The sequence below is a fragment of the Oncorhynchus mykiss genome, chromosome 5 (genome assembly GCF_057628025.1).
Source record: "Oncorhynchus mykiss isolate SJ-2025 chromosome 5, ASM5762802v1, whole genome shotgun sequence".
Lineage (NCBI taxonomy): Eukaryota > Metazoa > Chordata > Actinopteri > Salmoniformes > Salmonidae > Oncorhynchus > Oncorhynchus mykiss.
In genome coordinates, this window is record NC_143026.1 from 858668 (window position 1) to 930756 (window position 72089).

General features: G+C 43.0%; 1 protein-coding gene across 2 annotated transcripts; it reads left to right on the forward strand.

Moving 5' to 3' along the window:
- The first annotated feature begins 16046 nt into the window (after positions 1-16046).
- On the forward strand, positions 16047-39294 carry LOC110523104 (SKI family transcriptional corepressor 2). Of its 2 annotated transcripts, none has more exons than XM_036976603.2 (8): positions 16047-16347; positions 17585-19493; positions 21212-21275; positions 21442-21507; positions 23466-23630; positions 27436-27503; positions 33290-33349; positions 38597-39294. In XM_036976603.2, exons 2-7 carry the CDS (start codon positions 17670-17672, stop codon positions 33344-33346), a joined length of 2244 nt encoding a protein of 747 aa, XP_036832498.1. In that variant the 5' UTR covers positions 16047-16347; positions 17585-17669; the 3' UTR covers positions 33347-33349; positions 38597-39294. The 2 variants fall into 2 exon arrangements, with proteins under 2 accessions (XP_036832498.1, XP_036832497.1); XM_036976602.2 differs by having other exon boundaries at positions 16074-16347; positions 17582-19493.
- Positions 39295-72089: the final 32795 nt, after the last annotated feature.

Here is a 72089-nt window from a genome sequence, read left to right on the forward strand (position 1 = left end):
CTCCTTCCGTGGCCTCCAACTGCTCTTAAATGCTAGTAAAACCAAATGCATGCTTTTCAACCGTTCGCTGCCTGCACCCGCACGCCTGACCAGCATCACCACACTGGATGGTTCCGACCTTGAATATGTGGACATCTATAAGTACCTAGGTGTCTGGCTAGACTGCAAACTCTCCTTCCAGACTCATATCAAACATCTCCAATCGAAAATCAAATCGAGTCGGCTTTCTATTCCGCAACAAAGCCTCCTTCACTCACGCCGCCAAACTTACCCTAGTAAAACTGACTATCCTACCGATCCTCGACTTCGGCGATGTCATCTACAAAATTGCTTCCAACACTCTACTCAGCAAACTGGATGCACCTTATACCACCCACCACTGCGACCTGTATGCTCTAGTCGGCTGGCCCTCGCTACATATTCGTCGCCAGACCCACTGGCTCCAGGTCATCTACAAGTCCATGCTAGGTAAAGCTCCGCCTTATCTCAGTTCACTGGTCACGATGGCAACACCCATCCGTAGCACGCGCTCCAGCAGGTGTATCTCACTGATCATCCCTAAAGCCAACACCTCATTTGGCCGCCTTTCGTTCCAGTTCTCTGCTGCCTGTGACTGGAACGAATTGCAAAAATCGCTGAAGTTGGAGACTTTTATCTCCCTCACCAACTTCAAACATCTGCTATCTGAGCAGCTAACCGAGCTGTACATAGTCTATTGGTAAACAGCCCACCCATTTTTACCTACCTCATCCCCATACTGTTTATATTTATTTACTTTTCTGCTCTTTTGCACACCAATATCTACCTGTACATTACCATCTGATCATTTATCACTCCAGTGTTGTTAATCTGCAAAATTTTAATTATTCGCCTACCTCCTCATGCCTTTTGCACACAATGTTTATAGACTCCCCTTTTTTTCTACTGTGTTACTGACTTGTTAATTGTTTACTCCATGTGTAACTCTGTGTTGTCTGTTCACACTGCTATGCTTTATCTTGGCCAGGTCGCAGTTGCAAATGAGAACTTGTTCTCAACTAGCCTACCTGGTTAAATAAAGGTGAAATAAAAATAAATAAAATAAAACCTGCCCGTTACTCTCGGGGTGAAAACCCATGGTGAGCCTTATCGTGCCCCCTAGGCGTTCCATGAACGCCTTCCAGACTCTCGACGTGAACTGGGGACCCCGATCAGACACTATATCTTCAGGCACCACGTAGTGCCGGAAGACGTGCGTAAACAGGGCTTCCACAGTCTGTAGGGCAATAGGAAGACCGGGCAGAGGTAGGAGACGACAGGACATAGAGAAACGATCCACAACGACCAGCATCGTAGTGTTTCCCTGTAAGAGGAAGATCCGTTAGATAATCCACCGACAGGTGTGACCAAGGTCGTTGTGAAACGGGTAAGGGATGTAGCTTACCTCTGGGCAGGTGTCTCGGAGCCTTACACTGGGCACACACCGAGCAGGAGGAAACATAAACCCTCACGTCCCTGGCCAAGGTGGGCCACCGTCCGACCGATCCCCGGATGACGAGAGGAGGGTGACGTGTGGGCCCAATAGATCAACTGTTCACGGACAGCAGACGGAACGTACATACCCCCGATGGGACACTGCAGGGGAGCGGGCTCTGTATGCAACGCCTGCTCAATGTCTGCGTCCATCTCCCACATGACCGGCGCTACCAGGCAGGAGGCCGGGAATATGGGAGTCTGATCCATGGGCCGCTCCTCTGTGTCAAACAGCCGGGACAGTGCGTCTGCCTTCATATTCTGGGAACCTAGTCTGTAGGACAGGGAAACACAAAACGGGTAAAGCACATGGTCCACCTTGTCTGACGAGGATTCAGTCTCCTCGCTTCCTGGATGTACTCCAGGTTGCGGTGGTCAGTCCAGAGGAGAAAAGGGTGTTTCCACGTCTTCAAAGCCTTAACCACAGCCAACAGCTCCCGGTCCCCCACATCATAGTTACGCTCTGTCGGGCTGAGCTTCTTCGAGAAGAAAACACAGGGGCGGCGTTTCGGTGGCGTACCCGAGCGCTGTGAGAGCACGGTTCCTATCCCAGCCTCAGACGTGTCCACCTCCACTATGAATGCCAAATAGGGATCCGGATGGGCCAGCACAGGAGCCAAGGTAAACAGAGCTCTTAGCTGCCGAAAGGCCCTGTCCGCCTCAGCCGACCACTGCAACCGTACAGGACCCCCCTTCAGCAGTGAGGTGATGGGAGCAGCCACCTGACCATAACCCCGGATAAATCTCCGGAAGTAATTGGCAAACCCTAAAAATATTCTGGGGGGGATGCGCACGGTGGAGACCTAGTCTGCCCTTTCCACCGTGGTAGCACCAACGGAAACTCCTACACACCTCCCCGAGCACTCTCGAGACCACCCCGTGAGAGCCCTCTGTTGCCAGGAAATAGTGGGGTTATGATAAGCCAACCAGGGAAGGCCGAGTACTACTGGAAACGAGGGAGGACACTCTCTTCCGTCCCGAGGGAGCTGGGTAAACGGTGGCCAGGTATAGGCCCAGCTGTAATAGGAACCGCTGGCACCTTGCTGCCGTCCCATCATACTCCCTGGGAAGGGAGAGACGTATCCCACTGGGACTGGCTCCAGACGGGACGGGCAGAGGTAACTCCGCTTTCTGTCTCTCCCAGCGGTCCATCAAATCAACTCAAATCAAATCAAATGTATTTATATAGCCCTTCGTACATCAGCTGATATCTCAAAGTGCTGTACAGAAACCCAGCCTAAAACCCCAAACAGCAAGCAATGCAGGTGTAGAAGCACGGTGGCTAGGAAAAACTCCCTAGAAAGGCCAAAACCTAGGAAGAAACCTAGAGAGGAACCAGGCTATGTGGGGTGGCCAGTCCTCTTCTGGCTGTGCCGGGTGGAGATTATAACAAAACATGGTCAAGATGTTCAAATGTTCATAGATGACCAGCATGGTCGAATAATAATAAGGTAGAATAGTTGAAACTGGAGCAGCAGCACAGTCAGGTGGACTGGGGACAGCAAGGAGTCATCATGTCAGGTATTCCTGGGGCATGGTCCTAGGGCTCAGGTCCTCCGAGAGAGAGAAAGAAAGAGAGAATTAGAGAGAGCATATGTGGGATGGCCAGTCCTCTTCTGGCTGTGCCGGGTGGAGATTATAACAGAACATGGCCAAGATGTTCAAATGTTCATAAATGACCAGCATGGTCGAATAATAATAAGGCAGAACAGTTGAAACTGGAGCAGCAGCACAGCCAGGTGGACTGGGGACAGCAAGGAGTCATCATGTCAGGTAGTCCTGGGGCATGGTCCTAGGGCTCAGGTCCTCCGAGAGAGAGAAGGAGAGAATTAGAGAACGCACACTTAGATTCACACAGGACACCGAATAGGACAGGAGAAGTACTCCAGATATAACAAACTGACCCTAGCCCCCCGACACATAAACTACTGCAGCATAAATACTGGAGGCTGAGACAGGAGGGGTCAGGAGACACTGTCCATGGTCTGGACAACGCGATCTATCATGGCACCAAGATGATGTAACATTGCAGAGTGTTCCTGGACGCGCTCCTCAACTCCTCTAACCGGGGTACCTGCTCCTGCTGACTCCATGGTGGTGTGAAATTCTGTTAAGGATGTGTACTGGAGGAGAAGTCCGCCGCCCGAACAAGGAGGAACTGTGCTTTACACATGTAAATACAATATCAAATGTAAATACATTTACACATTTAAATACAGCAACATATGTAAATACAGCAACACGTTTAAATACAGTAAAACATGCAAATACAGTAACACATGTACATACAATTATGACATATAAATTCAATAACCAATGTAAATACAGTAACCCATGTAAATACAGTAACACATGAAAATACAATAACACATGTAAATACAATCACCCATGAAAATACAGTAATCCATGTAAATACAATAACAGATGTAAATACAGTAAAACATGTAAATACAGTAACAAGGTCAATACAGTAACAGATGTCAATACAGTGATACATGTAAATACAAAAACCCATGTAAATAGCATAACACATGCAAATACAATAACCCATGCAAATACAATAACCCATGAAAATACAATAACCCATGAAAAAACAATAACACATGTAAATAGCATAACACATGCAAATACAATAAACAATGAAAATACAATAACCCATGTAAATACAGGAATAATTATAGTTACATAAGCAACAACTTGTTGTTATTCACGTCTCCTCTATCAATGTGTTATGATAAATAGATGCTATGACAACAATCTGTGTAAATATTAATCTGTTAAAGTGCCATCTATCACCTAATCACAGGATAACAGTTTGTTTGTGTCTGAAATCAAGGACACCATTTATTTTTCATTCTGTCAGTCATAGAGTATGTTAATCCTGTTTAAAAACTCCCATAAAAGGTTGTTTATTATTCTGAAAAAGAAGAGCTGTTTTGATAGTGTGTTGTTATTAGGATTGGGGTAATAGTGTTGTGTTGTTAGGATTGGGGTAATAATGTGGAGTTGTTAGGGTTGGGGGTATAGTGTGGTGGTGTTAGGGTTGGGAAAATATTGTGGTGTTTTGGGGTAAAAGTGTGGTGTTAGGATTGGGGTAATAATGTGGTGTTGTTGGGGTTGGGGTAATAGTGTGGTGCTGTTGGGGTAATAGTGTGGTGTTGTTGGGGTAACAATGTGGTGCTGTTGGGGTAATAGTGTGGTGTTGTTGGGGTAACAGTGTGGTGCTGTTGGGGTAATAGTGTGGTGTTGTTGGGGTAACAGTGTGGTGCTGTTGGGGTAATAGTGTGGTGTTGTTGGGGTTGGGGTAATAGTGTGGTGCTGTTGGGGTAATAGTGTGGTGTTGTAGGATAATAGTGTGGTGTTGTTGGGTAATAGCGTGGTTTTGTTGGGGTAATAGTGTGGTGTTGTTGGGTAATAGTGTGGTGTTGTTGGGTAATAGCTTGGTGTTGTTGGAGTAATAGTGTGGTGTTGTTGGAGTAATAGTGTGGTGTTGTTGTGGTAATTGTGTGGTGTTGTTGGGTAATAGTGTGGTGTTGTTGGAGTAATAGTGTGGTGTTGTTGGGTAATAGTGTGGTGTTGTTGGGTAATAGCTTGGTGTTGTTGGAGTAATAGTGTGGTGTTGTTGGGGTAATAGTGTGGTGTTGTTGGGTAATAGTGTGGTGTTGTTGGGTAATAGCTTGGTGTTGTTGGAGTAATAGTGTGGTGTTGTTGGGTAATAGTGTGGTGTTGTTGGGTAATAGCTTGGTGTTGTTGGAGTAATAGTGTGGTGTTGTTGGGTAATAGTGTGGTGTTGTTGGGTAATAGTGTGGTGTTGTTGGGTAATAGCTTGGTGTTGTTGGAGTAATAGTGTGGTGTTGTTGGGTAATAGTGTGGTGTTGTTGGGTAATAGTGTGGTGTTGTTGGGTAATAGCTTGGTGTTGTTGGAGTAATAGTGTGGTGTTGTTGGGTAATAGTGTGGTGTTGTTGGGTAATAGTGTGGTGTTGTTGGGTAATAGCATGGTGTTGTTGGGGTAATAGTGTGGTGTTGGGGTAATAGCGTGGTGTTGTTGGGGTAATAGTGTGGTGTTGTTGGGTAATAGTGTTGTGCTGTTGGGTAATAGTGTGGTTTTGTTGGAGTAATAGTGTTGTGCTGTCGGGTAATAGTGTGGTGTTGTTGGGGTAATAGTGTTGTGCTGTCGGGTAATAGTGTGGTGTTGTTGGGGTAATAGTGTGGTGTTGTTGGGGTAATAGTGTGGTGTTGTTGGGGTAATAGTGTGGTGTTGTTGGGGAAATATTGTGGTGTTGTTGGGGTAATAGTGTGGTGTTGTTTGGTAATAGTGTGGTGTTGTTGGGGTAATAGTGTGGTATTGTTGGGGTAATAGTGTGATGTTGGGTAATAGTGTGGTGTTGTTGGGTAATAGTGTGGTGTTGTTGGGGTAATAGTGTGGTGTTGTTGGGGTAATAGTGTGGTGTTGTTGGAGCCTGTCTTTGGATTATGAGCTGCAATAGATGTCGTCCATATGTTCCCATATGATCCTGTTTGTCTAACGTGTTGTTCTGTTGTGTCACTGAGAAGGGGGAGATAGGGGGACAAGAGAGAAGAGAGGGTGGGGGGAAATGGGGAGATGGGGGGACAAGAGAGAAGAGAGGGTGGGGGGAAATGGGGAGAATGGGGGGAGGGGATAACCGCTGTTCACTTCGCTGTTATTTCCCAGGCTAGATGAGACAGATCGAGACAAAACCACAGTTAGGCCATTATACCAAAACAGAACCACAGTTTCCCCATTATACCAAAACAGAACCACAGTTTCCCCATTATACCAAAACAGAACCACAGTTATACCCATTACACCAAGACAGAACCACAGTTATCCCCATTACACCAATACAGAACCACAGCTAAACCCATTACACCAAGACAGAACCACAGTTATACCCATTACACCAAGACAGAACCACAGTTATCCCCATTATACCAAGACAGAACCACAGTTAAACCCATTACACCAAGACAGAACCACAGTTATCCCCATTACACCAAGACAGAACCACAGTTATCCCCATTATACCAATACAGAACCACAGTTATCCCCATTACACCAAGACAGAACCACAGCTAAACCCATTACACCAATACAGAACCACAGTTATCCCCATTATACCAAAACAGAACCACAGTTAAACCCATTACACCAAGACAGAACCACAGTTATCCCCATTACACCAAGACAGAACCACAGTTATCCCCATTACACCAAGACAGAACCACAGTTATCCCCATTACACCAAGACAGAACCACAGTTATCCCCATTACACCAATACAGAACCACAGCTAAACCCATTACACCAAGACAGAACCACAGTTATCCCCATTACACCAAGACAGAACCACAGTTATACACATTATACCAAGACAGAACCACAGTTATACCCATTATACCAAGACAGAACCACAGTTATCCCCATTATACCAAGACAGAACCACAGTTAAACCCATTACACCAAGACAGAACCACAGTTATACCCATTATACCAAGATAGAACCACATTTATCCCCATTATACCAAGACAGAACCACAGTTATCCCCATTATACCAAGACAGAACCACAGTTATACCCATTACACCAAGACAGAACCACAGTTATCCCCATTATACCAAGACAGAACCACAGCTAAACCCATTATACCAAGACAGAACCACAGTTATACCCATTATACCAAGACAGAACCACAGTTAAACCCATTATACCAAGACAGAACCACAGTTATACCCATTATACCAAGACAGAACCACAGTTATACCCATTACACCAAGACAGAACCACAGTTATACCCATTATACCAAGACAGAACCACAGTTATACCCATTATACCAAGACAGAACCACAGTTATACCCATTACACCAAGACAGAACCACAGTTATACCCATTATACCAAGACAGAACCACATTTATCCCCATTATACCAAGACAGAACCACAGTTATCCCCATTATACCAAGACAGAACCACAGCTAAACCCATTATACCAAGACAGAACCACAGCTAAACCCATTATACCAAGACAGAACCACAGCTAAACCCATTATACCAAGACAGAACCACAGCTAAACCCATTATACCAAGACAGAACCACAGTTATCCCCATTATGCCGAGACAGAACCACAGCTAAACCCATTTTACCAAGGCAGATAATGGCAGAGTTATTTAACGACCACATGAAGCCAAGCAGCTAAACAATAATTATTACCATTAGACCTGCAGTTTACCTGTTCGCTTCGTGGCCCCACTCAAATACATTACTATCTTCACTGTCAAGCCCCTCAGGACAAATACACTTAACATAAATATCAAATAATTAAAAATGAAAAGACAAATGAATGTTGTTGCACGCTAATGAAAATATTAATTTAATGGAGTATTCATTTATTTTGTATTAGAATTTGTATTATTACTGTTGCATTTAAATGATTTTTTGCTTAATGTACGCACACCAAAACAATGTGAAAAACAACACCCCTACCCCTAACCCTAACCCTCCAACAATGACCAGAAATACATCCCAACCATGGAGGGAAGGTTCGGGGCCAGTTGAATCATCTCAAAATAACACTTCCTCTTCGTCCTTTGCTACTTTTGTTTTTCTGACTGTGGGACCAGAACAATAACTACAGTAAACAATATAATCTGTTTTTTTTATATTCGCAGCTATATGTTTCAGGGAATTACAGCACGGATCATGGGATTACACAATTAATGCTGGTAGTCTGGGAATTGGAGAGGGGAAGAATCCTGATGTGACACTGAAACCAGACTCCCTGTTAGGCTAGGATAGTCCAGGGAGACTGACCACACAATACCCAGGGCTATAGAGATGTCTATGGCTCAGACCCTACCTATCTCACTGTGATAGACGACACCGGAAAGGAACACCTGCGATGCTCAAACGCTTTTAAATATATCAGGCTAACCTGAAGCCCCTGATATCACTGGGGATAACCCTCTAACCCTTACTGATATCACTGGGGATAACCCTCTAACCCTTACTGATATCACTGGGGATAACCCTCTAACCCTTACTGATATCACTGGGGATAACCCTCTAACCCTTACTGATATCACTGGGGATAACCCTCTAACCCTTACTGATATCACTGGGGATAACCCTCTAAACCTTACTGATATCACTGGGGATAACCCTCTAACCCTTACTGATATCACTGAGGATAACCCTCTAACCCTTACTGATATCACTGGGGATAACCCTCTAACCCTTACTGATATCACTGGGGATAACCCTCTAACCCTTACTGTTATCACTGGGGATAACCCTCTAACCCTTACTGTTATCACTGGGGATAACCCTCTAACCCTTAATGATGAAGCCCCTGGTATCACTGGGGATAACCCATTAACCATTAATGATGAAGCCCCTGATATCAACGGGGATAACCCATTAACCCTTAATGATGAAGCCCCTGATATCACTGGGGATAACCCATTAACCCTTAATGATGAAGCTTTTTTGTGACATAGAAAGTAAGTCTCTGAATTGTTCATTAACCTCTCTTCCCCTGACCACACTTCAAACTAACAATGTTCCACTGACCACAGCAGCAGAGTACCAAGGTGATTAAACCTCCTCATCAATATAAAACAACAGGCTGATTTATCTGCTTCCTGTCTCTAGTGTCCGGCTACACTAAGAGTCCTGTCAATAACAGCTAACAGCCTCATTAGGGTTTAGAGGCTGTTTACAGGACGAAGCAAGAGGAAGTTGTTTACAGACCGTAGTACGAGGAAGCTGTTTACAGGCCGTAGTACGAGGAAGCTGTTTACAGGCCGTAGTACGATGAAGCTGTTTACAGGCCGTAGTATGAGGAAGCTGTTTACAGGCCGTAGTACGAGGAAGCTGTTTACAGGCCATAGTACGAAGAAGCTGTTTACAGGCCGTAGTACGAGGAAGCTGTTTACAGGCCATAGTACGAGGAAGCTGTTTACAGGCCGTAGTACGAGGAAGCTGTTTACAGGCCATAGTACGAGGAAGCTGTTTACAGGCCGTAGTACGAGGAAGCTGTTTACAGGCCGTAGTACGAGGAAGCTGTTTAAAGGCCGTAGTACGAGGAAGCTGTTTACAGGCCGTAGTACGAGGAAGCTGTTTACAGGCCGTAGTACGAGGAAGCTGTTTACAGGCCGTAGTACGAGGAAGCTGTTTACAGGCCGTAGTACGAGGAAGCTGTTTACAGGCCGTAGTACGAGGAAGCTGTTTACAGGCCGTAGTACGAGGAAGCTGTTTACAGGCCGTAGTACGAGGAAGCTGTTTACAGGCCATAGTACGATGAAGCTGTTTACAGGCCGTAGTACACGGAAGTTGTTTACAAGCCGTGGAAGGAGGAGAGGACCTGAGAGAGACGGGACTGTAGCGTCGGGGCAGAATTGCAGCAGAGTGGCCTGGTTATGAAATGAGACAACATTACTGGCTCTGAACAAACATGTTCATTAGGATGATAGAAAGAGGTCTGACCTGAAGATAAAACACCTCCTACAATGATCAAGCAGCCCTCCTAGTACTGGTACAGCTATAACAGCCCTCCTAGTACTGGTACAGCTATAACAGCCCTCCTAGTACTGGTACAGCTATAACAGCCCTCCTAGTACTGGTACAACTATAACAGCCCTCCTAGTACTGGTACAGCTATAACAGCCCTCCTAGTACTGGTACAGCTATAACAGCCCTCCTAGTACTGGTACAGCTATAACAGCCCTCCTAGTACTGGTGCAGCTATAACAGCACTGCTAGTACTGGTACAGCTATAACAGCCCTCCTAGTACTGGTACAGCTATAACAGCCCTCCTAGTACTGGTACAGCTATAACAGCCCTCCTAGTACTGGTACAGCTATAACAGCACTGCTAGTACTGGTACAGCTATAACAGCCCTCCTAGTACTGGTACAGCTATAACAGCCCTCCTAGATGTTGTACAGCTATAACAGCCCTCCTAGTACTGGTACAGCTATAACAGCCCTCCTAGTACTGGTACAGCTATAACAGCCCTCCTAGTACTGGTACAGCTATAACAGCCATCATAGATGTGGTACAGCTATAACAGCCATCCTATATGTGGTACAGCTATAACAGCCATCCTAGATGTGGTACAGCTATAACAGCCCTCCTAGTACTGGTACAGCTATAACAGCACTGCTAGTACTGGTACAGCTATAACAGCCCTCCTAGTACTGGTACAGCTATAACAGCACTGCTAGTACTGGTACAGCAATAACAGCCCTCCTAGTACTGGTACAGCTATAACAGCCCTCCTAGTACTGGTACAGCTATAACAGCCCTCCTAGTACTGGTACAGCTATAACAGCACTCCTAGTACTGGTACAGCTATAACAGCCCTCCTAGTACTGGTACAGCTATAACAGCCCTCCTAGTACTGGTACAGCTATAACAGCCCTCCTAGATGTGGTACAGCTATAACAGCCCTCCTAGTACTGGTACAGCTATAACAGCCCTCCTAGATGTGGTACAGCTATAACAGCCCTCCTAGTACTGGTACAGCTATAACAGCCCTCCTAGTACTGGTACAGCTATAACAGCCCTCCTAGTACTGGTACAGCTATAACAGCCCTCCCAGATGTGGTACAGCTATAACAGCCCTCCTAGTCCAGTTTTGGTTTGGTGGTGTTGACTGCATGCTGTGTGGAGTGGTTGCCGTTTATTGGCTGAATAATATCTTCATAGATCCTCCCATTGTCTAATCGCATGCGCTCAGTAATTTCACAAATATCGCGTGCTATGCCTTTCACCTGTATAGTAAAATGTAGCGTAACCTGGTCACAAGAAAACTATTCGATAAAATACTCCGGTTGTTTTGTGTCCCATATGTTATGATAGTCACGCTATAAACCCCAGGTGCTTTCACCTGAGAGAGGAGACAGAGGGGTAAAACGGTATATGATATTATTCTGATGGCACATCAGACCGAACACCTATACCTGAGGAATTGTACATCTACGAGACAGAAGGTAAAATATAATCTAATAAAATACATATCATTGTAAATATAAATGTGTATATTTACAGTATCATCCGATTTTGGTTTGATTATTAAGTCAGAAGATATATTCGATTTGGAATAGTTATTTTGATTTGATTCGGTGACTATTTTCCACTGGCCATCTCTGAGAGAAATGATAGACTGTCAATAAACCATTTTATTCGATATAATTGATTTGTGGCTTCGACAGGACAGCTCAATTATTGCGGAAGGATAACATAAATTAACACACGTTTATGCACGAATTCTATCATCTTACATGTGTTTCCCTCGTTTACATTTGCACACATAATGATAGAGTAGGCATACATATGTTTTATTTTCATATTTTCATTGCATGAGCTGTCCTGGTACTTTCCTTGAGTTCGTTGAAAAGTTTAATTGTATTCATGCACCTGCTAAAAGGTGCTGCCCATGTTACAGACACGTGATTTGGGTTGCGGGCTCTGTTCGAGCCCCTTTCAGGTTGGAACTCTGCATCCTTCAGACAGTCTGAATGTTCAGGAAGGAATACCTGGAACTATAACTATACTATGTACATACTATAGCATAACTATAACGACCTTGGAGTCTGTAAAACAGAGAGACTAAATGTCCTCTGAAATCTGATGCCGGCTGGGCGCCACGTTGTCTGGCTGTCTCTAATTGATTAATCTCCACTTAAACTTTCAGGAGTTTGTTTGCTGCAGCTCAAAGGAATTCCATGTGGAGTGGTGTTTTAATTATTATATAGCGAAAAGTCCATCAATAATTATTATGATGGGATATGGCTCAGTGAATCAGCCTTCTCTTTCTGCGGTTAAACCACTACTACACTCTTATTCTCAAAAGAAACCAAAAGGCTATCCTTGCTTCATATATGGCGCCTCTAAAGATTCTATATAGAAGCCCAAAAGAAGCCTTTTGTATCTAAAAGTGTTGGTCCATAATAGTATGCTACCGTGTTGGTTGTCAAATGAGTTCCATTAGGCAGCACCATCTGGTCAACAGTGCTCCTGCTCGCACACTTTATCCTGCACTAATATAGCAACTTCAACAGACCTACTAAAGGCTGATTCAAATTTGATTTGTTAATTCAATTGTTCAGAATTGATTTGTGACCAGTTGTATTTTGGCATGTGCTTTGTTTTTCCCTCCACCTGCAGATTTCTGACTGAGAAACTCTCCTGCGTCAGAAGACGTTTTTCTCTCAACGTCAGAGAGGTAGAACTATGTATGTATTGTAGAATATAGCCATGTGATTTAGCGATGTGTTCATAACTAAATAAAATAGCCTAGATCTACTGCACGTGTGGCCTGACTTTCAGGAAGTACATTTAGGCTACATAATTCAAATCAACCAAAAGGTTTCAGTCCACTTCAAGATGTTGTTATTGTGCTCATGTAGCCAGCAGTATTTTTTAAATAAAGGCATCATGGTTTTATAATTCAACATTTATGTTTACACACAAATCTGGACGTGTGGCGAGGCCACATCATGACGTCAGAGGCCACCACCACACCCTGACATTTTATCTGATAGGCTACTTTAATTTGAGACCATAATCAAGCTATGGAAGAAGAATAGTGGGAAAGGTTATTAGGAAACATCACTGACACTTTTCTCAATGAAACACAGATTAGATTCATCTAGATTATACTGCAGGGTAAATCTTCACAGATGAAGACACACATGGTTTTTTAATTTAGTGATAGACTGTAGCATTAACTAAGGATTCAAATCCAGGTCAATTGTGCTCGAGCATTAGCAATAGCCTATGTCACCTCCTAATCTACATATAGCCTAGGCCTACTTGTGATATAACATCAAAATGGCAAAACAGAAAATCCATAGGTCTGCATTATAATTTTCCAACAAAAGCAAATGAAGCCTATTCACTGCTCCCACACGCCCTTCTGCCGCCAAAAGACACGCGGCCTCATCTCTGGCATCAGATGTTGATGGCGTTATACTGGAGGAGATCAGATGATGTATTTCAATATGGTAATGACCCACCCCGGGCGCAGTTCATTTGTTGACTGATTTGAAGTTAAACGTCTCCGTATCACTTAGTCTTGTAACTCTTAATTTATAACGTTGTTTCGTATTGACCCTGCGAGGTCAAACAGCTATTCTGTTTTAAACGCATGATTCATTTCACAGTAGGGAGACCGTCACTAACATGACACATCATGCATTATCAAAATGGACAATGAATTGATTTCGCACTTCAAATGGTCCAGTATAAAATATTATATTTAGCCCATATTTATATAGTATAATTATCTTCCTTCCACTGGTATTTGTTGGCACACTTCACAGGACCATCATTACTTCTACACTGGTGCAAAGCGTCCAAATTAAAGTTTCTTAATTGAAAGGAAAATAAACGTAGGCTATTAAAGTGTAAGAGAAATAATACATATTATTTTATGATATTATCTTTACTTAATTTAGCCTATACCTGTAAAATGCTAGTTTTAAATAATCCAATGCATTGAACTAGTAGTGGATTGGTTTAATGAAATAGGCTATTCCTATTAAGTGTAGAACTATTCAATACTTAAACATGTATTCCTCCCTGGCTCAATAAATAATTCTCTCTTTTTTTTTACCATTGTCATTCATATGCGTATACTCACACCCTGAGTGTGTTTCACGGTGTGACGCTACAATACAGCCTACTCTCCTATAGTCCTAGCTGTACTATTCTAACCCTGGACGGTGGGAAGCTCCTGCCGGTTGATGCTTCTGCCTGGCCGCGTGCTCCGGTGCCTCTGCGGAGGCGAGACAAAAGCTCGAGCAATGACATCTAAATTGGTCTAAAGAGAAACAGATGGGGCTCGCCCTGCGTGCTGCTGTCACGACGGTCCGGTTTAGGCCAAAAACGATCTGTTAATATTTATTAAGATGAAGGCAGGGAATATATACAAGCAAAATGATAATTCCATTCCGAAAACAAACGAATTGATTGATAAGTGTAGTATATTTAATATTACATTTAATGTATTTATTTAATAAAATGCTGAATAATATGTGTAATCAAAGTAGTCTAAATGTAAAGGGGTTTATTGTATTGACTGAAATCGCATTTATTTGCATTTATAAATATTGACAAATATTTTATTGGAATATCTAGGCTATATTATACCGTTCTTCCATCCCAATGACTAAATATATCCAGTCAAACCTGAACCTCTTGTTGGTTATTCATCCTAGTTGTCGTTAATTCATTTAATTATAATCGGTTTGATCCAGTGTTGATGACGTCATCTCACTACATATCAATACTATTTACATCAATAAACTGTTTAGATAATTGATTAGGTGTTCCGGCTACAAACACTTAATCTGTTTCAGATGAACTGTTTCTCTCTTCCGCCCTGTATCGTTAGTGATGGGAGACATGGTGAGACATATGCGGCCTTCTACAATGATGAAGAAATAGCCGCTCTTTATTACCTTTTCTCCCTCATCTTCTCCTCTCATCTCTGCTTGGAAACTTGATGGATGGATGATGGATTTCTCTGAATGTTGTCTATGTGGTCTTTAACGGCCAATTTACGGAAGCCCTGAAATTAACTCTTCATGATGACGACAATTAGAAACTTGCTAAATACTCACGCCAGAATACATGAAACCAATTAAGTGATTTTAACAAACTGCATAATTTACCTTACATGTTCACTACCCAGTCAGCTGACAGAAGGCATCACAAGCATTTCACGACACCCGCAATAACATCTGCTAAACACGTGAATTTGACCAATAAAATGTTATTTGATCATATGACCAATCAATAAATAGTGAACATTTAAATAACATTTAATTGCTTGGTTCCGCTAGAAGCCTATTGACGCACGGTTCTTTGTATTCCTGCATGGGAAATCATAAATGTACAATTTATTCCATGTATTTATGAAACAATGTTAATTTACCAGTCATTCACAGGCCTATTCAATGTTATGATGACGGCGCATATATGACAAGTCGTACTGTAAATGTAAAACATATTTGGTAGCCTATAAAAACATTTTTTTCTGTCTTGGTAGAGAAACGTTTTGAAAGGCAAATTTGCTTAGGACAAATAAAATGCAATGTAGAATTACCTGAAGGCATATTGATTAAATGAGTTAGAATTGTTAGCCTATACGCGATTTAGGTTAACAAATTGTTTTAGCCTACTCCAGGTTATGTTTGAGTTACACAGCGCCATGAGTTCTGTGATGTAGGACCGACACCGTGTAAAATAGGCCACAGAGGCATTTTAGTTAGTGACATCGACCTACTTATTGTTCATCTCGTTGTTGGTAAGCCTGCTACATATCTGCTGTTTGTGGATTTGTGAGTCAGAGTCCTCATTCAGATTGGAGGTGTACAGCCCGTCTTTAGCCCGGGGCCAGGCTCCTGCATTAGTCTCTTTAGAGTGTTGAGTGTCAGTTAGTGAAACGTCATTGGCTCCTGGCGGAAAGTATCGAGCTAAAAGAGGGGCAGAGCCACGCGCCAATCACGTCCCGTCCGACACCGCCTGCCTCTAGACACGCGCCTTGTCCTTTAAAGGGAATAAGCCAGAGCGCGCTGCGCACTTACTCATCACCGACTGGTAACTTTCTTTTATAGAACAACATATATTCTCTTCTTCTATATTATTTTATAGAACAACATATTATATCTTCTTCAATATTCGGAATTAATTTACTTCAGCTTTGTAAGGCACGTGGTTTTTAATGTATCGGTTGTATTGGGAGAGAGATAAGGGATGTCTTTATTTTCGTAACATTTGGATTTCTGTCATCACGCTATAGAGGAGGTAAGATATCCCATTCTGTCCACAGTGTAACAATTGAGGTTTGACGTGAATTATTGTGTTATTAGCCTACATTATTATTTTTGATATTATTATAATTATTTTTATTATTATTATTATTATTATTATTATTATTGTGAGTAGGCCTGTTATTATTATGAGTTTTAATATTAGTTTTGTGGCTATCGGCATCAATGAGCAATAATTATTAGAATTGTGTTATGTTGAAAATTAATTCTGGTCCAAATCTGCTGAAAATCACTAGCATACCGAGCACATTTTGCGACATAATATAGAGCCTTTTATTTTAGAATATCTTGCACAGTAAAATACCTCGACCTTCTCCACTGCACATCTTCTGTCAGTAGGCTATCATGTCGTTGACGTATATCTTTTCTAGGCCCTTCCGGGATGACCCTCACATGTCGGTTTGATCTACAGGTCATCCTGTATTTTGTCCTATAATGTTACGCGTGCCAAATTACATTATTATTCAGCAGAGTTCACACCAAGCCAGGTCATATATTAATATCATACATACTATTAATAATTGGTTCTATACTGCCTCTCAGAATGAGGTGTTATATAGCCTCCAGTGTTTTGACCAAACATTTGAAGTACAAAATATGTATTAACATCAACGAAATGGAAGTTCTGTTAAATTACAATTATTTTATTTTTAATTTCGCCATGTTCAGTTGCAATTCTATAACTTTTTATCAACGTTGTACATTTGTGGGCTATCAACAAATGACCCCCAAAGTAAAATAACAATTGATCTTTTTTTTTTTTACGAGTAAAGCCTAATGATTCTCTATAATTAGCCTCTATAATTCTCCCAGATGTGCATTGTTGAAAACAGTTCGGCCGCTTCTTGTCTTCGATGCGACATCGTGTCTTTAAGCTTTAAAGTCGAAAACGCAGCGGGCTCAGCGGGAGTTGCGTATAACTTAACTCTGCAAAATGGGAGAGAAAGTTGAACATTTAGCGCCTACAATACAAACTTAATTGAATGTTTATAACAAAATAATATAAATAAGAAACATAAGAAATCATATGTGGTATTGCTATTCAATCATCGTCAAGTTTTTCACCATTAGGCATATATTTTATTTTGCTAATGATAATTTGATATAATTAAAATAGTAATAATAATCATTCTATTTATTTTAACTGAACATCTGTCTGACTGATGTGCAGTTTGAACTTAAATGTTAATGTGTGTGTGGTTTTCCAGCAGAGTATCATCCAGACAGACAGACTGACAGGAGGACTGACTCCACGGTAACACAACCTACTTACTGGTTACCAACACCAGCACTACCATGACCACCCCACCCAGCTCGTTCCAGCAGGAGCCCCTGACCCCCCCCAGACCCCCCCACTCCTCCCTGAAGCCCAACCAGGTGGGTCAAGTGGTTCTGTATGGTGTACCCATCGTCTCCTTGGTGATCGACCATCAGGAGCGGTTGTGTCTGGCCCAGATCTCCAACACTTTGCTGAAGAACTACAGCTATAACGAGATCCACAACCGCCGCGTGGCGCTGGGTATCACCTGTGTTCAGTGCACCCCTGTCCAGCTGGAGATCCTGAGGCGAGCTGGCGCCATGCCCATCTCCTCCCGCCGCTGTGGTATGATCACCAAGCGAGAGGCGGAGCGGCTGTGTAAGTCCTTCCTGGGGGAGAACAACCCCCCCAAACTGCCTGACAACTTCGCCTTTGATGTGTCACACGAGTGTGCCTGGGGTAGTCGTGGTAACTTCATCCCAGCGCGCTACAACAGCAGCAGAGCCAAGTGCATCAAGTGTTCCTACTGCAGCATGTACTTCTCTCCTAACAAGTTCATCTTCCACTCTCACCGTACTCCTGAAGCCAAGTACACCCAGCCGGACGCTGCTAACTTCAACTCCTGGAGACGCCACCTGAAGCTGTCAGATAAAACCCCTCCTGATGACCTGGCTTTTGCCTGGGAGGACGTGAAGGCCATGTTTAATGGTGGCAGCAGGAAGCGGTGTCTACCCTCATCTCACTGCTCCCCTATGGGGCCGGGGAAGGTTGTGAACTCTGGTCTGCCCCACATGATGACCCCTGACCTGGTCCAGAAGAGGAGCCGCTTCGAGGAGGAGGAGGACCTGGATGGAAGCAGCCTGTCTCCCCATAAGAACCCTCGCAGCTACCCGGTGATCCCTGTGCCCAGTAAAGGGTTCGGCATGCTGCAGAAGTTCCCCCCTACCTCCCTGTTCCCCAACCCTTACTCCTTCCCAGCCTTCAGCCTCTGTCAGCAGAAGAAAGATGACAGTGAGGTGGCTGGAGGACAGAAGAACACTGGTCTGTCAGGTCTGCTGTGGCCCGGTCGTAAAGACACCTTCTACCCTCCGTTCTGCATGTTTTGGCCCCCTAGGGCCGCTGGGGGCCTCCCAGTGCCCACCTACCTGCAGCCACAGCCGTCCGTCAACACCCTGTCCTCATTGGCCGAGAGCCCTTCCCTCAGGCAGGCCTTCCTCGACCTATCAGAGCCCTCACAGCCAAGGGCAGGGCCAGACATGAGGGCCACACCCAGGTCAGGCCTGTTTGACCCTGACTCCTCCCCCCTGACCTCTGACCTGCGCCCTGTGACCTCAGAGGGCTGGCTGAAGCTGCTGGACGTCCCGTCTCTCCAGGCCAGGAAAGCCTCCTACCACTCAGCCTTCCGACCTGTCGTCAAGGATGCAGAGAGCATCGCCAAGCTCCATGGAAACCTGGAGGAGTTTGGTTCGGATCGCCACCTGTCCCCCGCCACCAGCTGCAGCTACGCCTCTGAGAGCGGAGGAGAAGGGGAGGAAGAGGGAGAGGGAGGAGAGAGTGAGGAGGAAGGAGAGGTGGATGTGGAGACCAAGCAGGATGAAGAGGAAGAGGACAGCTTCAACAGACCAACCCCACCACAGACACACAGCAGCCTGCACCTCCGAGGGCTGACTGAAGGATCAGGACCATGGGAGAGAGGAGAGAAAGAGGCTGTCACCTTCCCCTGCAGCCCTGCAGATCACAGCCAGGACCAGAGCAGCAGTAGCCTGCCTGCCTCTCCTCCTGCTCCCCCTGCGAGCCTCACACTCTCTCTCCCCAGCCCCACACATACCCCGCTGCCACTGGAGGACCAGGCCTACAAAAATGTAAATATTCCCTTAAGGCACTTTAACTAATTATTATTTAATTGGCGCTGTAGGCTGGCTGATGTAATATGCATAAAGAGATTGATAGTGGCGTCTCCCTGAAGAAATAAAACATCCACAGTGCTCTGATCCCTGATAATAAGAACAGTCCGGTATTGTTTAATGGTCACATTATATCGGTTCTCTCCTTGTCACTTTCTGCCTGTTAGCCTTTCTAATCTGGAACCTGTCGACTCCACATTAACAAGGCTAAGGGAGTTGGTCCCCAACCAGGGGAAACAGTCCTGTTGTACTAATACAAGTGAGGAGACATTCACAGTCTAATAACAACACTAATGAAGAGACATTCACAGTCAAATAGTAACGTAAATGAGGGAGACATTCACAGTCTAATAGTATCATCAATGTGGGAGACATTCACAGTCTAATAACACTAATGAGGGAGACATTCACAGTCTAATAACAACACTAATGAGGGAGACATTCACAGTCTAATAACAACACTAATGAGGGAGACATTCACAGTCTAATAACACTAATGAAGAGACATTCACAGTCTAATAACAACACTAATGAGGGAGACATTCACATTCTAATAACAACACTAATGAAGAGACATTCACAGTCTAATAACAACACTAATGACAGAGACATTCACAGTCTAATAACACTAATGAAGAGACATTCACAGTCTAATAACAACACTAATGAGGGAGACATTCACAGTCTAATAACAACACTAATGACAGAGACATTCACAGTCTAATAACACTAATGAAGAGACATTCACAGTCTAATAACAAAACTAATGAGGGAGACATTCACAGTCTAATAACACTAATGAGGGAGACATGCACAGTCTAATAACACTAATGAAGAGACATTCACAGTCTAATAGTAACTGTGATGAGAGAGACGGTCCTTCTGTATTGATGCTACAGGCTCAGTATGGGAGGGAAACACTTGGAATAGTAACACTACAGGCTTCCCATTGGATAATTACAATACATGCTTCCCATTGGTTAGTAACACTACAGGCTTCCCATTGGTTAGTAACACTACAGGCTTCCCATTGGATAGTAACACTACAGGATTCCCATTGGATAGTAACACTACAGGCTTCCCATTGGATAGTAACTCTACAGTCTTCCCATTGGATAGTAACACTACAGGCTTCCCATTGGATAGTAACACTACAGGCTTCCCATTGGATAGTAACACTACAGGCTTCCCATTGGATAGTAACACTACAGGCGTCCCATTGGATAATTAAACTACAGGCTTCCCATTGGATAGTAACACTACAGGCTTCCCATTGGATAGCAACACTACAGGCTTCCCATTGGATAATTAAACTACAGGCTTCCCATTGGATAGTAACACTACAGGCTTCCCATTAGATAGTAACACTACAGGCTTCCCATTGGATAATAACACTACAGGCTTCCCATTGGATAGTAACACTACAGGCTTCCCATTGGATAGTAACACTACAGGCTTATATTAAGAGTGTTGTTCATCATAGACAAAATTAGGCCAAAAGGAGAATTGTTCCACTCCATTGACTCTTCAAGTCTGTGAAGGCCAGAAGCTATTCTAGTGTACACCAGCATTCTCTATCCCAGGACACCAGTGGTTCTATTGTGGGTAGCATTATTAGACTCCTTCTCGGTTTGATATGCACATGCTAAAACCTCTGTCTTTCTCTGTGTTCTCAGACTCATAAAAGCAGAGACCATGGACTGCCTGTTTACACAACCAAAGAAAACTCCAACATAGCTCGTGAGTAGCATTACCTCCTCATCTTATTGGTTTGAAGACATCGGTTCCTTTCTACCAGTTTTCTGTGTGCAGGTGACCAAATCAACTCTGTTCCCTTATAAACAGATGAATGAATGTCCTTCTGTTCTCCTCTTCCTCTCTCATTCTCCTCTTGATGAAAACAAAGAGCCCAGCAGTTTCTTTGTATCAGAGACAGAATCATCTGGCCCAGAGTACTGGAGAGAGACGGCAGGTAAAACCTCTACTATAATATCTAACTGTTTAATCAAGACAGATAAAACCTCTACTATAATATCTAACTGTTTAATCAAGACAGATAAAACCTCTACTATAATATCTAACTGTTTAATCAAGACAGATAAAACCTATACTATAATATCTAGCTGTTCAATCAAGACAGATAAAACCTCTACTATAATATCTAACTGTTTAATCAAGGCAGATAAACCTCCTCTGCAATATCTAACTTTTCTAACTGATTTATCAAGACAGATAAAACGATCACTATAATAGGACATTTATCTAGACAAGGAGAACAGCAGACTCATTCTCCTCTCACAGACCATACTGTAGGTTTACGGATTACTAGAGATACATAAATAGATGGAATAGCTGATAGACTGTGCAACGGAACATCGGCTGTTTCCAGTGTTCCAATGTGGTCCAGAATGTTTTGTAGATTGTGTTCTACAGGGGGCCATTACAGTTCTAGAATGTGTTCTACAGGGGGCCATTACAGTTCTAGAATGTGTTCTACAGGGAGCCATTACAGTTCAACAAGACAATCAGCTCAACACAGGGAAGGTGACAATCTCCATCTCAACAATATCAAACCCATATAATTGCCTTTTCCCTTGGCAAAACCTTTCATTACAAAGATCACATCTTATTGCCTTTTATATCTGTCACAGAGACATTAAAAGGGTTTTATGACATCTATGCCAACATTCTTATTATGTAGCCCATAATGATATCCTCACATAATGTAGAATTTATTTCAAAAAATTACACAAAACAAATTAAATGAGACCACCTTTGTCTGATTGCTAAACGTCTCCCTGGGCGATGGACGACGTGATTAGACGTTCTGATTCCAAAGACTCTCAGACTCTGTCTTAAGGAGAGGGCTGTTTCTTGGGAGAAAAATAATCTAATTTTCCATTTATGTAATGCAAACTGCCTTGGCTTTGACTATTCACGGTTAATTGACTGTCAAACGAGGTTGTTATCCTGAGGCACTGTCTGCTGATTTGCTTGTCAAATGAGACAGAGAGAGGAGAGGAGCGAGAGAGCGAGAGCAGGCCGTTCCAAATGAGGGAAGTGTTGGGAGGCTTAAGGAGGCAAGACATGAAATGACTAGAGAGGGAAAGAGAGAGGGAGAGAGATGGAGAGAGGGGGAGATTATACATACAGAGAGGGAGAGAGCGAGGGGGAGATTATATACACAAATGTGCTGGATCGCTTCATTTAAGCCATTTGATTTGCCACATTGTCAGAATTCAGACACAAACACACAAGACATTTTCAGGTTCATAGATGAAGAAATCAGGCCATAATGGAAACGACACTAACATTGTAGAAGAGTGATAGAACAATATGGTTATCATGGTTACAGGACTACAGTAATACAAATCCACTGTTAAAAAACGCAGCACGGCTACAGACACTATAGACTGCAGACAGAACAATAGGTTTTACAGGCACCATAATAACAAAAATATTGTTTCAAGTGAATGATATTTCAAGCATTTTAGGGAAAGTATTTAATTAACGCATTCACCAAGTGGTTTAATTAGTTATTTACATGATCAAGCGTTTTCCATGTTTTATTGATTGGTTTATAGCATAATGTAGCATAATATCAAATGAATAGCGGGCACGATTATAATGAGATTATTAGTGCAGGTTGACATTTAACATTTACAAACATGTGGTTCTATACGGAATGCAATGACCATTGAGAATGTAAATGACAGTAGTTCTCTGAGAACACAGTAGACAGGGCAATAGAAGATCAAAGCCTTCAAGGATCCAGACAGGTGGAAGGAAATATGCAGTTAGACTGACACCTACAGGCCAATGGTTACATTGCAATCAGAGGACTACAGATTATTAGAGGGATAATATAACTCACTGTCCTATTGAGTGCTTGATTCATACTCAACATTTATTTTCTTTCCTCCTTTCCAGGTGATCAAACACAAGATGGAAGTTCCCCTGTTCCACTAAAGGAGGATGTTGAGAACATGGAGAAAGAGGAACTCCAGAAGGTTCTATTGGAACAGATCGATCTACGAAGACGACTAGAACAGGAGTTCCACGCTCTGAAGGGAAACTCCCCCTTCCCTGTGTTCCGTAGGTCTACCTCTCTGTCTCTACCCCTAACCCTTCATATCCTAACCCTTCATACCCTAACCCTAACCCTTCATACTCTAACCCTTCATACCCTAACCCTTCAAACTCTAACCCTTCATACCCTAACCCTAACCCAAACCAATCATACCCTAACCCTTCATACTCTAACCCTTCATACCCTAACCCCTCATACCCTAACCCTTCATATCCTAACCCTTCATAACCTAACCCTTCATACCTTAACCCTAACCCTTCATACTCTAACCCTTCATACCCTAACCCAAACCCCAACCCCTCATACCCTAACCCTTCATATCCTAACCCTTCATATCCTAACCCTTCATATCCTAACCCTTCATAGCCTAACCCTTCATACTCTAACCCTTCATACCCTAACCCTAACCCAAACCCCTCATACCCTAACCCTTCATATGCTAACCCTTCATACTCTAACCCTTCATACACTAACCCCTCATGCCCTAACCCTAACCCTTCATACCCTAACCCTTCATACTCTAACCCTTCATACCCTAACCCCAACCCCTCATACCCTAACCCTTCATAACCTAACCCTTCATACCCTAACCCTAACCCTTCATACTCTAACCCTTCATACCCTAACCCAAACCCCAACCCCTCATACCCTAACCCTTCATACCCTAACCCTTCATATCCTAACCCTTCATACCATAACCCTAACCCTTCATACTCTAACCCTTTATATCCTAACCCCTCATACCCTAAACCCACATACACAAATCCCTAACCCCTCATACCCTAACCCCTCATACCCTAACCCTATAACCTCATACCCTAACTCTTCATACTCTAACCCTTCATACCCTAACCCTAACCCCAAACCCTCATACCCTAACCCTTCATATCCTAACCCTCCTTACCCTAACCCTTCATACTCTAACCCTTCATACTCTAACCCTTCATACTCTAACCCCTCATACCCTAACCCCTCATACCCTAACCCTTCATACTCTAACCCTTCATACCGTAACCCTAACCCCAACATCTCATACACTAACCCTTCATATCCTAACCCGTCATACCCTAACCCTTCATACCCTAACCCTAACCCTTCATACTCTAACCCTTCATACCCTAACCCAAACCCCAACCCCTCATATCCTAACCCTAACCCTTCATACTCTAACCCTTTATATCCTAACCCCTCATAACCTAACGCCTCATACCCTAACCCTAACCCCTAACCCCTCATACCCTAACCCCTCATACCCTAACCCTAACACCTCATACCTTACCCCCTCGTACCCTAACCCCTCATACCCTAACCCTAACCCCTCATACCCTAACCCCTCATACCCTAACCCCTCATACACTAACCCTAACCCCACATACCCTAACCCTTCATACCCTAACCTCTCTTACTCTAACCCTAACCCCTCATACCCTAACCTCTCATACCCTAACCCTAACCCCTCATACCTTAACCCCTCATACCCTAACCCCTCATACCCTAACCCTAACCCTTTATATCCTAACCCCTCATACCCTAACGCCTCATACCCTAACCCTAACCCCTAACCCCTCATACCCTAACCCCTCATACCCTAACCCTAACCCCTCATACCTTAACCCCTCATACCCTAACCCCTCATACCCTAACCCTAACCCCTCATACCCTAACCCCTAATACCCTAACCCCTCATACATTAACCCTAACCCCACATACCCTAACCCTTCATACCCTAACCTCCCCATCTCTAACCCTAACCCCTCATACCCTAACCCCTCATACCCTAACCCTAACCCCTCATACCCTAACCCCTCATACCCTAACCCCTCATACACTAACCCTAACCCCACATACCCTAACCCTTCATACCCTAACCTCTCTTACTCTAACCCTAACCCCTCATACCCTAACCTCTCATACCCTAACCCTAACCCCTCATACCTTAACCCCTCATACCCTAACCCCTCATACCCTAACCCTAACCCTTTATATCCTAACCCCTCATACCCTAACACCTCATACCCTAACCCTAACCCCTAACCCCTCATACCCTAACCCCTCATACCCTAACCTTAACCCCTCATACCCTAACCCCTCATACCCTAACCCTAACCCCTCATACCCTAACCCCTCATACCCTAACCCCTCATACACTAACCCTAACCCCACATACCCTAACCCTTCATACCCTAACCTCTCATACTCTAACCCTAACCCCTCATACCCTAACCTCTCATACCCTAACCCCTCACACCCTAACCCTAACCCCTCATACCCTAACCCCTCATACCCTAACCCCTCATACTCTAACCCTAACCCCTCATACCCTAACCCCTCACACCATAACCCTAACCCCTCATACCCTAACCCCTCACACCCTAACCCTAACCCCTCATACCCTAACCCCTCATACCCTGACCTCTCATACCCTAATTCTAACCCCTCATACCTTAACCCTAACCCCTCATACATTAACTCCAACCCCTCATACCCTAAACCTAACCCTTCAAACCCTAACCCCTCATACCTTAACCCCTCATACCCTAACCCCTCATACCCTGACCTCTCATACCCTAATTATAACCTTTCATACCCTAACCCTAACCCCTCATACCTTAACCCTAACCCCTCATACCTTAACCATAACCTTTCATACCCAAGGCCTAACCCCTCATACTATAAACCCTCATACCCTGACCTCTCATACCCTATTTCTAACCCCTCATACCCTGACCCTAAACCTAACCCTTCATACCTTAACCCTAACCCCTCATACTCTGACCTCTCATACCCTAATTCTAACCCCTCATACCTTAACCCTACCCCCATACCCTAAACATAACCCCTCATACCTTAACCCCTCATACCCTAACCCCTCACACCCTAACCCTAACCCTAACCCTTCATACCCTAACCCATCATAACCTGACTTCTCATTCCCAAATTCTAACCTTTCATACCCTAACCCGTCATACCCTGACATTTCATACCCTAATTCTAACCCCTCATACCCTGACCCTAAACCTAACTCTTCATACCTTAACCCTAACCCCTCATACCCTGTCCTCTCATACCCTAATTCTAACCCCTCATACCCTAACCCTAACCCCTCATACCTTAACCTTAACCCCTCATACCTTAACCCTAACCCCTCATACCCTAACCACTCATACCCTAAAGCTAACCCCTCATACCTTAACCCCTCATACCCTTACCCCTCATACCCTAACCCCTCACACCCTAACCCCTCATACCCTAACCACTCACACCCTAACCCTAACCACTCATACCCTAACCACTCATACCCTAACCCCTCACACCCTAACCACTCATACCCTAACCCCTCACACCCTAACCCTAACCCCTCATACCCTGACCTCTCATACCCTAACCCTAGCCACTCATAACCTAATTCTAACCCTTCATACCCAAACCACTCATACCCTAAACCTTCATACACTAACCCCTCATACCCTAACATTCATACCCTAACCCCTCATACCCTATCCCCTCACACCCTAACCCCTCACACCCTAACGCCTCACACCCTAACCCCTCATACCCTAACCCCTAACCCCTCATACCCAAACCCCTCACACCCAAACCCCTCACACCCTAACCCCTCATACCCTAACCCCTCACACCCTAACCCTAACCCCTCATACCCTAACCCCTCATACCCTAACCCCTCACACCCTAACCCCTCACACCCTGACTGTTACCCTTAACACCCTAACCTTATTCCATGAATCCCAAATAATTTCCTCATTATCTGGGGGTGTAATTGTGAACTGAATGTGTTTTTATCCATCCCAGATCATTTCCAGGACCAGATGAAGCGAGAACTATCGTACAGAGAGGAGATGGTGCAGCAGCTACAGATGGTCAGATCACCTACTACTATACCATAACATTTATTCTACACTGTCTGACCCTAACCCCTACTACACTGTTACTCTGTCTGACCCTAACCCTTACTACACTGTCTGACCCTAACCCCTACTACACTGTCTTGCCCTAACCCCTACTACACTGTCTGACCCTATCCCCTACTACACTGTCTTACCCTAACCCCTACTACAATGTCTGACCCTAACCCCTACTACACTGTCTGACTCTAACCCCTACTACACTGTCTGATTCTAACCCATACTAGACTGTTACACTGTCTGACCCTAACCCTTACTACACTGTCTGACCCTAACCCCTACTACACTGTCTTGCCCTAACCCCTACTACACTGTCTGACCCTATCCCCTACTACACTGTCTTACCCTAACCCCTACTACAATGTCTGACCCTAACCCCTACTACACTGTCTGACTCTAACCCCTACTACACTGTCTGACCCTAACCCCTACTATACTGTCTGACCCTAACCCCCACTACACTGTCTGACCCTATCCCCAACTACACTGTCTGACCCTATCCCCAACTACCCTGTCTGATCCTAAACCCTACTACACTGTCTGAACCAAACCCCTACCACACTGTCTGACTCTAACCCCTACTACACTGTTAACTGTCTGACCCTAACCCCAACTACACTGTCTGACCCTAACCCCTACTACACTGTCTGACCCTAACCCCTACTACACTGTTACACTGTCTGACCCTAACCCCAACTACACTGTTTGACGCTAACCCCTACTACACTGTCTGACCCTTACCCCAACTACACTGTCTGACCCTAACCCCTACTACACTGTTACACTGTCTGACCATAACCCCTACAACACTGTTACACTGTCTGACCCTAACCCCAACTACACTGTCTGACCCTAACCCCAACTACACTGTCTGACCCTAACCCCAACTACACTGTCTGACCCTAACCCCTACTACACTGTCTGACCCTAACCCCTATTACACTGTCTGACCCTAACCCCTACTACACTGTTACACTGTCTGACCCTAACCCCAACTACACTGTCTGACCCTAACCCCTACTACACTGTTACACTGTCTGACCCTAACCCCAACTACACTGTTTGACGCTAACCCCTACTACACTGTCTGACCCTAACCCCAACTACACTGTCTGACCCTAACCCCTACTACACTGTCTGACCCTAACCCCTACTACACTGTCTGACCCTAACCCCTATTACACTGTCTGACCCTAACCCCTACTACACTGTTACACTGTCTGACCCTAACCCCAACTACACTGTCTGACCCTAACCCCTACTACACTGTCTGACCCTAACCCCTACTACACTGTCTGACCCTAACCCCTACTACACTGTCTGACCCTAACCCCTACTGCACTGTTATACTGTCTGACCCTAAACCCAACTACACTGTCTGACCCTAACCCCTACTACACTGTCTGACCCTAACCCCAACTACACTGTCTGACCCTAACCCCTACTACACTGTTACACTGTCTGACCCTAACCCCTACTACACTGTTACACTGTCTGACCCTAACCCTTAATACACTGTTACACTGTCTGACCCTAACCCCTACTACACTATCTGACCCTAACCCCTACTACACTGTCTGACCCTAACCCTTACTACACTGTTACACTGTCTGACCCTAACCCCAACTACACTGTCTGACCCTAACCCCTACTACACTGTCTGACCCTAACCCCAACTACACTGTCTGACCCTAACCCCTACTACGCTGTTACAATGTCTGACCCTAACCCCTACTACACTGTTACACTGTCTGACCCTAACCCCTACTACACTGTTACACTGTCTGACCCTAACCCCTACTATACTGTCAGTGAGGAGTAAAATGCTAGGAACTGCTGTTATGTGATTATACGTTTTTTGAACTAGGAAGTTTCTATTAATTTTCAAAATATGTTAAATTATATTATTATTATATGATCATACTTTTAATACTATGTTATTTGATGAAAACATTTCGATATATCAAAAATCCCATTCTGATTAATCCTATTCTGATCAAGCCTATTCTGATTAAGCCTTTTCTGATTAATCCTATTCTGATTAATCCTATTCTGATGAATCCTATTCTGATGAATCCTATTCTGATTAACCAGGTTAATCCTATTCTGATCAAGCCTATTCTGATTAATCCTATTTTGATTAATCCTTTTCTGATGAATCCTATTCTGATGAATCCTATTCTGATCAAGCCTATTCTGATCAAGCCTATTCTGATTAATCCTATTCTGATTAATCCTATTCTGATTAATCCTATTCTGATTAATCCTATTCTGATTAATCCTATTCTGATTAATCCTATTCTGATTAAGCCTATTCTGATTAATCTTATTGTTAATCTTACCTGTTAGTGATTAACCTGTTTAGCGGGATTGATTTGACAACATCCAGTGAAATTGCAGAGCGCCAAATTCAAACTACAGAAATATCAATTCAAGATTCACAAAAATATAAATCTAATACATCACAATAAAGTTTAACATCTTGTTAATCCAGACCCAGTGTCAGATTTCAAAAAGGCTTTACGGCGAAAGCAGACCATGCGATTATCTGAGGACAGCGCCCCGCATACAAACACATGAAAACAATTTTCAACCAGAAATAATGATATAATAAATGCCTTACCTTTGAAGATCTTCGTTTTGCAATCCCAAATGTTTCAGTGACACAATGAATGGTTGTTTTGTTTGATAAATTCCTTCTTTATATCCCCAAAATGTGAATTTATTTGGCTCGTTTGATTCAGAAATGCATCGGTTCCAACTCCCCCAACATGACTACAAAGTATCTAATAAATTACCTGTAAACTTGGTCCAAACATTTCAAACAACGTTCCTAATCCAACCTCAGGTATCCTAAAATGTAAATAATTGATCAAAATTATGACGGGATAAACTGTTTCCAATACCGGATAAAAATCAAATCAAATCAAATTTTATTTGTCACATACACATGGTTAGCAGATGTTAATGTGAGTGTAGCGAAATGCTTGTGCTTCTAGTTCCGACAATGCAGTAATAACCAACAAGTAATCTAACTAACAATTCCAAAACTACTGTCTTATACACAGTGTAAGGGGATAAAGAATATGTACATAAGGATATATGAATGAGTGATGGTACAGAGCAGCATAGGCAGGATACAGTAGATGGTATCGAGTACAGTATATACATGAGGTGAGTATGTAAACAAAGTGGCATAGTTAAAGTGGCTAGTGATACATGTATTACATAAGGATGCAGTCTGATATAGAGTACAGTATACACGTATGCATATGAGATTAATAATGTAGGGTAAGTAACATTATATAAGGTAGCATTGTTTAAAGTGGCTAGTGATATATTTACATCATTTCCCATCAATTCCCATTATTAAAGTGGCTGGAGTTGAGTCAGTGTCAGTGTCAGTGTGTTGGCAGCAGCCACTCAATGTTAGTGGTGGCTGTTTAACAGTCTGATGGCCTTGAGATAGAAGCTGTTTTTCAGTCTCTCGGTCCCAGCTTTGATGCACTTGTACTGACCTCGCCTTCTGGATGATAGCGGGGTGAACAGGCAGTGGCTCAGGTGGTTGATGTCCTTGATGATCTTTATGGCCTTCCTGTAACATCGGGTGGTGTAGGTGTCCTGGAGGGCAGGTAGTTTGCCCCCGGTGATGCGTTGTGCAGAACTCACTACCCTCTGGAGAGCCTTACGGTTGTGGGCGGAGCAGTTGCCGTACCAGGCGGTGATACAGCCCACCAGGATGCTCTCGATTGTGCATCTGTAGAAGTTTGTGAGTGCTTTTGGTGACAAAGCAAATTTCTTCAGCCTCCTGAGGTTGAAGAGGCGCTGCTGCGCCTTCTTCACGATGCTGTCTGTGTGAGTGGACCAAACCATGTGAAGAGCGTTCCAGTCCACCTGGAGTGACACTTACAAAGAACAGTCATACTTCTTAATTTCTCAAAAGAAAAACATTGAACAATTTCTAAAGACTGTTGACATCTAGTGGAAGCCATAGGAACTGCAAGCAGGTTCCTAATAATCAGGGCTTCCCATAGAAAACTATTTGGAAATACTATGACCTTAATTATTTTTCCCCTGGATGGTTTGTCCTCAGGGTTTCACCTGTCAAATCAGTTCTGTTATACTCACAGACATTATTTTAACAGTTGTAGAAACTTTAGAGTGTTTTCTATCCAAATCTACTTATATGCATATCCTAGGTTCTGGGCCTGAGTCGCAGGCAGTTTACTTTGCGCACACTTTTCATCCGGATGTGAAAATACTGCCCCCTATCCCTAAGAGGTGTTTAATACTTTTCTGATTGTCCCATCCTGTATTTCATTGTATTTAAAACATATATCAAACAAGCATCTGACATGCCTTTCAAGGCTAGGAAGTTCATTTGTAGCAGTAGTCAATGAGATGAACAGTTGAACATATTGGCATCAGTCACACTCTGCATCTGCTTGTCAGTTACACAGTACCAGTCAAATGTTTGGACACACCTACTCATTTAAGGGTTTTTCTTTATTTTTTCCATTTTCTACATTGTAGAATAATAGTTAAGACATTAAAACTATGAAATAACACATATGGAATAATGTAGTAACCACAAAAGTGTTAAACAAATCAAAAAATGGTTTATATTTTAGATTCTTCAAAGTAGCCACCCTTTGCCTTGATGACATCTTTGCACACTTGGCATTCTCTCAACCAGCTTCACCTGGTATGATTTCCAACAGTCTTGAAGGAGTATTCTGAGCACTGCTTTTCCTTCACTCTGTGGTTCAATTCATCCCAAACCATCTCGATTGGATTGAGGTCGGGTGGTTGTGGAGGCTAGGTCATTTGATGCAGCATTCCATCACTCTCTGTTATTTCATAGTTTTGATGTCTTCACTTTTTTTTTCTACAATTAATAAAATATTAAAAATAAAGAGAAATCCTAAAATGACTGTGTGTCCAAACTTTTGACTGGTACGTATATAGCTGTTTATATCCTGCTCTCCAATTACATATGTTATGTATGTGTATGTTACGTATGTGTGTATATGTGTTCTCCAGTTATATATAGCTCTGCTCTCCAATTACATATAGCTGTGTTCTCCAGTTATATATAGCTGTGTTCACCAGTTATATATAGCTGTGTTCTCCAGTTATATATAGCTGTGTTCACCAGTTATATATAGCTGTGTTCACCAGTTATATATAGCTGTGTTCACCAGTTATATATAGTTGTGTTCTCCAGTTATATAGAGCTGTGTTCTCCATTTATATATATCCTGTTCTCCAGTTATATATATCCTGTTCTCCAGTTATATATAGCTGTGTTCTCCAGTTATATATAGCTGTGTTCAACAGTTATATATAGCTGTGTTCTCCAGTTATATATAGCTGTGTTCAACAGTTATATATAGCTCTGTTCTCCAGTTATATATAGCTGTGTTCTCCAGTTATATATAGCTGTGTTCTCCAGTTATATATAGCTGTGTTCATGTTTAGTCTGTAATGATGTATCTGATTCAGAGGAGGAGCTGATGGTTCTGTCTATAGTTTACAGTCTGTAATGATAGATCTGAACACCCTTAAGTATGAGGTTGTGTTATGAGTATCTAACCCTAGAGTGAAGGGAGGTTCAGAACAATCAATTTATATTTGTTTGCAAATCAAATGCGCTAAATAAATGTAAATGACTGCATAACAAGGTATATCTACACTGTAAGTACACTGGACTAATGTTATTTTTCTACCTTGTTCTTCAGATGCCAAACATCATCCGGAAAGAAAAGATCACATCACATCTTAACAAAAAGAGCTAAATTGTAAGTACCTTCTTGATGGTTTTAGAACATTCAGTGTTTTGTGAAGGCGATGGAAAATATGTTGTTGTGGGGGAGTTTAAAATAGGGGTTCTAAGCTGACACATGGACTTGTTTTAAGATGGTCATTCTAAGGATAATTTTGCTATTTGATTTACAATTTTAGGATCCATAAGAATAAAATAATATATATACAAATTATTTAGAATAAATATTGAATTTGGCCTTTACAAAAATAGCCTCTGAGAATAGCATAGAATAACACAGTTAAAACATAAATCATAATGAACAAGGTTTTGAAGTGTCTGTCCTAAATATAGGATATCTAAAAAAAACTCAGCTATATATGTATACAGTTAAAGTCGGATGTTTACATACACTTAGGTTGGAGTCATTAAAACTCATTTTTCAACCACTCCACAAATTTATTGTTAACAAACTATAGTTTTGGCAAGTCGGTTCGGACATCTACTTTGTGCATGACACAAGTAATTTTTCCAACAATTGTTTACAGACAGATTATTTCACTTATAATTCACAGTATCGCAATTCCAGTGGGTCAGAAGTTTGCATACACTAAGTTGACTGTGCCTTGGAACAGCTTGGAAACAGCTTGGAAAATAAACAGCTTGGAAAATTCCAGAAAATGATGTCATGGCTTCTGATAAGCTTCTGATAGGCTAATTGAAACCATTTGAGTCAATTAGAGGTGTACCTGTGGATGTTTTTCAAGGCCTACCTTCAAACTCAGTGCCTCTTTGCTTGACATCATGGGAAAATCAAAAGAAATCAGCCAAGACCTCAGAAAAAATTGTAGACCTCCACAAGTCTGGTTCATCCTTGGGAACAATTTATAAATGCCTGAAGGTACCACGTTCATCTGTACAAACAATAGTACGCAAGTATAAACACCATGGGACCACGAAGCCGTCATACCGGTAGGGAAGGAGACCCAATTTTCTCCTAGAGATGAACATACGTTGGTGTGAAAAGTGCACATCAATCCAAAAGAACAACTGCAAAGGACCTCGTGAAGATGCTGGAGGAAACAGGTACAAAAGTATCTATATCCACAGTAAAACAAGTCCTATATCGACATAACCTGAAAGGCCACTCAGCAAGGAAGATGCCACTGCTCCAAAACTGCAATAAAAAAAAGCCAGACTACAGTTTGCAACTGCACATGGAGACAAAGATTGTACTTTTTGGAGAAATTACCTCTGGTCTGATGAAACAAAAATAGAACTGTTTGGCCATAATGACCATCGTTATGTTTGGAGGAAAAAGGGGGCGGCTTGCAAGCCGAAGAACACCATCCCAACCGTGAAGCACGGGGGGGGGGGGGGGGGTGGGGGACAGCATCATGTTGTGGGGGTGCTTTGATGGAGGAGGGACTAGTGCACTGCACAAAATAGATGGATTCATGAGAAAGGACAATTATGTAGATATTATGTGGATATATTGAAGCAACATCTCAAGACATCAGTCAGGAAGTTAAAGATTGGTCGCAAATGGGTCTTCCAAATGGACATTGACCCCAAGCATACTTTTTGTGGCAAAATGGCTTAAGGACAACAAAGTCAAGGTATTGGAGTGGCCATCACAAAGCCCTGACCTCAATCCTATGGAAAATGTGTGAGCAGAACTGAAAAAGTGTGTGCGAGCAAGGAGGCCTCCAAACCTGACTTCGTTACACCAGCTCTGTCAGGAGGAATGGGCCAAAATTCACCCAACTTATTGTGGGAAGCTTGTGGAAGGCTACCCGAAATGTTTAAAGGCAATGCTAACAAATACTAATTGAGTGCATGTAAACTTCGGACCCACTGGGAATGTGATGAAAGGAATAAAAGCTGAAATAAATCATTCTCTCTACTATTATTCCAACATTTCACATTCTTAACATAAAGTGGTGATCCTAACTGACCTAAGACAGGGAATTTTTACTTGGATTAAATGTCAGGAATTGTGAAAAACTGAGTTAAAATGCACTTGGCTAAGGTGTATGTAAACCTCCGACTTCAACTGTATATTCTGTTTGTTTTTTTTAACACATATTTAACGCGTTTTTGGGTAGGCACAAAACTACCTTCATACTTCCATTCATTTTTTTAACCGTTACTGGTTATCTTCAGACGGGTCTAGTGACAACGATTTCCGGCTGTAGTTCTGCCACCTTTCACCGCAGATGCGGCAGTGCAACATGACATGACGTAGGTGGAATGAGACGAACCGGTGCGTTCAAAAAGTATCCACACCCCTTGACTTTTTCCACATTTTATTGTGCTGGTTTTAATTGTTCTTTTTTGGTCAACTTTCTACACAAAATACACTAATGTCGAAGTGGAAGAAATATGCTAACATTTGTAAATCATTTATGAAAAATTAAACACTAATATATTTTGATTAGATAGCCAATACATGAAGCACGGGGGTTGAGGGACGAGGTCACATGTTGTATTGTCAAACATCTTCACATCCTTTTTTTTTGTCCTTTTTCATAGTTGTCTGTTTTAGTACTGAGCCAATGCATGTTACAATCATTTTGACAGCAATTACAACTGTGAGTCTTTCTGGGTAAGTCTCTAAGAGCTTTGCACATCTGGATTGTGCAACATTTGCCCATAATTGTTTTTAAACATTCTTCAAACTCTGTCAAATTGATTGTTGCTCATTGCTAGACAACCATTTTCAGGTCTTGCCATAGATTTCCAAGCAGATTTAAGTCAAAACTGTATCTCGGCCCCTCAGAAACACTGACTTCTTGGTAAGACACTCCAGTGCAGATTTGGCCTTGTATTTTAGATTACTGTCCTGCTGAAAGGTAAACTTGTCTCCCAGTGTCTGGTGGAAAGCAGACAGAACCAGGTTTTCCTTTAGGATATTGCCTGTGCTTATCTCCATTCCATTTAGTTTTTATCCTGAAAAACTCCCTAGTCCTAGCAAATGACAAGCATACCCATAACATTATGCAGCCACCACTATGCATGAAAATATGGAGACTGGTACTCATTGAATTGATTTGCCCCAAACATAGCAATTGTATTCAGGACAGAACGTGTATTGCTTTGCCACATGTTTTTTGCAGTATTACTTTAGTGCCTTGTTGCAAACAGGATTCATGTTCTGGAATATTTTTTATTCTGTACTCACTCTACTCATTCTGTAGTCACTCTGTCAATTAGGTTAGTATTGTGGAGTAACTACAACGTTGTTGATCCATCCTCAGTTTTCTCCTATCACAGCCATTCAATTCTGTAACTGTTTTAAAGTCACCATTGGCCTCATGATGAAATCCCTGAGCGGTTTCCTTCCTCTCTGGGAACTGAGTTAGAAAGGACGCCTGTATCTTTGTAGTGACTGGGTGTATTGATACACCATCCAAAGTGTAATTAATAACTTCAACATGCTCAAAGGGATATTCAACGTCAGATTTTTTTTAACCTATCTACCAATAGGTGCCCTTCTTTGCGAGGCTTTGAAAACCTCCCTGGTCTTTGTGTTTGAATCTGTGTTTGAAATTCACTGCTCAACTGAGGGACCTGACAGGAAATTGTATGTGTGGGGTACAGAGATGTGGTAGTCATTAAGGAAATCATGTTAAACACTATTATTGCCCACAGAGTGAGTCCATGCAACGTGTTATTTGACTTGTTAAGGACATTTTTACTCCTGAACTTATTTAGGCTTGCCATAACAAAGGGGTTGAATACTTATTGACTCGACATTTCAGCTTTTAATGTTTAATTCATTTGTAAAAATGTTGAAAAACATAACTCAAAGTTTGCTATTTTGGGGTATTATCTGTAGGCCAGGGACAAAAAAAATCAATTTTAAACTCAATTGCATTTTAAATTCATGCTGTAACACAACACAATGTGGAAGAAGTCAAAGGGTGTGAATAGTTTCTGAATGCACTGTACACACTGGGGTCTGAAAAGATTAACACCCTTGATAAAGATGAGCACAAATTACTGTGTAAAATAAATAATTTGCAACCTTTTACCTTAGAGGCTGCTGCCCTGTATACAAAGACTTGGAATCACTGGCCACTTTAATAACGGAACACTAGTCAATTTAATTATGTTTAAATAATGTTTACATACTGCTTTACTGATCTCATATGTATATACTCTATTATATTCTACTGTATTTTAGTCAATGCCACTTTGACATTGCTCGATCTAATATAAACACATTTCTTAATTCAATGTTTTTACTTTTAGATTTGTGTGTATTGTTGTGAATTGTGAGATACTACTGCACTGTTGGAGCTAGGAACACAAGCATTTAGTTAGATACTACTGCACTGTTGGAGCTAGGAACACATGCATTTAGTTAGATACTACTGCACTCTTGGAGCAAGAAACACAAGCATTTAGTTAGATATTACTGTACTGTTGGAGCTAGGAACACAAGCATTTAGTTAGATACTACTGCACTGTTGGAGCTAGGAACACACACATTTAGTTAGATATTACTGTACTGTTGGAGCTAGGAACACAAGCATTTAGTTAGATACTACTGCACTGTTGGAGCTAGAAACACAAGCATTTAGTTAGATATTACTGTACTGTTGGAGCTAGGAACACAAGCATTTAGTTAGATACTACTGCACTGTTGGAGCTAGGAACACATGCATTTAGTTAGATACTACTGCACTGTTGGAGCTAGGAACACAAGCATTTAGTTAGATACTACTGCACTGTTGGAGCTAGGAACACACACATTTAGTTAGATACTACTGCACTGTTGGAGCTAGGAACACAAGCATTTAGTTAGATACTACTGCACTGTTGGAGCTAGGAACACAAGCATTTAGTTAGATACTACTGCACTGTTGGAGCTAGGAACACAATAATTTAGTTAGACACTACTGCACTGTTGGTTACTACACCCGCAATAACATCTGCTAAATATGTGTATGTGACCAATAACATTTTATTTGAATTCAAATTCTAAACTATATTTTATGCTCAAAAACGTGTATTGTATTTATTATACTTTTATTATATTATATTTGATTATATATTAACACAATTGCTCAGAAAAATATATATTTTTTAATAAGTAATATTTTTCTCTCCCAAAAGGTAGGGGTCAAAATTATTGACACCCCTGTTTTCAATACCTTTCAATACCTCACCTGACCACGTCAACCATTTTCGACCCCACTGTAGGTAATATAATATAGTAAACATGATACACATGGTATAATATGATAGTCATGATGTCATAACTTTGACTCACCAGGGAACTTGGAAGTCCTGAACCATCTGGACAAGAACCTGAGGTCCTATGAACCTTAGGAGTGAAATGGAGGTGGAGTGAAACCAACTAAAACAAACAACTATGAAAAAGGACAAAAAAAAGGACGTGAAGATGTTTGACAATACAACATGTGACCTCGTCCCCCAACCAATCCTTGACAGTCTCTGACATGGACCATGGAGGAAACAAATAAAGACTTTGTCTACTACTCTGACGCCAGGTCCAAACCTAGAACAATATTAAATACTACTGCAGTGAATTACTACAGCAGACAGCCTGTCCACCTGTATATATTCCACCTGCCGTCCCAGGATACACACAGAACCAATCAGCTATGAAGGACTCAGATATTTGTTGGTGTTCCAATACAATGATTGATTTCATCACAATGTATCTATATGTGTTTGTTTATCTGATCTGATTAAATGACTGATTACATTACTATGATCCTGATCATGACATGTCACATGTTAAAGAAGGATGTGAGGTACATCAACAGAGAACAGTAGAAACAGCCCCTCACTCCTCCTAGTTGTTTAAGAACATATCATGGATCACTTGTCATGAATACAAAATCTATAATGTTATTATTACAAACTGTTCATGTATTTAAATATGTCATTGTTGTTTCTATACTATTTATGTGGATAAATAAAAAGTCTATACAAGAATTAAACAAAGTACTGTGGATTCCTAATTACTACTTTGGTGTTAGGGTTGGGTTAGGGTCGAGTTAGGGTTGGGTTAGGGTTAGGTTAGGGTTAGGTTAGGGTAGGATTAGGGTTAGTTTAGGGTTGGGTAAGGGTTAGGGTTAGGCAAGGGTTAGGGTAAGGGCTAGGTTAGGTTAGGTTATAGGTTAGGGTTAGGGTTGGGTTAGGGTAAGGGTAAGGGCTAGGTTAGGTTAGGGTTAGGTTTGGGTTAGGGTTGGGTTAGGGTTGGGGTTGGGTTAGGGTTAGGGTTGGGTTAGACGTTGGGTTAGCGTCGGGTTAGGGTTAGGTTAGGTTAGGGTTAGGTTAGGGTTAGGGTTAGGGTTAGGGTTGGGTTAGGCTTAGGTTTGTGTTAGGGTTGGGTTAGGTTAGGGTAAGGTTAGGTTAGGGTTAGGTTAGGGTTAGGTTTGGTTAGGGTTAGGGTTAGGTTAGGGTTGGATAAGGGTTAGGGTTAGGTTAGTGTTAGGGTTGGGTTAGGGTTGAGTAAGGGCTAGGTTAGGGTTAGGTTAGGGTTAGGGTTGGGTTAGGGTTGGGTTAGGCTAGGGTTAGGGTAAGGGTTGGGTTAAGGTTAGGTTAGGGTTGGGTTAGGGTTGGGTAAGGGCTAGGTTAGGTTAGGTTAGGGTTAGGGTTGGGTTAGGGTTAGGTTTGGGTAAGGGCTTGGTTAGGGTTGGGGTTGGGTCAGGGTTAGGGTTGGGTTAGGGTTGTGTAAGGGCTAGGTTAGGTTAGGTTGGGTTGGGTAAGGGCTAGGTTAGGTTAGGGTTAGGTTAGGTTAGGGTTAGGGTTGGGTTAGGGTTAGGTTTGGGTAAGGGCTAGGTTAGGTTAGGGTTGGGTTAGGGTTAGGGTTGGGTTAGGTTAGGGTTAGGGTTTTATTAATGTTTTTATTTCACCTTTATTTAACCAGGTAGGCTAGTTGAGAACAAGTTTTCATTTACATCTGCGACCTGGTCAAGATTAAGCATAGCAGTGTGAACAGACAACAACACAGAGTTACACATGGAGTCAACAATAAACAAGTCAATAACACAGTAGGAAAAAGAAAAAAAAGAGAGGTTTAGGGTTAGGGTTGGGTTAGGGTTGGGTTAGTGTTAGGGTTAGGGTTAGGGTTAGGGTTGGGTTAGTGTTAGGGTTAGGGTTAGGGTTAGGGTTAGGTTAGGGTAAGGTTAGGTTAACGTTAGGTTAGGGTTAGTGTTAGAGCAAGGGCTAGGTTAGGGTTAGCGTTAGGTTAAGGTTAGGTTAGGGTCGGGTTAGGGTTAGGGTTAGGTAAGGGTTGGGTTAGTGTTGGGTTAGGGTTGGGTTGGGTTAGGGTTGGTTTAGGGTTAGGGTTAGGTAAGGGTTGGGTTAGTGTTAGGTTAGGTTACGGTTGGGTTAGGGTTAGGTTAGGGTTGGGTTAGAATTGGGTTAGGGTTAGGGTTGGGTAAAAGTAAGGGTTAGGGTTAGGGTTGGGTAACGGTTGGGTTAGGGTTAGGTTACGGTTGGGTTAGGGTCAGGGTTAGGGTTAGGGTTAGGGTTAGGGTAGGGTAGGGTTAGGCCAGGGTTAGGTTAAGGGCTAGGTTAGGTTAGGGTTAGTGTTAGGGTTGGGTTAGGGTTGGGTAAGGGCTAGGTTAGGTTAGGGTTAGGTTAGGGTTAGAGTTGGGTTAGGGTTATGGTTGGGTTAGGGTTGGGTTAGGCTAGGGTTAGGGTAAGGGCTAGGTTAGGGTTAGGGTTGGGTTAGGGTTGAGTTAGGGTTGGGTACGGGCTAGGTTAGGTTAGGTTAGGGTTAGGTTAGGGTTAGGGTTAGGGTTGGGTTAGGGTTAGGGTTGGGTAAGGGATAGGTTAGGTTAGGGTTGGGTTAGGGTTAGGGTTAGGTTAGGGTTAGGGTTTTATAATTTTTTTTCAGGGTTAGGGTTAGGGTTAGGTTAGGGTTGGGTTTGTGTTAGAGCAAGGGCTAGTTTAGGGTTAGCGTTAGGTTAAGGTTAGGTTAGGGTTGGGTTAGGGTTAGGGTTAGGTAAGGGTTGGGTTAGTGTTGGGTTAGGGTTAGGTTAGGGTTGGGTTAGGGTTGGTTTAGGGTTAGGGTTAGGTAAGGGTTAGTGTTAGGTTAGGGTTAGGTTACGGTTGGGTTAGGGTTAGGTTAGGGTTGGGTTAGAATTGGGTTAGGGTTAGGGTTGGGTAAAGGTAAGGTTTAGGGTTAGGGTTGGGTAAGAGTTGGGTTAGGGTTATGTTACGGTTGGGTTAGAGTTAGGGTCAGGTCAGGGTTAGGGTAAGGGTTAGGTTAGGGTTAGGGTTAGGGTAAGGGTTAGGGTTGGGTTAGGGTAAGGGTTAGGTTAGGGTTAGGGTTAGGGTTTGGGTTAGGGTTTGGGTTAGGGTTAGGGTTAGGTTTAGGGTTGGCTTAGGATTAGGTAGGGTTAGGTTAGGTAAGGTTAGGGTTAGGGTAAGGGCTAGGTTAGGGTTAGCGTTAGGTTAGGGTTAAGTAAGGGTTAGGTAAGGGTTGGGTTAGTGTATGGTTGGGTTGGGTTCGGGTTAGGTTACGGTTGGGTTAGGGTTAGTAATAGAGCAAGGGCTAGGTTAGGGTTAGCGTTAGGTTAAGGTTAGGTTAGGGTTGGGTTAGGGTTAGGGTTAGGTAAGGGTTGGGTTAGTGTTGGGTTAAGGTTAGGTTAGGGTTGGGTTAGGGTAAGGGTAAGGTTAGGTTAGGGTTAGGTTAGGTTTGGTTAGAGTAAGGGCTAGGTTAGCTTTAGGGTTAGGTTAAGGTTAGGTTAGGGTTGGGTTAGGGTTAGGTAAGGGTTGGGTTAGTGTTGGGTTAGGGTTAGGTTAGGGTTGGGTTAGGGTTGGTTTAGGGTTAGGGTTAGGTAAGGGTTAGTGTTAGGTTAGGGTTAGGTTACGGTTGGGTTAGGGTAAGGGTTAGGGTTGGGTTAGAGTTAGGTTAGGGTAAGGGTAAGGGTTAGGGTTGGGTTAGGGTAAGGGTTAGGTTAGAGTTAGGGTTTGGGTTAGGGTTAGGTTTAGGGTTGTCTTAGGATTAGGATGGGTTAGTTAGGGTTGGTTAGTTAGGGTTAGGATAAGGTTAGGTTAGGGTTGGGTTAGGGTTAGGTAAGGGTTGGGTTAGTGTTGGGTTAGGGTTAGGTTAGGGTTGGGTTAGGGTTGGTTTAGGGTTAGGGTTAGGTAAGGGTTAGTGTTAGGTTAGGGTTAGGTTATGGTTGGGTTAGGGTAAGGGTTAGGGTTGGGTTAGAGTTAGGTTAGGGTAAGGGTAAGGGTTAGGGTTGGGTTAGGGTAAGGGTTAGGTTAGAGTTAGCGTTGGGTTAGGGTTAGGTTAGGGTAGGGTTGGGTTAGCCCAGGGTTAGGTTAAGGGCTAGGTTAGGTTAGGGTTAGTGTTAGGGTTGGGTTAGGGTTGGGTAAGGGCTAGGTTAGGTTAGGGTTAGGTTAGGGTTAGAGTTGGGTTAGGCTTAGGGTAAGGGCTAGGTTAGGTTAGGATTGAGTTAGGGTTGGGTAAGGGCTAGGTTAGGTTAGGTTAGGGTTAGGTTGGGGTTAGGGTTAGGGTTGGGTTATGGTTAGGGTTGGGTAAGGGCTAGGTTAGGTTAGGGTTGGGTTAGGGTTAGGATTAGGTTAGGGTTAGGGTTTTATAATTGTTTTTATTTCACCTTTATTTAACCAGGTAGGCTAGGGTTAGGGATTAGGGTTAGGGTTAGTGTTAGGGTTAGGGTTAGGTTACGGTTGGGTTAGGGTTAGGTTAGGGTTGGGTTAGAATTGGGTTTGGGTTAGGGTTGGGTAAAAGTAAGGGTTAGGGTTAGGGTTGGGTAAGGGTTGGGTTAGGGTTAGGTTAGGGTAAGGGTTAGGGTTAGGGTTAGGGTTAGGTTAGGGTAAGGGTTAGGTTAGGGTAAGGGCTAGGTTAGGTTAGGATTGAGTTAGGGTTGGGTAAGGGCTAGGTTAGGTTAGGTTAGGGTTAGGTTAGGGTTAGGGTTAGGGTTGGGTTATGGTTAGGGTTGGGTAAGGGCTAGGTTAGGTTAGGGTTGGGTTAGGGTTAGGATTAGGTTAGGGTTAGGGTTAGGGTTTTATAATTGTTTTTTTTTCACCTTTATTTAACCAGGTAGGCTATGGTTAGGGATTAGGGTTAGGGTTAGGTTACGGTTGGGTTAGGGTTAGGTTAGGGTTGGGTTAGAATTGGGTTTGGGTTAGGGTTGGGTAAAAGTAAGGGTTAGGGTTAGGGTTGGTTTAGGGTTAGGTTAGGGTAAGGGTTAGGGTTAGGGTTAGGTTAGGGTTAGGGTTGGGTTAGAGTTAGGTTAGGGTAAGGGTAAGGGTTAGGGTTGGGTTAGGCTAAGGGTTAGGTTAGAGTTATGGTTTGGGTTAGGGTTAGGTTTAGGGTTGGCTTAGGATTAGGTAGGGTTAGGTGAGGTTAGGGTTAGGGTTATGGGTTAGGGTTGGGTTAGGGTTGGGTAAGGGTTAGGATTAGGTTAGGGTTAGGGTAGGGTAGGGTTAGGCTAGGGATAGTTTTAGGGTAAGGGCTAGGTTAGGGTTGGGTTAGGGTTAGGGTTGGGTAAGGGCTTGGTTAGGTTAGGGTTAGGTTAGGGTTAGGGTTGGGTTAGCGTTGGGTAAGGGCTAGGTTAGGTTAGGTTAGGGGTTAGGGGTTAGGGTTAGGGTTGGGTAAGGGTTAGGGTTAGGTTAGGGTTAGGCTAGGGTAGGGTTAGGCTAGGGTTAGGGTAAGGGCTAGGTTAGGTTAGGGTTAGTATTAGGGTTGGGTTAGGGTTGGGTAAGGGCTAGGTTAGGTTAGGGTTAGGTTAGGGTTAGGGTTAGGGTTGGGTTAGGGTAAGGGCTAGGTTAGGTTAGGTTAGGGTTAGGTTAGGGTTAGGGTTAGGGTTGGGTTAGGGTTAGGGTTGGGTTAGGGTAAGGGCTAGGTTTGGTTAGGTTAGGGTTAGGGTTGGGTAAGGGCTAGGTTAGGTTAGGGTTAGGGTTAGGGTTGGGTTAGGGTTGGGTAAGGGCTTGGTTAGGGTAGGGTTAGGATTAGGGTTGGGTTAGGGTTAGGGTTGGGTCAGGGTTAGGGTTGGGTTAGGGTTGGGTAAGGCTAGGTTAGGGTTAGGGTTGGGTTAGGGTTAGGGTTGGGTAAGGGCTAGGTTAGGTTTAGGGTTGGTGTTAGATCAAGGGCTAGGTTAGGGTTAGCGTTAGGTTAAGGTTAGGTTAGGGTTGGGTTAGGGTTTGGGTTAGGGTTAGAGTTAGGTAAGGGTTGGGTTAGTGTTGGGTTAGGTTAGGGTTGGGTTAGGGTTGGTTTAGGGTTAGGGTTGTGTTAGAGTAAGGGCTAGGGCTAGGTTAGGTTAGGGTTAGGGTTTTATATATTTTTTTAGTTCACCTTTATTTAACCAGGTAGGCTAGTTGAGAACAAGTTCTCATTTACAACTGCGACCTGGTCAAAATTAAGCATAGCAGTGTGAACAGACAACAACACAGAGTTACCCATGGAGTAAACAATTAACAAGTCAATAACACAGTAGGAAAAAAAAGAAAAGAGAGGTTTAGGGTTAGGGTTGGGTTAGGTTAGGGTTAGGGTTGGGTTAGGGTTAGGGTTAGGGATAGGTTAGGGTAAGGTTAGGGTTAGGTTAGGTTAGGTTCGGTTAGAGTAAGGGCTAGGTTAGCTTTAGGGTTAGGTTAGGTTAGGGTTAGTGTTAGAGCAAGGGCTAGGTTAGGGTTACCGTTAGGTTAAGGTTAGGTTAGGGTTGGGTTAGGGTTAGGGTTAGGTAAGGGTTGGGTTAGTGTTGGGTTAAGGTTGGGTTAGGGTAAGGTTAGGTTAGGGTTAGGTTAGGTTTGGTTAGAGTAAGGGCTAGGTTAGCTTTAGGGTTAGGTTAAGGTTAGGGTTGGGTTAGGGTTAGGGTTAGGTAAGGGTTGGGTTAGTGTTGGGTTAGGGTTAGGTTAGGATTGGGTTAGGGTTGGTTTAGGGTTAGGGTTAGGTAAGGGTTAGTGTTAGGTTAGGGTTGGGTTAGGGTTAGGTTAGGGTTGGGTTAGAATTGGGTTAGGGTTAGGGTTGGGTAAAGGTAAGTTTTAGGGTTAGGGTTGGGTAAGAGTTGGGTTAGGGTTATGTTACGGTTGGGTTAGAGTTAGGGTCAGGTCAGGGTAAGGGTTAGGGTTAGGGTTAGGGTAAGGGTAAGGGTTAGGGTTGGGTTAGGGTAAGGGTTAGGTTAGGTTAGGTTAGGGTTAGGGTTCGTGTTAGGGTTTGGGTTAGGGTTAGGGTTAGGTTTGGCTTAGGTTAGGTAAGGTTAGGGTTAGGGTTAGGGTAAGGGCTAGGTTAGGGTTAGCGTTAGGTTAGGGTTAGGTTTAGGGTTAGGGTTAAGTAAGGGTTAGGTAAGGGTTGGGTTAGTGTATGGTTGGGTTTGGTTCGGGTTAGGTTACGGTTAGGTTAGGGTTAGTGTTAGAGCAAGGGCTAGGTTAGGGTTAGCGTTAGGTTAAGGTTAGGTTAGGGTTGGGTTAGGGTTAGGGTTAGGTAAGGGTTGGGTTAGTGTTGGGTTAAGGTTAGGTTAGGGTTGGGTTAGGGTAAGGGTCAGGTTAGGTTAGGGTTAGGTTAGGTTTGGGTTAGGGTTAGGGTTTTATAATTGTTTTTTTTTCACCTTTATTTAACCAGGTAGGCTATGGTTAGGGATTAGGGTTAGGGTTAGGTTACGGTTGGGTTAGGGTTAGGTTAGGGTTGGGTTAGAATTGGGTTTGGGTTAGGGTTGGGTAAAAGTAAGGGTTAGGGTTAGGGTTGGGTAAGGGTTGGTTTAGGGTTAGGTTAGGGTAAGGGTTAGGGTTAGGGTTAGGTTAGGGTTAGGGTTGGGTTAGAGTTAGGTTAGGGTAAGGGTAAGGGTTAGGGTTGGGTTAGGCTAAGGGTTAGGTTAGAGTTATGGTTTGGGTTAGGGTTAGGTTTAGGGTTGGCTTAGGATTAGGTAGGGTTAGGTGAGGTTAGGGTTAGGGTTATGGGTTAGGGTTGGGTTAGGGTTGGGTAAGGGTTAGGATTAGGTTAGGGTTAGGGTAGGGTAGGGTTAGGCTAGGGATAGTTTTAGGGTAAGGGCTAGGTTAGGGTTGGGTTAGGGTTAGGGTTGGGTAAGGGCTTGGTTAGGTTAGGGTTAGGTTAGGGTTAGGGTTGGGTTAGCGTTGGGTAAGGGCTAGGTTAGGTTAGGTTAGGGGTTAGGGGTTAGGGTTAGGGTTGGGTAAGGGTTAGGGTTAGGTTAGGGTTAGGCTAGGGTAGGGTTAGGCTAGGGTTAGGGTAAGGGCTAGGTTAGGTTAGGGTTAGTATTAGGGTTGGGTTAGGGTTGGGTAAGGGCTAGGTTAGGTTAGGGTTAGGTTAGGGTTAGGGTTAGGGTTGGGTTAGGGTAAGGGCTAGGTTAGGTTAGGTTAGGGTTAGGTTAGGGTTAGGGTTAGGGTTGGGTTAGGGTTAGGGTTGGGTTAGGGTAAGGGCTAGGTTTGGTTAGGTTAGGGTTAGGGTTGGGTAAGGGCTAGGTTAGGTTAGGGTTAGGGTTAGGGTTGGGTTAGGGTTGGGTAAGGGCTTGGTTAGGGTAGGGTTAGGATTAGGGTTGGGTTAGGGTTAGGGTTGGGTCAGGGTTAGGGTTGGGTTAGGGTTGGGTAAGGCTAGGTTAGGGTTAGGGTTGGGTTAGGGTTAGGGTTGGGTAAGGGCTAGGTTAGGTTTAGGGTTGGTGTTAGATCAAGGGCTAGGTTAGGGTTAGCGTTAGGTTAAGGTTAGGTTAGGGTTGGGTTAGGGTTTGGGTTAGGGTTAGAGTTAGGTAAGGGTTGGGTTAGTGTTGGGTTAGGTTAGGGTTGGGTTAGGGTTGGTTTAGGGTTAGGGTTGTGTTAGAGTAAGGGCTAGGGCTAGGTTAGGTTAGGGTTAGGGTTTTATATATTTTTTTAGTTCACCTTTATTTAACCAGGTAGGCTAGTTGAGAACAAGTTCTCATTTACAACTGCGACCTGGTCAAAATTAAGCATAGCAGTGTGAACAGACAACAACACAGAGTTACCCATGGAGTAAACAATTAACAAGTCAATAACACAGTAGGAAAAAAAAGAAAAGAGAGGTTTAGGGTTAGGGTTGGGTTAGGTTAGGGTTAGGGTTGGGTTAGGGTTAGGGTTAGGGATAGGTTAGGGTAAGGTTAGGGTTAGGTTAGGTTAGGTTCGGTTAGAGTAAGGGCTAGGTTAGCTTTAGGGTTAGGTTAGGTTAGGGTTAGTGTTAGAGCAAGGGCTAGGTTAGGGTTACCGTTAGGTTAAGGTTAGGTTAGGGTTGTGTTAGGGTTAGGGTTAGGTAAGGGTTGGGTTAGTGTTGGGTTAAGGTTGGGTTAGGGTAAGGTTAGGTTAGGGTTAGGTTAGGTTTGGTTAGAGTAAGGGCTAGGTTAGCTTTAGGGTTAGGTTAAGGTTAGGGTTGGGTTAGGGTTAGGGTTAGGTAAGGGTTGGGTTAGTGTTGGGTTAGGGTTAGGTTAGGATTGGGTTAGGGTTGGTTTAGGGTTAGGGTTAGGTAAGGGTTAGTGTTAGGTTAGGGTTGGGTTAGGGTTAGGTTAGGGTTGGGTTAGAATTGGGTTAGGGTTAGGGTTGGGTAAAGGTAAGTTTTAGGGTTAGGGTTGGGTAAGAGTTGGGTTAGGGTTATGTTACGGTTGGGTTAGAGTTAGGGTCAGGTCAGGGTAAGGGTTAGGGTTAGGGTAAGGGTAAGGGTTAGGGTTGGGTTAGGGTAAGGGTTAGGTTAGGTTAGGTTAGGGTTAGGGTTCGTGTTAGGGTTTGGGTTAGGGTTAGGGTTAGGTTTGGCTTAGGTTAGGTAAGGTTAGGGTTAGGGTTAGGGTAAGGGCTAGGTTAGGGTTAGCGTTAGGTTAGGGTTAGGTTTAGGGTTAGGGTTAAGTAAGGGTTAGGTAAGGGTTGGGTTAGTGTATGGTTGGGTTTGGTTCGGGTTAGGTTACGGTTAGGTTAGGGTTAGTGTTAGAGCAAGGGCTAGGTTAGGGTTAGCGTTAGGTTAAGGTTAGGTTAGGGTTGGGTTAGGGTTAGGGTTAGGTAAGGGTTGGGTTAGTGTTGGGTTAAGGTTAGGTTAGGGTTGGGTTAGGGTAAGGGTCAGGTTAGGTTAGGGTTAGGTTAGGTTTGGTTAGAGTAAGGGCTAGGTTAGCTTTAGGGTTAGGTTAAGGTTAGGTTAGGGTTGGGTTAGGGTTAGGTAAGGGTTGGGTTAGTGTTGGGTTAGGGTTAGGTTAGGGTTGGGTTAGGGTTGGTTTAGGGTTAGGGTTAGGTAAGGGTTAGTGTTAGGTTAGGGTTAGGTTACGGTTGGGTTAGGGTTAGGTTAGGGTTGGGTTAGAATTGGGTTAGGGTTAGGCTTGGGTAAAGGTAAGGTTTAGGGTTAGGGTTGGGTAAGAGTTGGGTTAGGGTTATGTTACGGTTGGGTTAGAGTTAGGGTCAGGTCAGGGTAAGGGTTAGGGTAAGGGTTAGGTTAGGGTTAGGGTTGGGTTTGGGTTAGGGTAAGGGTAAGGGTTAGGGTTAGGGTTGGGTTAGGGTAAGGGTAAGGGTAAGGGTTAGGTTAGGTTAGGTTAGGGTTAGGGTTTGGGTTAGGGTTAGGTTTAGGGTTGGCTTAGGATTAGGTACGGTTAGGTTAGGTAAGGTTAGGGTTAGGGTAAGGGCTAGGTTAGGGTTAGCGTTAGGTTAGGGTTAGGTTTAGGGTTAGGGTTAAGTAAGGGTTAGTTAAGGGTTCGGTTAGTGTATGGTTGGGTTGGGTTCGGGTTAGGTTACGGTTGGGTTAGGGTTAGGGTTTGGTTAGAATTGGGTTAGGGTTAGGGTTAACCAAAATAGGGTTAGGGTTAGTGTTAGGGTTAGGGTTAGGGTTAGGTTAGGGTTAGGTTAGGGTTAGGGGTAGGTTTAGGGTTGGGTTAGGGTAGGGTTAGAGTATTGTTAGGTTAGGGTTAGAGTTAGGGTTATGGTTAGGTTAGGTTAGGTTAGGTTAGGATTAGGGTTAGGGTTAGGGTTGGGTTAGGCTAGGGTTAGGGTTAGATAGTAGATAGTGTATAGGTCCAGGGTTAGATAGTGTATTGGTACAGGGTTAGATATTAGATAGTGTAGAGGTACAGGGTTAGATAGTAGATAGCGTATAGGTACAGGGTTAGATATTAGATAGTGTAGAGGTACAGGGTTAGATAGTAGATAGTGTGCAGGTACAGGGTTAGATAGTAGATAGTGTATAGGTCCAGGGTTAGATAGTGTATTGGTACAGGGTTAGATAGTAGATAGTGTATAGGTCCAGGGTTAGATAGTGTATTGGTACAGGGTTAGATAGTATATAGCGTATAGGTACAGGGTTAGATATTAGATAGTGTAGAGGTACAGGGTTAGATATTAGATAGTGTAGAGGTACAGGGTTAGATAGTAGATAGTGTAGAGGTACAGGGTTAGATAGTAGATAGTGTAGAGGTACAGGGTTAGATAGTAGATAGTGTAGAGGTACAGGGTTAGATAGTAGATAGTGTATAGGTACAGGGTTAGATATTAGATAGTGTAGAGGTACAGGGTTAGATATTAGATAGTGTAGAGGTACAGGGTTAGATAGTAGATAGTGTATTGGTACAGGGTTAGATATTAGATAGTGTAGAGGTACAGGGTTAGATAGTAGATAGTGTAGAGGTACAGGGTTAGATATTAGATAGTGTAGAGGTACAGGGTTAGATCGTAGATAGTGTAGAGGTACAGGGTTAGATATTAGATAGTGTAGAGGTACAGGGTTAGATATTAGATAGTGTAGAGGTACAGGGTTAGATATTAGATAGTGTAGAGGTACAGGGTTAGATAGTAGATAGTGTAGAGGTACAGGGTTAGATAGTAGATAGTGTAGAGGTACAGGGTTAGATAGTAGATAGTGTAGAGGTACAGGGTTAGATAGTAGATAGTGTAGAGGTACAGGGTTAGATAGTAGATAGTGTAGAGGTACAGGGTTAGATAGTGTATTGGTACAGGGTTAGATAGTAGATAGTGTAGAGGTACAGGGTTAGATATTAGATAGTGTAGAGGTACAGGGTTAGATAGTAGATAGTGTAGAGGTACAGGGTTAGATAATGTATTGGTACAGGGTTAGATAGTAGATAGTGTAGAGGTACAGGGTTAGATAGTAGATAGTGTAGAGGTACAGGGTTAGATAGTGTAGAGGTACAGGGTTAGATAGTAGATAGTGTAGAGGTACAGGGTTAGATAGTGTATTGGTACAGGGTTAGATAGTAGATAGTGTAGAGGTACAGGGTTAGATAGTAGATAGTGTAGAGGTACAGGGTTAGATAGTAGATAGTGTAGAGGTACAGGGTTAGATAGTGTATTGGTACAGGGTTAGATAGTAGATAGTGTAGAGGTACAGGGTTAGATAGTAGATAGTGTAGAGGTACAGGGTTAGATAGTGTAGAGGTACAGGGTTAGATTGTCCACGTTTTAGAAACATTGTAGGTCTCTCCTGGAGAGTTACCTCCTTCTAGGTTTTCTCCAACCGTAATCCAGTGCACCTGATTCTAAAACCAAGCTGGTTGATAAGCTACAGCAGGATACCTGTACAGGAGATCTGAACCTCCAGCTACTTCCCCAACCCTTTCCCTTGTAACCTCTCTCCCTCGACTCAAAGCCGTCTTTGGAGATTCAGAGAGGTGTAAACACAGACAGCTTGCAGCCACCACATTTAACAATGGGTGATTCATCCAAAATTACATCTCATTTTTGCCCATTCTTCAAGGCAGAACTCTTCCAGCTCCTTCAAGTTGGATGGGTTCCGTTGGTGTACAGCAATCTTTAAGTCATACCACAGATTCTCAATTGGATTTGACTCGGCCATTCCAAGACATTTAAATGTTTCACCTTAAACCACTTGAGTGTTGCTTTAGCAGTATGTTTAGGGTCATTGTCCTGCTGGAAGGTGGACCTCCATCCCAGTCTCAAATCTCTGGAAGACTGAAAAAAGTTTCCCTCAAGAATTTCCCTGTATTTAGCGCCATCCATCATTCCTTAAATTCTGACCAGTTTCCCAGTCCCTGCTGATGAAAAACATCCCCACAGCATGATGCTGCCACCACCATGCTTCACAGTGGGGATGGTGTTCTCAGGGTGATGAGAAGTGTTTGGTTTACACCAGACATAGCATTTTCCTTGATGGCCAAAAAGCTACATTTCAGTCTCATCTGATCAGAGTACCTTCTTCCATATGTTTGGGGAGTCTCCCACATGCCTTTTGGTGAACATCAAATGTGTTTTCTGGCCACTCTTCCTTAATTCCCAGCTCAGTGGAGTGTACTTACTGCTTAATGTGGTCATACGGACAGATACTCCTATCTCCGCTGTGGAGCTTTGCAGCTCCTTCAGGGTTATCTTTGGTCTCTTTGTTGCCTCTCTGATTAATGCCCTCCTTGCCTGGTCCGTGATTTTTGGTGGGCGGCCCTCTCTTGGCAGGTTTGCTGTGGTGCCATATTCTTTCCATTTTTAATAATGGATTTATTGGTGCTCTGTGGGATGTTCATGTTTCTGTGATTTTCTTAAAACCAAACCCTGATCTGTACTTCTCCAAACTTTGTCCCTGACCTGTTTGGAGAGCTCCTTGGTCTTCATGGTGTCGCTTGCTTGGTGTTGCCCCTTGCTTAGTGGTGCTGCAGACTCTGGGGCCTTTCAGAACAGGTTTATATATACTGAGATCATGTGACAGATCATGTGACAGACACTTAAATAAAGTCCACCTGTGTGCAATCTAACCAATTATGTGACTTCTGAAGGTAATTGGTTGCACCAGATCTTATTTAGAGGCTTCATATCAAAGGGGGTGAATAGATAGGCAAGCACCACTTTTTAGTAAAACAATTTTGAAACAATTTGGACTATATTGTGTATGTCCATTACATGAAATCCAAATAAAAATCCATTTAAATTACAGGTTGTAATGCAACAAAATCTGAAAAATGTCATAGGCGATGAAAACTTTTGCGAGGCACTGTATTCTTGCCTGTGTTAAGGAGGTCCAGTAAGGTTATGAATAGTACTGATGACTGTATTACAATCATGTTAGTGAGGTTGACCTGAGTGATTGTAATATTGTAAAACGTTCTGTGTCTGATCTCATCACCTGCTGCTTGCATTTTAATAGCGAAGGTCTTTATGAATTACACTTTCAGAAAATTAGGATAAATCTGCCAACATCAGTCAACAGCCATCTTAGTGGCGAACAACATTCCCCTTGACACACGATTTTGTGATGAGACTCCAAATTATGTTGAAGATATGGCAAAATAGTAGCTAATACCGACGATCAAGGTAAGAAGAGACATAGCTGTACCGTTCTACTACTGTTTGATGAAGTTGTCCCTGCATTATGCTACTGTATGTCATTTGAGGCATCCTTTATTTTAACGGGGAAGACCGAGGTCTCTTTTTCAAATGCGCCCTTGTAATGTCTGCTTCCAACTCACACCCTCAAACATGTAGATCCCCTGAACGCAGCTCACTCTCCAGATCCCAATCATCTGAATTGTAATCACCTGTTCACACACCTGAATGTCATTATCACACACTATTTAGTTCAGTTCTGTACACCCCATCACTGTGAGGTATTGTTTGTTTTGTGGCACACGGCTTTCAGAGCGCTGGATCTCCCGTGATTTACTCCTCTCGTGTATGATAGTTTTTGCCGGCCTCACTAATGATTCTTGTTGCCTATTCACTGCCTGTACTACTGCCAGATTTCCTGTTATCAACCGTTTGCCTGATCTCCCGGACTCCATTATTAGCCTTTTCCCTGCCTGTACTGTTGCCCTTTTGGACCCCCTGTGTGTGACCTTCTGCCTGCCCCTGGACCCAGCTACCTACCCCCTCCTGTGTGTGACCTTCTGCCTGCCCCTGGACCCAGCTACCAGCCTCCTCCTGTGTATGACCTTCTGCCTGCCCCTGGACCCAGCTACCTGCCCCCTCCTGTGTATGACCTTCTGCCTGCCCCTGGACCCAGCTACCTGCCCCCTCCTGTGTGTGACCTTCTGCCTGCCCCTGGACCCAGCTACCTACCCCCTCCTGTGTGTGACCTTCTGCCTGCCCCTGGACCCAGCTACCAGCCTCCTCAGGTGTATGACCTTCTGCCTGCCCCTGGACCCAGCTACCTGCCCCCTCCTGTGTATGACCTTCTGCCTGCCCCTGGACCCAGCTACCTGCCTCCTCCTGTGTATGACCTTCTGCCTGCCCCTGGACCCAGCTACCAGCCTCCTCCTGTGTATGACCTTCTGCCTGCCCCTGGACCCAGCTACCTACCCCCTCCTGTGTGTGACCTTCTGCCTGCCCCTGGACCCAGCTACCAGCCTCCTCCTGTGTATGACCTTCTGCCTGCCCCTGGACCCAGCTACCTGCCCCCTCCTGTGTATGACCTTCTGCCTGCCCCTGGACCCAGCTACCTGCCTCCTCCTGTGTATGACCTTCTGCCTGCCCCTGGACCCAGCTACCAGCCTCCTCCTGTGTATGACCTTCTGCCTGCCCCTGGACCCAGCTACCTACCCCCTCCTGTGTGTGACCTTCTGCCTGCCCCTGGACCCAGCTACCTGCCTCCTCCTGTGGTCCTTCACAATAAACACCTGCTGCGCCCTGCGCTTGAAACCAGCTCTCTGTCTCCCCTCGTGTTCATTACAGCCCTCTATAATTCAACCCAAATATACACATTAAAAAATACAAAACACAGTCATGGGAAGCACAAATAAAACATCACAAATCAAAACAGTTACATTTCTCCACAAATACGTTCCCAATCAATCATTTAAATTGGCCGAACGGCACCAGAACATAAAGAGGAAATTTTGTTTGAATTTTGTTCCAATAATATGGTGCTTTAAAACTAAAATCAGATTTACCTAGCTCGGTGGAGACCCTAGGAACCTCGAGTTAATCAATCCTGTGAACAGGTTAGGCAACAAAAGGTGTTTATACTTCAACAGCAAAGTTTGATTAGACAGAAATGTATGAAGTAGCAATGTAGGGATTCATGGGTCTTTAGCGAAGTCCAGCCAACCTTTTGATACAGGATCCAGTGATGAGTATCAAAACTGTCCCCTGTAAGAAGACGAAGGGCTCTATTGTAGATGGCATCCAGAGGTTTAAGAGTTTTAGCAGCTGCACTTTGATAAATAATATCATCATAATCAACAACAGATAAAAAGGTTGACTGAATAATCTGCTCCCTACTGCTTATAGAAAGGCACCATCTGTTTCTGTAGAAAAAGACTACTTTAAATCTTCACTTCTTAACCAGATCATGTGTATGTTTTTTTAAACATCAAATCCATATCAACCCAAATGCCTCAGTGTTTATATGCAGGACATTGAAAGTTTTCATGTCACATGCACAAATACAGTGAAATGGCTTTCTTCTAAACTCAAAACCCAGGAATGAGGTAATCAATAACAAGGGGTAAGGTGGCTAGACAAGTTAAACAGAGTAGCAGCGGCTTGTATGTGAGTGGGTGTGTAGCGTCAGTATACATGTATGTGAGTGTGTGTGTAGAGTCAGTATACATGTATGTGAGTGTGTGGGTGTGTGTGTGTGTGTGTAGAGTCAGTATAAATGTATGTGAGTGTGTGGGTGTGTGTGTGTGTGTAGAGTCAGTATACATGTATGTAAGTGTGTGGGTGTGTGTGTGTGTGTAGAGTCAGTATAAATGTATGTGTGTGGGTGTGTAGAGTCAGTATACATGTATGTGTGTGGGTGTGTAGAGTCAGTATAAATATATGTGTGTGGGTGTGTGTGGGTGTAGAGTCAGTATAAGTGTATGTGAGTGGGTGTGTGTGGGTGTGTAGAGTCAGTATAAGTGTATGTGAGTGGGTGTGTGGGTGTGTAGAGTCAGTATAAATGTATGTGTGTGGGTGTGTAGAGTCAGTATAAATGTATGTGCAGATTATGGAGTGAGTGTTAGTTTGAGTGAGAGCATATGGTGTGACTGTGTGTGTGTGTATTTGTGTGTGTGTGTGTGTGTGACAGTGTGTGTATTGGTGTGTGTGTGTGTGTATGACAGTGTGTGTGTTGGTGTGTGAGTGTGACTGTGTGTGTGTGTGTGTGTGTGTGTGTGTGTGTGTGTGTGTGTGACAGTGTGTGTGACAGTGTGTGTGACAGTGTGTGTGACAGTGTGTTGGTGTTTCTGAGGCATCTTTGACCTGGTTTGCTAAATAACTCTCAAAGAGTGCAGTGTATAAAGTCAGAAAATCTGGTGTCTCAGGCATTGCCTGTCACCAAGGGAGTACCCCAAGGCTCGATCCTAAGCCCCACACTCTTCTCAATTTACATCAACAACATAGGTCAGGCAGTAGGAAGCTCTCTCATCCATTTATATGCAGATGACACAGTCTTATACTCAGCTGGCCCCTCCCCGGATTTTGTGCTAAATACTCTACAACAAAGCTTTCCTAGTGTCCATCAAGCTTTTTCCACCCACAAATGCTAGATGTTCTTTACCATTCGACCATCAGATTTGCAACCAATGCTCATTATAGGACACATAAATGCGCTGTATACTCCTCTGTAAATTGGTCATCTCTGTAAGACCCACTGTTTGATGCTTACTTATCTTTCTTTTAAAACAAAAACAATATTTCACCTTTATTTAACCAGGAAGGCCAGTTGAGAACAAGTTCTCATTTACAACTGCAACCTGGTCAAGATAAAGCAGTGCAAAAAAACCCAACAACACAGAGTTACACATGGGATAAACTAAAGTACAGTCAATAACACAATATAAAAATCTGTATACAGTGTGTGCTAATGGAGTAAGGAGGTAAGGCAATAAATAGGCCAATAGTAGTGAAGTAATTACAATTTAGCAAATTAACACTGGAGTGACAGATGTACAGATGGTGATATGCAAGTAGAAATAATAGTGTGCAAAAGAGCAAAAAAGGTAAATAAAAACAATATGGTCTTCTTCTGTTGGCACTTCAAAATGTCCCATAAACGTCACAAATGGTCCTTTTGTTCGATAAATTCCTTCATTATATCCCCAAAATGTCAATTTATTTGGCGCGTTTCATTCAGAAAAACACAGGTTCCAACTCCCCCAACATGACTACAAATGATCTAATAAGTTACCTGTAAACTTGATCCAGACATTTCAACTTTCCTAATCCTACTTTAGGTATCCTAAAACGTAAATAATCGATAAAATGTAAGACGGAATATACTGTGTTCAATAGCGGATAAAATCAAAGTGGAGCGAGCTCCAGGTCGCACGCCCACTCTAAACACTAGTCCACTTGGCTTGACACTCAGAAAGGAAAAGGCTACTTCTTCGTTACTCAAAACAAAAACATCAACCAATTATTAAAGACTGTTGACATCGAGTGGAAGCCATAGGAACTGCAACGAGGTACCCCCGAAATTGAGATTCCAATAGAAAACTAATTGAAAACACAGTGAACTCAAAAACAATGTTTCCTGGATGGTTTGTCCTCGGGGTTTCGCCTGCCAAATAAGTTATGTTATACTCACAGACATAATTTTAACAGTTTTATAAACTTTAGAGTGTTTTCTATCTATATGCACACCCTAGCTCCTGGGCCTGTGTAGCAGGCAGTTTACTTTGGGCACTCTTTTCATCCGGACGTGAAAATAATGCCCCCTATCCTAAGTAGTGAAGTAACTCCTCCTGTCTTCCAATGGTGGCTCCGTGGAGGAGGCGGCGTCGCGGCACTGGTCTGGGTCTGCTGGGTGAGTCATGGCCATTAGGACTGAGGATAAGACCCAGATGCAGACTGTTTGAATCACAGATGTTTATTTACAAAACAAGTGGCAGACCAATGACAGGTCAAGTGCAGGCAGAGGTCATTAATCCAGGGCAGAGTCAGTAAGGTACAGAACGGCAGGCAGGCACAGGGTCAGGGCAGGCAGAATGGTCAAAACTGGGAGAACTAGAAAACAGCAACTATAGAAATACAAAAAAACACTTTGGTAGGACTTGACAGGACAATACAAACTGACAACAAAAAGAAAACACAGGTTTAAATTCACAGGAGATAATGGGAGACACCTGGTGGGGGGTGAAGACAAGCACAAGACAGGGGCTTGTCACAACAATAGACAAACACAGTCTGTTAACTTATAAAACACAAACAAATACATGTTTTATGCCTTTATTGAACATACCATGTAAACCGTGTGAACATTCACATTGCAGGGTGGGAAAAGTATGTGAACCCTTGGCTGTAAAAACTGGTTGACCCGTCTTTGGCAGCAATAACCTCAACCAAACATTTTCTGTATTTGCAGATCAGACCTGCACAACCGTCTGGAGGAATTTACAACAGTTTACAAAGCTGTTTCAATTCAGCAATATTCTTGGGATGTCTGGTGTGAACCACACTCAAGATCATGACACAGCATCTCAATCGGGTTGAGGTCAGGACTCTGACTGGGCCACTCCAGAAGGCGTATTTACTTCTGTTGAAGCCATTCTGTTTTTGATTTTCTTCCGTGTTTTGGGTCGTTGTCCTGTTGCATCACCCAACTTCTGTCGAGCTTTAATTGGTGGACAGATAGCCTTACGTTCTCCTTCAAAATGTCTTGATAATCTTGGGATTTTTTTTTTTCCGTTGATGAGAGCAAACTGTCCAGGGCCTGAGGCAGCAAAGCAGCTCCAAACATGATGCTCCCTTCACCATACTTTACAGTTGGGATGAGGTTTAGATGTTGGTGGGCTGTGCCTTTTTTTCTCCACACATGGTGTTGTGTGTTCCTTCCAAACAACTCAACTGTAGTTTCATCTGTCCAAAGAATATTTTGTCAGTAGCGCTGTGAAAAATCCAGGTGCACTTTTGCGAACTGCAGCAATGTTTCTTTGGACAGCAGTGGCTTCTTCCGTGGTGTCCTCCCATAAACACCATTCTTGTTTAGTGTGTTACGTATCGTAAACTCGTCAACAGAGATGTTAGCATGTTCCAGAGATTAATTTAAGTCTTCAGCTGACACTCTAAGATTCTTCTTAACCTCATTGAGCATTCTGCGCTGTGCTCTTGCGGTCATCTTTGCAGGACGGCCACTCCTAGAGAGTAGCAACAGTGCTGAACTTTTTCCATTTATAGACAATTTGTCTTACTGTGGACTGATGAATATCAAGGCTTTTAGATGTGCTTTTGTAACCCTTTCCAGCTTTATGCAAGTCAACAATTCTTAATCTTGGCTCTTCTGAGATCTCTTTTGTTCGAGGCAAGGTTCACATCAGGCATTGCTTCTTGTGAATAGCAAACTCAAATTTTGTGAGTGTTTTTTATAGGGCAGGGCAGCTCTAACCAACATCTCCAATCTCGTCTCATTGATTGTACTCCAGGTTAGCTGACTCCAATTCGCTTTTGGAGAAGTCATTAGCCTAGGGGTTCACATACTTTTTCCAACCTACACTGTGAATGTTTAAATTATGTATTCAATATAGACAAGTAAAATACAATAATTGATGTGTTATTAGTTTAATCACGCTGTGTTTGTCTGTTGTTGTGACTTAGATGAAGATCAGATCACATTTTATGACTAATTTATGCAGAAATCCAGATAATTCCAAGGGGTTCAAATACTTTTTCTTGACACTTTCTGCATAGTCACTTCACCCCTACCTACATGTACAAATTACCTCAACTAACCTGTACCCCGCACATTGACTCGGTACCAGTACCCCCTGTATATAGCCTCGGCATTGTTATTTTGTTGTGTTACTTTTAATTTTAATTTTTAGTAAATATTTTCTGAACTCTATTTCTTGAACTGCATTGTTGGATAAGGGATTGTAAGTAAGTATTTCACGATAAGGTCTACACATGTAGTATTTGGTACTTGTGACAAATACATTTTTATTTTATTTTATTTGAGAGTAAACAAGTCTGACACACGCAATACAGTGCATTCGGAAAGTATTCAGACCCCTTGACCTTTTCCAAATTTTGTTACGGATTCTCAAATTGGTTAAATATTTTTCCCTCATCAATATACACACAATACCCCAAAATAAAAAAGCAAAAACTGGTTTTAGACTGATAGATCACATTTACATAAGTTTTTTCAGACCCTGTAATCGCTGCCAAAGGTAATTTGTTGAAGCACCTTTAGTAGTGATTACAGCCTTGAGTCTTCTTGGGTATGATGCTACAAGCTTTGCACATTGGTATTTAGGGAGATTCTCCCATTCTTCTCAGCAGATTCTCTCAAGCCCTCTCAGGTTGGATGGGGAGAGTCATTGCACAGCTTTTTTCAGGTCTCTCCAGAGATGTTCAATCAGGATCAAGTCCGGGCTCTGGCTGGGCCACTCAAGAACATTCAGAGACTTGTCCCGAAGCCACTCCTGCATTGTCTTGGCAGTGAGCTTAGGGTTGTTGTCCTGTTGGAAATTGAACCTATGCCCCAGTCTGAGGTCCTGAGAACTCTGGAGCAGGTTTTCATCATGATCTCTCTGTACTTTGCTCCGTTCATCTTTGCCTCGATCCTGACTAGTCTCCCAGTCCCCGCCACTGAAAAACATCCCCACAGCATGATGCTGCCACCACCGTGCTTCACCGTAAGGATGGTGCCAGGTTTCCTCCAGACATGATGCTTGGCATTCAGGCCAAAGAGTTCCATCTTGGTTTCATCAGACCACAGAATCTTGTTTCTCATAGTCAGAGTCGTTTAGGTGCCTTTTGGCAAACTCCAAGCAGGCTGTCATGTGCCTTCCTTCTGGTAACTCTACCATAAAGGCCTGATTGGTAGAGTGCCTCAGAGATGGTTGTCCTTCTGGAAGGTTCTCCTCCTTCTCTCTACATAGAAACTCTGGAGCTCTGTCAGAGTGACCATCGGGTTCTTGGTCACCTCCCTGACCAAGGCCCTTCTCCCCGATTGCTCAGTATGGCTGGGCGGACAGTTCCAGGAAGAGTCTAGATGGTTCAAAACTTCTTCCATTTAAACATGATGGAGGCCACTGTGTTCTTGGGGAGTTTCTATGCTGCAGAAATGTTTTGATACCCTTCCCCAGATCTGTGCCTCGACACAATCCTGTCTCGGTGGTTATCCATTTTAAAGTTTTCTAAAAGCCTTTTATCACTTTGTTATTATGGGGTATTGTGTGTAGATTTATGATGACTTTTTAAAAATACATTTTAGAATAAGGCTGTAATGTATCAAAATGTGGAAAACAGTCAAGAGGTCTGAATACTTTCCGAATGCAGTTTTGTGGTTTCAAGACCCGACTAGGAGTACCACAACACTAACCAAAGTGGACTGACAGGGAACTCTCTTTTAACTATTTCTGTTTAATGCAGTACATTGTTTAATGCAGTAATTTACTAGATGCTCTTATCCAAAGGGACTGGAGCAATTAGGTTTAAGCGTATCTCTCTGTTGAATTAATGAAGTACGTCTGATGATGATGAACTCTGTTATCTCTCTGTTTAATGCAGTACCTCACATAATGGTGAACTCTGTTATCTCTCTGTTTAATGCAGTACCTCAGATAATGGTGAACTCTGTGTGTGTCGTCCTTCCGCTATCGTTTGGAAAAAGGAGGATGGAGAGACGTAGGCTGGAAAGATTGAAGGAGGTGAAGGAGGCTGGAGAGGTGAAGGAGGCTAGATAGCTGAAGGAGGCTGGGGAGGTGAAGGAGGCTGGAGAGATGAAGGAGGCTAGAGAGGTGAAGGAGGCTAGAGAGGGGAAGGAGGATGGAGAGGTGAAGGAGGCTGGAGAGGTGAAGGAGGTGAAGGAGGATGGAGAGGAGAAGGAGGCTGGAGAGGTGAATGAGGTGAAGGAGGCTGGAGAAGTGAAGGAGGTGAAGGAGGATGGAGAGGTGAAGGAGGCTGGAGAGGTGAAGGAGGATGGAGAGGTGAAGGAGGATGGAGAGGTGAAGGAAGCTGGAGAGGAGAAGGAGTACGGAGAGATGTAGGAGGATGGAGAGGTGAAGGAGGTGAAGGTGGCTGAAGAGGTGAAGGAGTCTGGACAGGTGAAGGACGCTGGAGAGGTGAAGGAGGCTGGAGAGGTGAAAGACGCTGGTGAGGTGAAGGAGGATGGAGAGGTGTAGGAGGCTGGAGAGGTTAAGGAGTCTGGAGAGGTGAAGGAGGTGAAGGAGGCTGGAGAGGTTAAGGAGGCTAGAGAGGTGAAGGAGGTGAAGGAGGCTGGAGAGGAGAAGGAGGCTGGAGAGGAGAAGGAGGCTGGAGAGGTGAAGGAGGTGACGGAGGATGGAGAGGAGAAGGAGGCTGGAGTGGTGAAGGAGGTGAAGGATGCTGGAGAGGTGAAGGATGCTGGAGAGGTGAAGGAGGTGAAGGAGGATGGAGAGGAGAAGGAGGCTGGAGAGGTGAAGGAGGCTGGAGAGGTGAAGGAGGATGGAGAGGTGAAGGAGGATGGAGAGGTGATGTCTGGAGAGGTGAAGGAGGCTGAGAGGTGAAGGAGGATGGAGAGGTGAAGGAGGATGGAGAGGTGAAGGAGGCTGGAGAGGTGAAGGAGGCTGGAGAGGTGAAGGAGGATAGAGAGGTGAAGGCTGGAGAGGTGAAGGAGGCTATTTTACCAGGTAAAGTGACTGAGAAGACATTCTCATTTACAGCAATGACCTGGGGAATAGTTACAGGGGAGAGGAGGGGGGATGAATGAGCCAATTGGAAGCTGGGGATGATTAGTTGGCCATGATGTTATGAGGGCAGATTGGGAATTTAACCAGGATACCTGGATTAACACCCTTACTCTAATGGTGGGAGGCCTCGGGTCTGAGACGCCAAAGCCTCCCACCATTAGCTCTGACAAAATGAAAGCCCTAGTCTTTGGAGACTCCATTACCCACAGTATTAGACGGTGCTGGCTAAGGCTAAAACTGGCGAGTGGAGAGAGTATAGAGATATTGTTATCCGCGTCGGCACCAACAATGTTAGGATAAAACAGTCAGAGGTCACCAAGCGCAACATAGCCTCAGCGTGTAAATCAGCTAGAAAGATGTGTCGGCATCAAATAATTGTCTCTGGCCCCCTCCCAGTTAGGGGGAGTGATGAGCTCTACAGCAGAGTCTCACAACTCAATCACTGGTTGAAAACTGTTTTCTGCCCCTCCCAAAATATAGAATTTGTAAATTATTTGCCCTCTTTCTGGGACTCACCCACAAACAGAACCAAGCCTGGCCTGTTGAGGATTGACAGACTCCATCCTAGCTGGAGGGGTGCTCTCATCTTATCTACGAACATAGACAGGGCTCTAACTCCCCTAGCTCCACAATGAAATAGGGTGCAGGCCAGGCAGCAGGCTGTTAGCCAGCCTGCCAGTTTAGTGGAGTCTGCCACTAGCACAGTCCGTGTAGTCAGCTCAGCTATCCACATTGAGGCCTTGTCTGTGCCTCGTTCTAGGTTGGGCAAAATTAAACATGGCGATGTTCACTTTAGCAATCTCACTGGAATTAAGACCTCCTCCATTCCTGTCATTATTGAAAGAGATTGTGATATCTCACATCTCAAAATAGGGCTACTTAATGTTAGATCCCTCACTTCAAAGGCAGTTATAGTTATTTACTAATCACTGATCATAATCTTGATGTGTTTGGCCTGACTGAAACATGGCTCAAGCCTGATGAATTTACTGTGTTAAATGAGGCCTCTCCTCCTGGCTACACTAGTGACCATATCCCCCGTGCATCCCGCAAAGGCGGAGGTGTTGCTAACATTTACGATACCAAATTTCAATATACAAAAAAAAATGTCTGCGTTTTCGTCTTTTGAGCTTCTAGTCATGAAATCTATGCAGCCTACTAAATCACTTTTTATAGCTACACTTTATAGGCCTCCTGAGCCGTATACAGTTCCCTGAATTCCTAACGGATCTTGTAGTCATCGGAGATAATATTGATAGTTTTGGTGATTTTAATATTCACATGGAAAAGTACACAGACCCACTCCAAAAGGCTTTCGGAGCCATCAACAACTCAGTGGGTTTTGTCCAACATATCTACTCACTGCCAACAGTCGTACTGGACCTAGTTTTGTCCCATGGAATACATTTTGTGGATCTTAATGTTTTTCCTCATAATCATGGACTATCGGACCACAAGTTTATTACGTTTTCAATCACAACAAATAATCTGCTCAGACCCAAACCAAGGATCATCAAAAGTTGTGCTATAAATTTTTGGACAACCCAAAGATTCCTAGATGCCCTTCCAGACACCCTCTACCTACCCAAGGACATCAGAGTACAACAATCGGTTAACCACCTAACTGAGGAACTACATTTAACCTTGAGTAATACCCTAGATGCAGTCGCACCCCTAAAAACTAAAAACATTTCTCATAAGAAACTAGCTCCCTGGTATACAGAAAATACCCGAGAACATTGGAACAGAAAGGGCGCCACACCAAACTGGAAGTCTTCCGACTAGCTTGGAAAGACAGTACCGTGCAGTATCGAAGAGCCCTCACTGCTGCTACACCAAACTGGAAGTCTTCTGACTAGCTTGGAAAGACAGTACCGTGCAGTATCGAAGAGCCCTCACTGCTGCTCCACCAAACTGGAAGTCTTCCGACTAGCTTGGAAAGACAGTACCGTGCAGTATCGAAGAGCCTTCACTGCTGCTACACCAAACTGGAAGTCTTCTGACTAGCTTGGAAAGACAGTACCGTGCAGTATCGAAGAGCCCTCACTGCTGCTACACCAAACTGGAAGTCTTCTGACTAGCTTGGAAAGACAGTACCGTGCAGTATCGGAGAGCCCTTACTGCTGCTACACCAAACTGGAAGTCTTCTAACTAGCTTGGAAAGACAGTACCGTGCAGTATCGAAGAGCCCTCACTGCTGCTACACCAAACTGGAAGTCTTCTGACTAGCTTGGAAAGACAGTACCGTGCAGTATCGAAGAGCCCTCACTGCTGCACCACCATCCTATTTTTCCAATTTTTCCAATTGAGTAGAATAAGAACAATCCTAAATGTATTTTGATGCTGTCGCAAAGCGAACTAAAAAGCAGCATTCCCCAAGAGAGGATGGCTTTCACTTCAGCAGTAATAAGTTCATGAACTTCTTTGACGAAGAGATCATGATCATTAGAAAGAAAATTACGGACTCCTAAATCTGCTTTTTTCTCCAAAGCTCAGTTATCCTGAGTCTGCACAACTCTGCCAGGACCTAGGATCAAGGGAGACACTCAAGTGTTTTAGTACAATATCTCTTGACACAATGATGAAAATAATCATGGCCTCTAAAACTTCAAGCTGCATACTGGACCCAATTCCAACTAAACTACTCAAAGAGCTGCTCCCTGTGCTTGGCTCTCCTATGTTGAACATAATTAACGGCTCCCTATCCACCAGATGTGAACCAAACTTACTAAAAGTGGCAGTAATAAAGCCTCTCTTGAAAAAGCCAAACCAGGACCTAGAAAATATAAAAACCTATTGAATTATATTAAATCTCCCATTCCGCTCAAACAATTTTGAAAAAGCTATTGAGCAGCAACTCACTGCCTTCCTGAAGACAAACAATGTATATGAAATACTTCAGTCTGGTTTTAAACCCCATCATAGCACTGAGACTGCACTTGTGAAGGTGGTAAATAACCTTTTAATGGCGTCAGACCAAGGCTCTGCATCTGTCCTCGTGCTCCTAGACCTTAGTGCTGCTTTTGATACTATCGGTCACCACATTCTTCTGGAGAGATTGGAAACCCAAATTGGTCTACACGGACAAGTTCTGCCCTGGTTTAGATATTATCTGTTGGAAAGATATCAGTTTGTCTCTGTGGATGGTTTCGGTGTTCCTCAAGGTTCCGTTTTAGGCCCTTCAGGCCCTATTGTTGTCACTATATATTTTATCTGTTGGTGATGTCATTCTTAGACATAATGTTAACTTGCACTGCTATGCGGACGATACACAGCTGTACATTTCGAAGAAACATGGTGAAGCCCCAAAAACTGCCCTCACTGGAAGCCAGTGTTTCAGACAAAAGGAAGTGCAAATGTTTTACTTTTAAGCTTGGACAAAACAGAGATGCTTGTTCTAGGTCCCAAGAAAAACAGAGATCTTCTGTTGGATCTGACAATTAATCTTGTTGGTTGTAGAGTCGTCTCAAATAAAACTGTGGATCTCTGCATTTCTCTGGATCCTGGTCTCTCTTTTGACGAACATATCAAGACTGTTTCGAGGACATATTTTTTCCATCTACTTAACATTGCAAAAATCAGAAACTTTCTGTCCAAAAATGATGCCGAAAAATGTATCCATGCTTTTGTCACTTCTAGATTAGACTACTGCAATGTTCTACTTTCCGGCTACCCAGATATATAGTCGTGCGGGGCCACAGTCTCTCCCGACCCCTCCTGTCTCAGCCTCCAGTAATTATGCTGCAATATTTTGTGACGGGGGGCTAGGGTCAGTCTGTTATATCTGGAGTATTTCTCCTGTCTTATCCGGTGTCCTGTTTGAATTTAAATATGCTCCCTCTAATTATCTCTCTCTCTTTCTCTTGGAGGACCTGAGCCCTAGGACCATGTCTCAAGATTACCTGGCCTGATGACTCCTTGCTGTCCCCAGTCCAGCTGGTCGTGCTGCTGCTTCAGTTTCAACTGTTCTGTCTGCGGCTATGGAACCCTGACCTGTTCACTGGATGTGCTACCTTGTCCCGGACCTGCTGTTTTGGACTCTCTCTCTACCGCACCTGCTGTCTCTAACTCTGAATGATCGGCTATGAAAAGCCAACTGACATTTACTCCTGAGGTGTTGACCTGTTGCACCCTCCACAACCACTGTGATTATTATTATTATTTATATTATTATTATTATTATCGGACCCTGCTGTTCATATATGAATGTTTGAACATCTTGGCCTTGTTCTGTTATAATCTCCACCCGGCACAGCCAGAAGAGGAATGGCCACCCCTCATATCCTGGTTCCTCTCTAGGTTTCTTCCTAGGTTCTGGCCTTTCTAGGGAGTTTTTCCTAACCACCGTGCTTCTACATCTGCATTGCTTGCTGTTTGGGGTTTTAGGCTGGGTTTCTGTATAGCACTTTCTGACATCGGCCGATATCAAAAGGGCTTCATAAATACATTTGATTGATTGATTGATGATATGTGCCACAGAGAGTCATATTTTGAAATGTTTTATGACAAATAAATATAATTTCACGTTGGATTCATGCAAACAGCGGGAGTTTTCCACCCAGTTCTTATTCAATCCTGTTAGGCTCTAGTTGTAACGTGTTCATTGGGAGTCGGAAAGCAAGTTCAGAGAATGAATACTTTAATAAACGAACATGGACAGAAAAAGAAAACGGGTAGAGTACGGATGATCAGGTGGGAAGAACCAAAGAGAGTGATGGATATAGGGAAGGTAATCAGGCAGGAAGAACCAAAGAGAGTGATGGATATAAGGAAGGTATTCAGGCAGGAAGAACCAAAGAGAGTGATGGATATAATGAAGGTAATCAGGCAGGAAGAACCAAAGAGAGTGATGGATATAGGGAAGGTAATCGGGCAGGAAGAACCAAAGGGAGTGATGGATTTAGGGAAGGTAATCAGGCAGGAAGAGCCAAAGAGAGTGAGGGATATAGGGAAGGTAATCAGGCAGGAAGAACCAACGAGAGTGATGGATTTAGGGAACGTAATCAGGCAGGAAGAACCAAAGAGAGTGATGGATTTAGGGAAGGTATGAGTCTGATGAGTGCGCGTAACGATGGGGACAGGTGTGTGTAATAATGAGCAGCCTGACCACCTCGAGCGCCGGAGGGGGTCTATACGTGACACTAGTTTAGTGCACTTTACCACCACTATAATGAAATAAGAGCACAGTGTGTTGTATATCTTATGCCACAGCAGAGGCTGAAATTAGTAATCAAACCAACACTTTATCCGTCACACAACAACTGTGTACTAACAGTAAAATATTTCCATACCATACCATACAATATCAAGGATACACAGCAGAAAAGTTGAGGATTAACATATTTAACATACCTGCAAAATATTGTGTATTTTAACCACAACCCACAGCTGCAGTCCATAGTCAGTTTCATTCTGATGATCATGAGGGTACTGTAGCACAGCTGTGTTTGTCACATTGACCCTGAGATACATTACAGTAGTAGTTTGATCCTAAACACATGAAGGATAGGAGGACATTTCCTGGAATTATCACCATATGTTTATCAGCGAGATTAGACCTCAGAACCAGATTAATTCTCTATAATCTGGTGGTGGTGCCTTTCTCTCTCTAAAGTGATGTTTTGTTACAGGTCTGGGGTCAGCCTTTATTTACATCCCCAATGACGTCCTATTTCCTACATAGTGCAGTTTATTTGAGTCAAAAGTAGTGCACTAAATACATTGGTAATGTGGGACTCAGACTTTACACTGCCCCAAGTGCCCTACGAGGGCTGGAACAGATCAGTAATGTGGGACTCAGCCTTTACACTGCCCCTAGTGCCCTACGAGGGCTGGAACAGATCAGTAATGTGGGACTCAGCTTTTACACTGCCCCTAGTGCCCTACGGGGCCTGGAACAGATCAGTCATGTGTCTATTAATGCATTCTGTCCGGATAGAACCCAGCGATACATATACATCTCAGAGAAAATGGTGAAAAGGACATGGTTAATTATTCATTGATTTAAACTTCATGAATCGATCATTCTTGGTCAGTGGGGAAATTGGGGTGAAATATGACATGTGTATGTATCCCTGTATATCTGTATTGTATCCCTGTATATATGTAATGTATCCCTGTATATCTGTAATGTATCCCTGTAATGTATCCCAGTACATGTGTAATGTATCCCTGTGTATCTGTAATGTATTCATGTATATCTGTAATGTATTCATGTATATCTGTAATGTATCCCTGTATATCTGTAATGTATCCCTGTATATCTGTAATGTATCCCTGTATATCTGTAATGTATCCCTGTATATCTGTAATGTATCACAGTATTTCTGTAATGTATTCCTGTATATCTGTAATGTATCCCTGTGTATCTGTAATGTATCCATGTATATCTGTAATGTATTCATGTATATCTGTAATGTATTCCTGTATCTCTGTAATGTATCCCTGTATATCTGTATGTATCCCTGTGTATCTGTAATGTATCCCTGTATATCTGTAATGTATCCCTGTGTATCTGTAATGTATCCCTGTATATCTGTTATGTATCCCTGTATATCTGTAATATATCCCTGTATATCTGTAATGTATCCCTGTATATCTGTTATGTATCCCTGGATATCTGTAATATATCCCTGTATATCTGTAATGTATCCCTGTATATCTGTATGTATCCCTATATGTATCCCTGTATATCTGTATGTATCCCTGTGTATCTGTAATGTATCCCTGTATATCTGTAATGTATTCCTGTATCTCTGTAATGTATCCCTGTATATCTGTATGTATCCCTGTGTATCTGTAATGTATCCCTGTATATCTGTAATGTATCCCTGTATATCTGTAATGTATCCCTGTATATCTGTGATGTATCCCTGTATATCTGTATGTATCCCTGTATCAGACATCCCTGTATGTCTGTAATGTACCCCTGTATATCTGTAATGTATCCCTGTATATCTGTAATGTATCCCTGTGTATCTGTAATGTATCCCTGTATATCTGTAATGTATCCCTGTATATCTGTATACAGGGGCACATTACAATGTATCCCTGTATATCTGTAATGTATCCCTGTATATCTGTGATGTATCCCTGTATATCTGTATGTATCCCTGTATCAGACATCCCTGTATGTCTGTAATGTATCCCTATATATCTGTAAAGTATCCCTGTATATATGTAATGTATCCCTGTATATCTCTATGTATCCCTGTATATCTGTAATGTATCCCTGAATATCTGTAATGTATCCCTGTAAATCTGTATTGTATGACTATATATCTGTAATGTATCCCTGTACATATGTAATGTATCCCTGTATATCTGTAATGTATCCCTGTATATCTGTATGTGTCCCTGTATGTCTGTATGTATACCTGTATATCTGTAATGTATCCCTGTATATCTGTAATGTTTCCTCCCTGTATATATGTAATTTATCCCTGTATATCTGTAATGTATCCCTGTAAATCTGTAATGTATCCCTGTATATCTGTATGTGTCCCTGTATGTCTGTATGTATACCTGTATATCTGTAATGTATCCCTGTGTATCTGTAATGTATCCCTGTGTATCTGTAATGTATCCATGTATATCTGTAATGTATCCCAGTATATCTGTAATGTATCCCTGTATATCTGTAATGTATCCCTGTATATTTGTATTGTATGACTATATATCTGTAATGTATCCCTGTACATATGTAATGTATCCCTGTATATCTGTAATGTATCCCAGTATATCTGTAATGTTTCCCTGTATGTCTGTATGTATCCCTGTATATCTGTAATGTATCCCTGTATATCTGTAATGTATCCCTGTATATCTGTAATGTATCCCTGTATATCTTTATGTATCCCTATATGTTTCCTTGTATATCTGTAATGTATCCCTGTATATCTCATTGCAGGGGCACATTACAATGTATCCCTGTATATCTGTAATGTATCCCTGTACAGCTGTAATGTATCCCTGTATATCTGTATGTATCCCTGTATGTATGTATACCTGTATATCTGTAATGTATCCCTGCGTATCTGTAATGTATCCCTCTATATCTGTAATGTATCCCTGTGTATCTGTAATGTATCCCTGTATATCTGTAATGTATCCCTGTATATCTGTAATGTATCCCTGTATGTCTGTATGTAGCCCTATATGTTTCCCTGTATGTCTGTATGTATCCCTGTATATCTGTAATGTATCCCTGTATATCAGTAATGTATCCCTGTATATCTGTAATGTATCCCTGTATATCTGTAATGTATCCATGTATATCTGTATGTATCCCTGTATATCTGTAATGTATCCCTGTGTATCTGTAATGTATCCCTGTATATCTGTAATGTATCCCTGTATATCTGTAATGTATCCCTGTATGTCTGTATGTAGCCCTATATGTTTCCCTGTATGTCTGTATGTACCCCTGTATATCTGTAATGTATCCCTGTATGTCTGTATGTATACCTGTGTGTCTGTATGTATACCTGTATATCTGTAAAGTATACCTGTATATCTGTATGTATACCTGTATGTCTGTAATGTATCGATGTATATCTGTAATGTATCCCTTTATATCTGTAATGTATCCCTGTATATCTGTATGTATCCCTGTATATCTGTAATGTATCCCTGTATATCTCTATGTTTCCCTGTATATCTGTATGCATCCCCTCATGTCTGTATGTATACCTGTATATCTGTAATGTATCCCTGTATATCTGTAAAGTATACCTGTATATCTGTAATGTTTCCCTGTATATCTGTAATGTATCCCTGTATATCTGTATGTATCCCTGTATATCTGTATGTTTCCCTGTATATCTGTATGTATCCCCTCATGTCTGTATGTATCCCTGTATATCTGTAATGTATCCCTGTATATCTTTATGTTTCCCTGTATATCTGTATGTATCCCCTCATGTCTGTATGTATCCCTGTATATCTGTAATGTATCCCTGTATATCTTTATGTTTTCCTGTATATCTGTATGTATCCCCTCATGTCTGTATGTATCCCTGTATATCTGTAATGTATCCCTGTATATCTGTATGTATCCCTGTATGTCTGTATGTAGCCCTATATGTATCCCTGTATATCTGTAATGTATCCCTGTATATCTCTATGTTTCCCTGTATATCTGTAATGTATCCCTGTATATCTCTATGTTTCCCTGTATATCTGTATGTATCCCTGTATGTCTGTATGTAGCCCTATATGTTTCCCTGTATATCTGTAATGTATCCCTGTATATCTCTATGTTTCCCTGTATATCTGTATGTATCCCCTCATGTCTGTATGTATCCCTGTTTATCTGTGATGTTGCAGGACAGGACTCCAGCTACATTTGCCTGACAATAAATATTTAACATCAATATGAGACTGGCTTCATTTAAAGTAGATTAGTGTAGATTATCGTCTGAAAGAGGCTTTGATATAGCAAAAGGTTTTTAGGCTTCATAATTCCTTCTACATTATTAAACCTATTTATGAAAAAAATTCATGCAAATGCTCTACATCTGCTAGTTGTTATCGAGATGGGCTACATATGTTTTCCTGTTAATGAGTGTTAATCTGTTTCATATAACCCTCTTAAATGATTAATGGCAGAGTGATGTGTGTGTGTTTATACTTCATATTTTTCATTAGTCGATTATCATAATTATTTTATGTGTTAGTATACAGAATGAGTAAAACCCCAATCACAGCACACTCTCTCTCTGACCAAACCTCTGTGAAACGGGCAGTTTGACAGGTTAATGACATCACTCTTTCTCTCTGACCAAACCTCTGTGAAACGGGCAGTTTGACAGGTTAATGACAGCACTCTCTCTCTCTGTCCAAACCTCTGTGAAACGGGCAGTTTGACAGGTGAATGACAGCACTCTCTCTCTCTGACCAAACCTCTGTGAAACGGGCAGTTTGACAGGTTAATGACAGCACTCTCTCTCTCCCTGACCAAACCTCTGTGAAATGGGCAGTTTGACAGGTTAATGACAGCACACTCTCTCTGATTAAACCTCTGTGAAACAGGCAGTTTGACAGGTTAATGACAGCACTCTCTCTCTCTGACCAAACCTCTGTGAAACAGGCAGTTTGACAGGTTAATGACAGCACTCTCTCTCTCTGACCAAACCTCTGTGAAACGGGCAGTTTGACAGGTGAATGACAGCACTCTCTCTCTCTGACCAAACCTCTGTGAAACGGGCAGTTTGACAGGTGAATGACAGCACTCTCTCTCTGACCAAACCTCTGTGAAACGAGCAGTTTGACAGG

What these genes read in the sequence shown, in the direction of transcription:
- LOC110523104 (XM_036976603.2), top strand. Translation starts at nt 17,670, where the DNA reads ATGACCACCCCACCCAGCTCGTTCCAGCAGGAGCCCCTGACCCCCCCC. An exon ending in GTACTGGAGAGAGACGGCAG is followed by an intron (nt 21,508 to 23,465) that starts GTAAAACCTCTA and finishes CCTCCTTTCCAG; the next exon opens with GTGATCAAACACAAGATGGA. An exon ending in CTCCCCCTTCCCTGTGTTCC is followed by an intron (nt 23,631 to 27,435) that starts GTAGGTCTACCT and finishes TATCCATCCCAG; the next exon opens with ATCATTTCCAGGACCAGATG.